At 48.2% G+C, this 69,734-nt stretch overlaps 2 protein-coding genes and 2 long non-coding RNA genes across 16 annotated transcripts; 2 read left to right on the forward strand and 2 right to left on the reverse strand.

Annotated features, from left to right (window-relative positions):
• Nucleotides 1-425: 425 nt before the first annotated feature.
• On the reverse strand, nucleotides 426-19,156 carry LOC128340513 (uncharacterized). Of its 7 annotated transcripts, XM_053285687.1 has the most exons (14): nucleotides 16,854-19,156; nucleotides 16,230-16,461; nucleotides 15,952-16,000; nucleotides 11,423-11,622; nucleotides 10,707-11,034; nucleotides 9,522-9,614; nucleotides 7,734-7,841; nucleotides 6,921-7,019; nucleotides 5,353-5,415; nucleotides 4,870-4,980; nucleotides 4,255-4,317; nucleotides 3,524-3,634; nucleotides 2,320-2,369; nucleotides 426-1,780 (listed from the first exon to the last, which is right to left on the reverse strand). In XM_053285687.1, the coding sequence occupies exons 5-14, from the start codon at nucleotides 10,803-10,805 to the stop codon at nucleotides 1,753-1,755; spliced, it is 825 nt and encodes a 274-aa protein (XP_053141662.1). In that variant the 5' UTR covers nucleotides 10,806-11,034; nucleotides 11,423-11,622; nucleotides 15,952-16,000; nucleotides 16,230-16,461; nucleotides 16,854-19,156; the 3' UTR covers nucleotides 426-1,752. The 7 variants fall into 7 exon arrangements, with proteins under 7 accessions (XP_053141662.1, XP_053141665.1, XP_053141667.1 ...); XM_053285690.1 differs by lacking the exon at nucleotides 15,952-16,000; XM_053285692.1 differs by lacking the exon at nucleotides 11,423-11,622.
• LOC128340515 (uncharacterized) lies at nucleotides 11,453-13,293 on the forward strand. Its single transcript, XR_008313771.1, has 2 exons — nucleotides 11,453-11,756; nucleotides 11,846-13,293. It is a non-coding gene; the product is annotated as an uncharacterized LOC128340515 (long non-coding RNA).
• Nucleotides 17,135-35,694, forward strand: LOC128340512 (uncharacterized). Of its 7 annotated transcripts, XM_053285679.1 has the most exons (14): nucleotides 18,733-19,068; nucleotides 19,665-19,896; nucleotides 20,122-20,170; nucleotides 24,499-24,698; nucleotides 25,087-25,414; nucleotides 26,507-26,599; nucleotides 28,282-28,389; nucleotides 29,104-29,202; nucleotides 30,708-30,770; nucleotides 31,141-31,251; nucleotides 31,803-31,865; nucleotides 32,486-32,596; nucleotides 33,751-33,800; nucleotides 34,340-35,694. In XM_053285679.1, the coding sequence occupies exons 5-14, from the start codon at nucleotides 25,316-25,318 to the stop codon at nucleotides 34,365-34,367; spliced, it is 825 nt and encodes a 274-aa protein (XP_053141654.1). In that variant the 5' UTR covers nucleotides 18,733-19,068; nucleotides 19,665-19,896; nucleotides 20,122-20,170; nucleotides 24,499-24,698; nucleotides 25,087-25,315; the 3' UTR covers nucleotides 34,368-35,694. The 7 variants fall into 7 exon arrangements, with proteins under 7 accessions (XP_053141657.1, XP_053141654.1, XP_053141660.1 ...); XM_053285685.1 differs by lacking the exon at nucleotides 24,499-24,698; XM_053285684.1 differs by lacking the exon at nucleotides 20,122-20,170.
• On the reverse strand, nucleotides 22,828-24,668 carry LOC128340514 (uncharacterized). The gene is made up of 2 exons (XR_008313770.1): nucleotides 24,365-24,668; nucleotides 22,828-24,275 (listed from the first exon to the last, which is right to left on the reverse strand). It is a non-coding gene; the product is annotated as an uncharacterized LOC128340514 (long non-coding RNA).
• Nucleotides 35,695-69,734: the final 34,040 nt, after the last annotated feature.

Below are 69,734 nucleotides of genomic sequence, written 5' to 3' on the forward strand. Positions count from 1 at the left end.
AATGAATGCAGGCCAGTGTTTAACCTAGACCCAAACCACAGACGCTTCTCCTGCGCAGAGATCTCAGGGAGGTTTCTCCGGCTGAATCTGGACAAAACAACCTGCCAGATTCCCTGAGCCTGACTCTCTGCCCAAGATTGGGTGCTTGAATTTCGGGTCTTTGTTTTGCAAAGAGAAGAGAGGAAGAAAAGCATCTGATGCCAGAGTGGGTAAACAAGGGGCAAAGTGCTAAAAACCTGTTCGGCATTTCCCAACGGCAGCCAGTGTGGAAGAAAGCTCCCCCCATTCTAACCCAGATGGGCTTCATCATGTCAGTCCTTCCGGAGAATGTTTTTTATGGCCCTGTGCTTTACCTTGAGTGACATACCATACTATGAAGCCTCAAAAGAGACACATACTGGAGGAAAATGTTTTTAGTAACGGATTTTATTCAAGAACAACAATACCTTATTAATACTAATAGTAATAATAAATCAATAATGAAATATATTGAGAGAAACAAGTCTATCAAACCAGGGCACAAAGATGTCCTTAGAAATTAAGCAGGCTTCACCTCGATATTAGCATAGGAACCAATTCAGTTTCTTCACATTTGGCTTCATGCCCACAAAGACCACCTTCAAGGACATTGATGAACCTGCTCAAACTGATCCTTTCTGTGCTAGTAAACCAGCTTTCTTTTTGAAAAGACTTATACAGGTACTATAAAAAGTGTGGATGGTCAACAAGGATGAAGACATAGAAGCAAGTCCTTTGGAACTACTTGCTGCTTTAAATATGGTGAACCAATGGCAGCGGAAGGCAATTTCACAGTGGTCAGGTCAAATGCAGTTCCAGTATAGCAACAGCATATCAATCCAAGTAGGAGTAGACGTAAATAAAGAAACAAATAGTAGGTTGTCCCCAGACCCCAGCCCAAGAAGACACGTAGACTTTTTATGGGTGAAAGGACCACAATTTTATTAAAGAAACAACAGAGCTGGCGGACTAGAACGCCAGGTGATTAATCACCCTTAGAGAACAGTGCGGGCCCTTAGGCTCGGGCTAGGACTCTAACGTCCTACCCATCGCCTCACTGGGCGACACACCCTGGCTCAGGAAACAGGCAGGTACGCCCCGCCTAATTCCTTCAGAGCCAACCGCCCCCTTTAGAAGAGGGGATCTGGATACTTCAAGGTCTTCACCCACCCTGGACTGCACAGCCCAAAGGTTGGTGAAGTCCTGAAGCAGGTTTCATGGCAATCTATTCTCCCCGTGCCGCACAGGCCACAAAGGAGCAATTGACCAATCAACCTTTAAAGATCCAAGGGTGCTCACCGATATTCTAACCCTCAACTTACCCCTCAGCCCGCACTGTTACTGCCAACTCTAACTCTAACTAAACACCTGAGTACAGAACGGAGTAGGCGAAAAAACCCCCAACGGTGGCCAATGCGTTGAGAGCAAAAAATTCCTACTCGGCCCCCGCAGGCGACCAGCCGCTAGACCCGCTCTGCATCAGGGAAGGAAGGGAGGGAGGGGATTGCCAAGGCAAAACTGAAGAGCTTGGGGCGTGGATCGGCCGATTACGGCCCAGACCACGCCTCCAATTTCAAGGGAGCCAATCGGCCCGCTTCTTGGGCCTCGTGCGGGGCAGGGCTGGGACAAACTCCCTCCCCTCCGCACGAGGCCAAGGGGAGGGGGATTTTGTACAAGTTGACTTGGATCTATAATAACAAGAAGTATATGTAATAACATGAAATACAAACGTCACTAGGGCCAGATTCTCCTCCGTTTGATCCTGCAAAAGAGAGAGGAGGAAAGGAATCAGTCCCTGCGGCTGGCCAGGGTTTGCTCTGCAGGCTTCCGCCCGTTCAGATCCAGGAAAGCACCCATCCCAGCCCCATGGCTTTCAGGCCCGGCCTCAGACCTAGTTCCAACATCTCCGTGGAGCTGACCAACCTGTACCCCTTCCCATGGCGCAGGGTGGCCACTACTCAGGTGAACAAATGCTCCCCCATCCAAGAACGTTTCCCCCTTGTGGACAGAAGGTGGATCAGGGAGAGGCCACACCAGAACCCCAGGCCAGAAAGGGAGACTCGTCCGGATGCCGGAGGGCATGAACCACCTTGATGCATCGCGGAAGACCCCACAAGAGATTTCTGCCCCGGGCCAAGTTATTTTTTCTGCCTGTGACCCTGCAGAGCTGCTACTAGTCATTGATGCCAGTCCTGGTCTGGGAGGACCAAAGCTCTGGCTGTGCTTCAAATCCCCCACACCACCCCGGCCTTCCTTTCGAGGTGGAGATTAACACATCAGGAAAGCTTCAAACAAAGTTACCTTGGGCCTTCTCCTGGATCATATGGCCTTTTCCTCTTCCTGCTCGTCTTCTAAAGGTAGAAAAGAGAGAGACATGAGGATGTCATCCCAGACAAAGGATTCATGAGTGAAGATAAGTTTTAATGGCTGCACAAGGAGGGGGTCTTCCCTGACCCTGCCCTTTTTCAGAGGAGATCCTTCAGGAAAGAAATGCTATCCTGTCTTGCCTCTTGTTTCCCACCCTGGACATCTGCTGCCTCTGGGAAGCCCCCAGGCCAGAGGTGAAGGCCTGCCCCTTCCCCTGCCGCGGCTCCCTGCAACTGCTACTCCGGGGCATCCTGCCTCTGAGCCTGGAGGTGACCTACAGCCATCCAGACTAGTGGCCATGGATAGGCCTGTCCTCTGTGAAATGGCCAGAGTCCCCTTTAAAGCCCTCCAAGCTGGTGGCCAGCACCGCATCCCGTGGCAGAGAATTCCCTAGATTCATGATACACTGTGTCCAAAAGGACTCCCTTCTGCTGGTCCTGAATGACTTGGCAATCATTTTCATGAGATGGCCACTGGTTCCAGTCTTATGGGAGGGGAAGAAATTCTTCTCACTCTCCACATTCTAGACACCATCATTTGATAAACCTCTATCATGGCTCCCCTTCGTTGCCTTCTCCCCTCAACTAAAAAGCCCCAGATGTGGAAACTGAGCCTCATAAGGGAGGTGCTCCAGCCCCCTGATCCTCTCGGTTTCCTCCTCTGTACCTTTCATACCTCCAGAATGTCCTCTGAGAGATATGGTGACCAGAACTGTACAGAGTATGACTCCAAATGTGGATGTCTCAAGGGGTGATGATATTAGCAGCTCTGTTCTCAGTCCCCTTCCTGGTGAACCTTTGCATGGAAATTGTCCTTTTCACAGCTGCTGCACACCGAGGCGACACTTCCCAAGAGGCGCTTCCTCCACACTGACTCCCTGGTCTTCACCAAGGCATGCAGACTTTGAAAATGGAGTAATCTGCACTTGTGCTTGGAAGGAGCTGCTGTCCTCTTCCAAGGGGGCAAGGTGTCCCCGAGGAGCCCACCAGACCAGCTCTCACCTCCTCCCCACTTTCCAGACTGCCAAGGCCCTACTGGGGCCTGCCTTAGATACCCACACGCTTCCACAAAGAGGCAGAGCGCAGGGAAAAGCTTGTCCCAGAGAACCTGGTACTCTGTTTACTTCTGATTTCCTCACCTCATTCATCTTACGGAAGCGTTTCAATGTCTCGAACCTCCCTTTCTTTTTTAAAAATGTTGTTGTGGGGTCGAGGCCACAGGTAAGGCAGACCTGTTGGTTTTGGGGAGCCTGGTGGAATAAAAGAGCCATTCGTCAACCAAGACAGAGACTAGAAGTTTGGGCACTGTAAGATATTCCCCTCCGGGGAAGAGAATGCTGCTCTGGGAAGAGCATCTAGGTTCCAAGTTCCTTCCCTGGCATCTCCAAGGTAGGGCTGAGAAAGATTCCTGCCTGCAACCTTGGAGTAGTTGCTGAAAGTCTGTGTAGATAATTCTGAGCAAGATGGACCAATGGCCTGACTCCGTATATGGCAGCTTCCTATGTTCCTAGTCTGTTATATACATGAAATCAATCATCATCATAACTGCAGGAGCACTTGAAACCCAGAAACAGAAGCAACCAGAGATCCCCTGCATGTACGGAAACTGAAGAGGAAGGAAGATGAAGTTTGAAGCTAAGCCAGATCTTGCAGTAGAGAATGGGAAGATAGAGAGGCATTGAAAACGTTGGAGAGATAAATAAGTGTCTCCAATACTGGTTGAGAAATAGGGGGCTATACTTCAAACATGTGGGCAGATGAGGTCTGTGGCATTTCTTTTGAGAAAGAGAGAGGGAGGGAGGGAGAGATGCCAAATTCTGCCCCAAAGAACTAGAGTGCCCAGGATTCCCTGGAAAGGGAGGTTGCTCACCACAAAGTAGGGTCGGGTTGGGTCGGTCCTGCTGGTGGACAGAGCTGGAGTTTCCAGTGGAGGCTGGTTTCAAGATTCACCAATCAAGAGCACAGTACAGAAGGAAATACAAAAACAAGGTGATATTCTCAGAGATTTGGCAGAATTTGAAAGATTAATCACTCAAAGGCCGAGCACTTCTTGGGTCTCATATACAAACTGGAGATACGTTCTCCTGGATGGATTCAAGGGCAGGAAGAAAGGTGTGAAGAGGGTCTACTGGGATCTACCAGGGAGCCGTGAGCTTCCCAGGCCATGGTGGAACATGAGGATGGCCATGTTGGCTTGCAAAAGGAGAAGCTGCTAGTACTCTACCCAGTCTAGGCACACCCGTGCTGGAGGGGCAATGCTTCCCACAGGGTGGAGGTGGTGCTTTTGTGCTGGGACTGGGAGAGTATGGAGGGGGCCCCCAATCTCCTCCTGCCCACACCCAGTTCCAACGGCACCCAGGCCAAGACCCCCTGAATTCTGCCTTAGCCAAGCCATACAATTCAGCAAAGGGGCTGAGCGCAGGGAAAAACTTGCCCCATTGCTCTTGGTTCTCAGTGGGGGTCTGTGTATTTCTGATTTCCTCACCTCAGCCAGCTTGCGGAAGCGCCTCAGGACTTTTGCTCGGCCCACCTGCTGTAAGTGCACTGCTCTCCGGTTAAGGCCACAGGACAGATTGGGGTGGTTAGGGTCTGTCTCCTGGGGGAACAAAAGAGCCATTTGCCAGCCAAGTCAGAGTCAGGTTGACACATGTAATTCTTCGTTGTTGTTCTCATCATCATCATCTCCACCACCACCACTGCAACAACCCTTGAAACCCAGAAACTGAAGCAACTAGAGATCTCTACATGTATGGAAAGTGAAGAGGATGGCAAGATGAAGATGATCTTGCAGTACAGAAGGAGAAGATAAAGAAGCATTGGAAACGTGAGAGTGATAGATAAGTGTCCCCAATACTGCTGGAGAAATAGGGGGATATGAGAGAGAGAGAGAGAGAGAGAGAGAGAAATGCCAAACTCCATCCCACAGGAGTAGAGAGCCCAGGATTCCCTGGAAAGGGAGGGTGCTTACCACAAAGTAGGGTCGGGTCCGTTCGGCCTTGGTGGTGGACAGGGCTGGAGTTTGCAGTGGAGGCTGGTTTCAAGATTCACCAATCAAGAGCATAGCACAGAAGGAAATACAAAAGCAAGGTGGTATTGTCAGAGATGTGGCAGAATTTGAGAGATTGAGAACTCAAATGCCGAGCACTTCTTGGGTCTTACAGTGGGTATTGGAAAGAATCACCCCCTTTGATAGACCTTAAATTCTGGTTCTGGTTCTCTAAATTCTCTAAATTCTGGTTCCCTTAAATCCTGAAATGAAAACACAAAGAAAATTCCCTTCACCAGCTGTACTTATCCAATGCAACCTATAACATCCAACTGAAAAACATCACAATTACAGTCCAGAAAAAGTGTCAGAAATAAAAAACAAGAATGATTGAGATCGAAAAAGGATCACCTTTTGAACTTGAACAGTTCTGTATGGAGGAGTGGGCAAATATTGCTCCGTCTAGATGTGTAAGGTTGATAGAGAAGTATCCCAACAGACTCAAGGCTGTTATTAAAGCAAAAGGTGGTTCAACAAAATATTGACATGGGGAGGGGTTGATCCTTTTTCAATCTCAGTAATTCTTGTTTTTTATTTCTGACACTTCTTCTGGACTGTAATTGTGATGTTTCTCAGTTGGATGCTATAGGTTGCATTGGATAAGTACAGCTGGTGAAGGGAATTTTCTTTGTGTTTTCATTTCAGGATGTAAGGGAACCAGAATTGAAGGTCTATCAAAGGGGGTGTTTCTTTCCAATACCCACTGTAGGTGTTGGCATGAGCTGTTCAGATTCCTTAGGTGATGCTCACTCCCATGGCAAGATCTACCCAGTCTTGGGGCAAGCTGAGGCTCTTGGATCTGAGGCAGAAAGGTTCAGCACAGGCTCAGTACCCCGAGGACCAAAAATGCATTTCCGCAGATGGTGGCTGGCATCCAGAACCGCAGAGTGCTACTAGAATGATGCTGAACAATCAACTTTGGAGAAGCCGCTGCCACTCTATGAAGACAATACTGAGCTAGATGGACCAACGGTATACTGCCACTCAGTATATGGCAAAACTGTTGTGCTAGCCAGCCAGAGATCGAAGCCTGCAGTGGACTTGTCAAGACTGCTGAAGCAAGGTCTACCCCGCTGCGGTTTTTCCCTCCAGTGCAACTGTCCCTGCCCAGAGCTATCCAAGGTCCTGATCTGCCTGCTAGAATCTTGCTCAGCTGCCTTTTCTTCAGTGGCACTCCCCATCACCCCAATGTGTCAGTCTAGCTCCAACCCTAGCAAATTGTTTCTTGGGCCTGTGTGCAGCTTTGGCTGTGATGCACAGCAGTGTGAAGCCCCCCAGGGTGAAAAGGAGAGGTGGGATTCTTTTCTGATTAACTGCCCTGTCCCATAAAAAGTACCCATATTAAGACCCCGATAGCCCTACTTTACCGGTCCCCCTGGCACCAGTGGAATGGGTGGCAGATTTAGCACTCCCACCCTAACCTGAGGATGCGGGCCATCCCTTGGGTTGTTACCCCCATTCCTCTTCCGTAGGGAATGCATAATACGTACCAGCATAGGTCTCATCGTGCCACAGAGAAATTCTTGCAGCCAGCGCTCATGCTCCGGGAGAAATCCACCCTGTCCTATAGTGAGCCAAAGATCTTGGACCTGCAACAGAAAGGTTCAGCACAGACTCAGTACCCGCAGGGATGAAGATGCATGATCTCAGACTGTGGCTGCTATCCGGAGCAGCAGCAGAGCGCTGCTGGAAAGATGCTGCACAAACGCAAAACTGTTGTGCTAGACAGCCACCCTAACTAGCCAGCAAGTCATCGAAGCCTGCTGTGGGCTTGTCCACATTGCTGAGGCAACCTCTACCCCTCTCTGGTCTCTCCGTCTGGTTCAATGGTCCCTGCCTGGAGCAACCCAAGGTCCTGATCTTCCTGCCATAATTTGCCCCCCCTCAGAGCTTCCTGAGGCAGTCAGGAAGCATCTTTTGTGTACAGCCCCATTGACCCCCATGTGCTTGTCTAGCCCTGACCCACCAGGGTGTGTGTGTGTGCTCTCTTAAGGGAGAAGGAATCCCCTTGAGCCCCTGTGCCATCTTGACTTTGTCTCAACTTCTAGAAGAAATCAAGAAAAGGACACAGACCCACTTCTGAAATCTCAGCTAAGTCACAGGAATGATCATGGGACTACTGCACTGACCATCCCTAGATCTGGCCTAAGGCAGAAGATCACCTCAGCCTGACAAGGCTTCCAGGGTGGGAGGACATGCGAACCAACTGATGCTAGACGGACAGTGCCAGATGCAGCCCCCCTCCCTCGGGTTCTGGCCCCCATCCCTCTTCTGTAAGGAAGGTAAGATTTCATAGAACGTACGCTGAGAGGTCTCCTCCTGTGGTGGGCAGGTTTTTCTTTTCGCCATTTTCCACATTTAAAGTAGCAGTCACCCTGTGACAGACACTCCGTAAGCCAAGGCTGTTCCACCTGCAAGAGAAAGGTTGGGCACAGGCTTGGTACCCGAAGGGCTGGAACTGCATTTCCTCAGATGGTGGCTGACATTCAGAGCAGCATGACAGCACTGGTGGAACGACGTGGCACAAGGGCCCTGGACCCATATTTGTGGATGACCATACCCAATGTGCAGTGCTGCCATCTGCACAGGCCAGAGTGTTTGTGTGTGTGTGTGTGTGTGTGTGTGTGTGCTCCCCCAAGGAAAAAGGAACCCCCATGAGCCCCTGTTCTATGTTGGCAGGCATGCTGGAACTTCAGCCTTCCCAGAGAGCTCTTCCGAGAGGGCTCCTTCTCTCTGAAAGGGCCCTCCCAGCACTGAGAAAAGAGCAGGGCCATGCCAAGGTCAGCACAGTGGGGAATGGCTCTCAGGCTGAAGGGTTTCTGCCCCAATGGCCCCTGCTTGGAACAGAGTCAAGGTCACTGCTCTGAGGTCTGGATTCCTCCTGATACTCTGAAGGCATTTCCTCCAACTTTGCTCCTATGCTCCGGGAAACTACTGGGTAGGATGACACTGTCAGAGTCTGCACACGCCTCCCATGCATTCCTTTCCCTCTTCTCTGATGAGGTTTTTGACTGGTATGTGATTGGCGCTTGGGAGGGTGCAGAGCTTCTGAAAGAGGCTGGGAGCTTGTCCCACCAACTAATAGCCATGAGGACAGCTCTGTGGTGTGTTATCCATTGAAACTTCACAAGGCGCACACAAGTGTTGGCTTCTTGAATAGGGCCCTTAACACAGGCCTGCAGCAGCATCTGGGGGCTGAGCTATACTTCAAGGTGCACCCTTAATTCACAGTGTCTGCAAACACTACCCCACCAGCCGACCCATTTGATCACGATTTTGAAAGGCTGCCCTGAAAGGATCACAAGTTCCGACTTAGAAAAGAATACTGACCAATGCATTGATTAGAGCTGAAGAGAACATTCTGGAGAATTATCTTATCCCATCTATTAAATGCATGGGTGAATATTTGATCACCCTATCCGTCATGTTCTTTCCCAAGCTATTTCTGTAATGTCTTGAAAAGAGAGACCTGTCTTACTCAGAGTGTATGAATTGCTCCATGACCTGCAGAGGCAATGCTTACACAACCAAACAAAAATTTTGCTCGGGAGTGGGGGCGCGGTAGGAGGGCCATGAAGATTGATCCAACCAAAGTCTGTGGGGTAAACAAGCTCTTATCACAAGCCTTACACCAGATTCTGCAAGTAGGCCTGGGATGAGCCCAAGGAGCAGAGACATGCTCTGCACGGATGGACCCCATCGCTGGCCTAAGACTGAGGAGTACTTCATCCTGGAAAGTCTTCCACTGAGGGGGTCTCTTCGGACCAACTGATGCAAGATGGACAGTGCCAGATGTATCAATGGCTCTCTACACAGCATCCTTCTTTTGCTTTCCCTACTGTGCCCTGGCACAGCTGTAATGCCCAGAAGTGCGGGGAGGAGGCATAGCTTCGTCCTCCTATCCCTGACTCAGTGTTAGGAAGTCCCCAAACCTCAGTAACTGACAGCCCCACTTCAGTGGGACCCCTTGCACAAGGGGAATGGGAGAAAGATCTTCTATCCCTCCATGGCCCAAGGATGCGGCCCACCCCCCATGGGTTCTGACCCCCATTCTTCTGCTGGAGGGAATGTGACGCCTGCATAAAACTTACGTAAACAGGTCCTGGCATCTGATGTTCAGTTTTTTTAGCGGGCCGCTTAGGTAAACGCCGACGGTCCACCCGGACACGCCGCTTCTTTCGTACCTGAGACAGAAAGGTTCAGAACAGGCTCAGAACACAGAGGACGCAACATGCATTTCCTCAGATGGTGGCTGCCATGCAGAGCAGCAGCAAAGCCTTCCTGGAAGGATGCTGCACAACAACCCTAACTAGCTGGCAAGAGATCAAAGCCTGCAGTGGGCTTGTCAACATGACTGGAGCAACACCACTCCAGCTCTGGTGTCCCCTCCTGTTCAACTGTCCCTGCCTGGAGATCTCCAAGGTCCTGACCTGCCTGAGGCCGTGTTCTTCAGGTCCTCGCTGGATGCCATGCCCTCCCCTCTACTGTATCGGGGCCACTACCTTGGCTCTCAGGCCACCCTACCTCACAGGGTGGTTGTGAGGATAACCATAAGCATGTAGACCACACCAGACCCCGCAGAGGAGGAGTGGGATAGACATGTCCAAATGCTTGGCTAAAACGATCCAATTGCATGCAGAATGGCATGGGACTACAATCTGCAGCTATGGCTACATGCAGGCTTGTCAAACAAAGCAGTCCCAAACAGAACACAAGGAATGGCTAGGCACTTTGGTTTTTAAAACAGAAAGAGGGGGATCCAAAGCAAAAGCTAAAACAAAAAGGGAACCAAGAAGCCTCAAGAACAGTTCATTGTCTCTCTTTTTTAAAAAAAGAAATGTTATTTACAAAGACAGAGGCAAGCAATATCTTCTGACACTAGTTTCACTATTTAAAGACTTCTGAGGAAATTGGTTGAGAAAACCTTTGTTATGCATATGTCAGATGATAGTTTAGAGAGAGTGTATCAAAAAAGAGAGGACACCGGAAAAATGTTCTAGAGGAAAGCTTCAGAAGCACAAATGGTACCACAAAAAAGGGGTGCGCGCTTCTTTCTAGTGATGGAAACCCTCCAGGAGGCAGGGGACATGAATTAGAATGCAGCAACACAAAAAGCCCGAAACCCCTGCCAAAATGGATACAAATTCTTTGATTTGCCATTGGCTGATGTCCAGCACGAAATGATTTTAGGAAAAGAACAAGTGAACAAACAATTAAGAGAAACCTCTTTGGACCCACCACCCAGGGTTCACTTGGCAAAACGCGACCCTTCTTACCTGTCTCCTCCGCCTTGAACGGCCCTTTTTCCGGTAGATATAGACCAAGGCAATGAGGCTTGTAATGGCCAAAGCCAAAACCCAGAGGAAGAAGGCCATCTCGCTTCAGGTCAGCAAGCAGGCAGTTGGCCAACTGTCTTCTGGAGCATCTTTTGCGTTTCTCCATCTCCATGGATGCCGGAACTCTCAGCTCAGTTCTAGGGGGGGATGGGAGCCGGCCAGGCAGAGACAGCTGGGAGGGGAGAGATGCTGACTGCTGGCAGCAGAGGCTGTGGACTGGGGTGCTGGAAGTGGGGTAGGAAAGCGACTCTTGGAGCCTTGGTGTCTCCTAAGAAGAGGCATCATGGGAAAGAAAGAGTGACCACTCCAACATCTCTCATGGGGGGAGGGGTTTGCATTTGATACAGTTGTGGAGCCCGAGGGTTAGGCCCCATCCTGTTTCACTTTTCTGCAACCTTGTAGAAACCCAGAGGACCCACAGGCCAGTAGTATTATATACATACCTGGGAGGAGCCTAAGTAAGGGCAAGTGAAGCCACAGACTAAGTAAGGGCAAGATGTATGGGCAGAGTGAAGTCAGAGCCTAGTAAGGGCAAGATGTCATCAATCCCCTCCCACTGATGGGCATGACATCACCACAGTAGGGAGGAGTTGTAAACCCTCCAGAGAACATGTCCAGGCATGCCCAGAGCCTCCTGTACCATGAGCCCTACCCACCTGACATGTGAGGACCAATAGGAAGGAGTTCCCAGCCAGCCGTTCAAGGCTTATAGTGTTGCTGCTGCATGGAGTCTCCTACAAGGCTTGTAGCATAGTCCCCTTTGCATAAAGGTAACAATTCTACTGTTTGCTTGTGGGTTTGATTATGGGATCTCCTCAGAGCCCTAATTTGGCAACAAATCAGCCAGATTCTACACCTAAGCCAAGAAAACGCCATATTAGCACCAGTTCAGATGATGAAGGACCTCCTGTGAAAACCTATGCTGAAGAACAAGCTGAGACAAGGGAAATATGGCAAGAGATCCTGGCAAGCATGGCAGCTGAGCCACAGGTAAATATATTTTACAGGCTAGGTTTTGAGGTTTTGTGTGTGTGTGAAAAAGGACATTACACTAATAGTCTTTTCTTTTCTCCCTTTAGAATTCAGCACTTGTGCAAACTCTGAAACGCTCTCGCATAGCAATGCAGAAATTCTTGGGCCTGAATATCAATGAAGAGCCCTATAGTACCTGGGCGGAGCCTAAGGAAGGGCAAAGTGAAGCCATAGCCTAGTAAGGGCAAGGAACTATGGGCAAGGTAAAGCCAGAGCCTAGTAAGGGCAAGTTGAAGCCCTGCCCTTCGAAGGGCATGATGACATCACAGCAGGAAGGAGCCGAAAGCTTCTAACTAAGGGCAGGTTGAAGCCACAGCCTCCTAAGGGTATAGTGAGACCCTGTGGAGAGCGTCCACAGAACATGCCCAGGCAGACCCCCATGTCCAGGCATGTTCAGACATGCCCAGAGCAGATGCAGAACAAACACCCATGTTTGGACATCAGCCCCCCACACACCCCGAACAGGTCTGTGTATGTTCAGACATGCACAGAGCAAGGGTTAGGCCAGGCCTGCACAACATAAGGCCCGGGGACCAGATCAGGCCCTCAGGGACTTCTTTGTGGGTCCACTGATTGTCACAACTTGCAGCAACAGCACCCCAAGGCCACTCTTTGGGTTAGTTCCCTCTTCTTCATCTTTTCATCCTCTGCCCTCTCTGAAACTGCCTTACAGCACCATCCTGTGCATGTTTACTTGGAAATATTTACTTCGTTTACTCCTAAGTAAGCATGACTAGGACTGCAACATGAAATCGACAGCAATTTAGAGAGAGGAGAGGATTTTGCATTTGTTTGGGGCTGGCATTTTTTAAGGGAGATCTCACTAGATGCCCCAGTGACTGAGCAAGGACAGGCTCTATTTTCTGGCCATGATTCTTAGTTAAAATTGTGGGTCCCTTGCCAAAAGGGGGAAAGATCCACAACTATCTAATAATTGCTTGCATTAATATTTTTAATAATTAATTTTAATTCAATAATGTGCTGAAAATTGACCTTGACCACTGAACACCGTTGTGGTTGGTTCCAGCCCATCAAAACATTTGAATTGTGTACCCCCCGGGTTAGCCCCAGAGCAGGGTTGTTATTTTTGTAGAGAGAAAATAAAATGCTCTTCAGATTAACTAAATAGGGTATATTCTGGATTTTAAGAACTCATACACATTAACTTTGTACTATGGATTCTGAAGTTGAAAGTTTTCCCCCTTTAAAAAGAAAAGTTGCCCTGCAATTAATGCTGGATCATCTTTTCTTTGTCTCTGTGATGAGGCTAGCCTGGAGTTTTATCCTGAGAGGCCCCTGAAACATCAGCCCTATCCATCCTCAGCACTGTACCTCCAGTGACTGTTGCTGGTGTGTATCTTATGTTTCTTTTTAGATTGTGATCCCTTTGGGGACAGGGATCCATCTCATTTATTTATTATTTCTCTGTGTAAACCTCCCTGTGCCATTTTTGGAAGGGTGGTATAGAAATTGAATAAATAAATAACTAAAAATGCTTTTTGTGTGTGATGTATAAGTAGGACAATTTCATACATTCTGATAAGTACAGCTTCTTAAAAACATTAAAATCATGATCTCTTTCGTTATGCAGTGACAATGCCTTGCTGTCTAAGAAACAAGGCTTTTTTTTTTTTTTAATAACCAGTTCTCCAAAAAACTGGTAGGACTGGGCCCTTCAAATGGTGTGGTCTAACCGTTAAGTGTTCATCAGATCAATGACCACTAGCGGCTTTTGGTGTGTCTGTGTGTCTGTGTGTGTGTGTGTGTGTGTGTGTGCATGCACAGGTAGGCTGACAGATGCAATTTCTATTTATCTGACGCTTGGTGGGGGGGGTGGGAGTTTGTATTTTGTGTATTCACTAGGAAATGAGAGTTCTGGTTCTTTAGAAATCAACTAACACACACTAATTAAATGCATCAAAATTACTGACCAAGACTAAGTCCTATTGAGGATAGAGAAAGCAAGCAAGCAAGCAAGAATGAAAGATTAAGAGCAGTGACAAGGACTAGTTGTGAAACTGTGTCAAAGGAGAAGGGAAAAACTGTGTCTGAGGCCAAGGAAATCTAGATGGTTAAAAAGTGACAAGAACACAGGGTGGGGGTGGGGAGAGCCTAGTTAGCTATGGGCAGGTTGAGGAAGCAGAGGCAGTATAATTGTCCTTATTCAAGTTAATTCCTAATCCAGGCTAATTCATATTAGAGTTAGAGATGTAGGAAGAAGGGGGGGGAGGGAGGGGGGAGAGATTTGTTAAAAACGGAAGCAAAGAAACAGTGACAAGGACTAGGCGCAAAACTGTGTCAGAGATGGAAAGGGGAGAGAGATCCTAGTTAGGGGACAGGTCTAGGCTTTGTAGATGTGAAGTAGAATCAAAGAAAGTTTGAGATACCACAGTCTACAGAACTGTGGTTTTTAAAGATATGCTTGCGCTACAAAGACACCTGTAAGAGTGTCTAGCACTAAGAGATAATGTACATTGCATTAATAGTTCACTGAGAACTTCCAATTAAATAGAGGCAGTCATCAGATCAAGCCGGGGTCTGTATTGCCCTAGTCACTAACATTCTAACTAAGAATCACTGGAAAACAGACTAGCTAATACCTCCCAAGAGAAATGATAAGAAATTAAATTATTTCTTATAAAAGTCCATTTTCTCTTCTATAAAACAAATCCTTTTTTAAAAAAGAAATTAAATTTGTTGACAAAACAATTACATATCAGACCATTTCTTTGTGTGTGTGTGTGTGTGTGTAAAAATGAAAATTGTGTGGGCGTACTGAAGTGAATTGATTGCTGCTTCCTGCTTGTATGTATAAAGACATATCTGTGTGCATTCATCTTACACGAAGGAGCTACATACAAGATTCATGCATGGACATGTAGGATATTTACGGAAGCAAAGAAACAGTGACAAGGACTAGTTGTGAAACTGTGTCAGAGGAGAAGGGACGAGGATTGAGTGAAAAACAGTGTCTGAGGCAAAGGAAATCTAGATGGTTAAAAAGTGACAAGAACACAGGGTGGGGGTGGGGAGAGCCTAGTTAGCTATGGGCCAGGTTGAGGTTAGTAAGAGGAAGCAGTGTCAGTATAATTGTCCTTATTCAAGTTAATGCCTAATCCAGGCTAATTCATATTAGAGATGTAGGAAGAAGGGGGGGGGGGGGAGAGATTTGTTAAAAACGGAAGCAAAGAAACAGTGACAAGGACTAGGTGCAAAACTGTGTCAGAGATGGAAAGGTCTGTATTGCCCTAGTCACTAACATTCTAACTTAGAATCACTGGAAAACAACCATACTAGCTAATACCTCCCAAGAGAAATTATAAGAAATTAAATTATTTCTTATAAAAGTCCATTTTCTCTTCTATAAAACAAATCCTTTTTAAAAAAAGAAATTAAATTTGTTGACAAAACAATTACATATCAGACCATTTCTTTGTGTGTGTGTGTGTGTGTGTGTGTGTGTGTGTGTGTGTGTAAAAATGAAAATTGTGTGGGCGTACTGAAGTGAATTGATTGCTGCTTCCTGCTTGTATGTACAATGACATATCTGTGTGCATTCATCTTACATGATGGAGCTACATACAAGATTGATGCATGGACATTTAGGATATTTCATCATGTGTGCAGGCCAGACCTTATGCATGTAGAGCCATTCACTTTCCTTACAAAAGAACAGTGAACAACTAAATAGCAATATGATGTGTGTGTACGTGTGTGTTAAATACATCTTGTATGTTGTATATAACATAATGTATGCTGACTCTGCTGTACATATCATATGTTTTTAAGATTGTTTGTTTTCTCATCAACAGTACAGAATTATCCAATCTAAACACTTTAGAATTCTAATCAATTCTGTTTTTCTTGGCTCTGTACTATATTTTATGTGTTTTCCAAAGCAGCCAATCATTGTCTGCTCTAGATCCACACAAAAACAAGTGCCTGCTTTTTGAAGTATGAAAGGTCTTTTCCTCTAAAAGATGAGCATTGATAACTATAAGATAGCTCACAGGCAGCCAGGGAGCTCCCAGCCTGATGTTACTAAGCTCAGGATAGGGTTTACAAAGCGTACTAGTACTCCAGAGAGTCGGTGCTGTGTAGTGCCTAGAGCGTCAGACTAGGAGGGGCATTTGCTCTTCTTGGCTTAACCTACCTCACAGGGTTGTTGTGCAGATACAATGAGGGAACACGACCTTGAGTTCCTTGGAAGAAGGGGCAGGGTATAAATATCATACATACATACATACATATGGTAGCATGTTCACAGTTTGCCAGGGAGGATACTTGTTTGAATATAGACCCTTAATATAATGCCATGCATGCAGATGTGTCAAAATTAACTCAGTGAAAAAGATTAACAGGGTGTTTCAAAAAATTAGTCCGTTTACAAATATCTGAGTCTTCAGAGCTGCCTGACAGTTTGGTACCAACCTGTCTGTAAGCAATAGTTTTTTGCTTCTGCAGATGAGTTTGTCTGAGACAGCTCTGTAGGATCAACATCTGAATCTGACTGTGTATCATCAGAGCATGGCTTCCTACCCCCTCCCCACAGAGTGGCACATATCTCATTGCTATAGGCATACAGGAAATCAGTTTTAATATCATTCACAAAGGCCAGCATTCCAGATAGCTCAGGATTGGCTTCCAGCAACACCAGCACGTTCTAAAAACAAGAAAAACAAGAGTTAGAAAACTCCACCTCACAGGCAGCCCACCTCACAGGGTTGTTGTAGTAAGTCTAACTTGAAACAAATAACTCAAACCTAAAAGGATAATATTATTATTTTTAAAAAACCACACATGAATTAATAATGCCTCTCGTGAGAAAAGCCTTTTCACATAGGAAAAGATAAGGATCAAAGGACACATGGTTGAGGAAAGCTAGCATGGTGAAGTGACCCCATTTAAGATGACAGGAGGGACCCAATTTAAATTATCACAGGCTATAGGGAAGGGGGGGGGCAGGGAATACACAAAACTATTTAGGCAATTAAAAATACTGTAGGAGAGATCAGATCCTCTCGGATCCGATAAGAAAAATGACCATGTACTTACCGCTTGTGGTCTTCACAGAGACAAAGAGGGAAAATTCTGGTGTACCTCAAGACATTAAGCCTTGGTGGGGTTGGGCAGGGCCCGCTTTCTGGTTGTTATCATGCTGAAACACTGAACAGACACACCCCAGCCACAAAGTTTGAAGGGGCCCAGCTTTTAAAACAAGTATGCAGAGCCCTTTCTCTAACCCACCACCGTCATAGGTTCTCTTACAATTTAAATTAAAGATCTATCCATGACATCTCTAGTTTCACAGCTGAGTCTGGGCTGTATAATGGGGGGCATGTTGTGTGAATTGTATTGATTTCCTGTATGCCTATAGCAATGAGATATGTGCCACTCTGTGGGGAGGGGGTAGGAAGCCATGCTCTGATGATACACAGTCAGATTCAGATGTTGATCCTACAGAGCTGTCTCTGCCCTTTTCTCTGCCCCCCATATCTTCTATCATCACATAGGTCATACAAAAGACCCTCTAGCCAAAAAGAAAGAAAGAAAGAAAGAAAGAAAGAAAGAAAGAAAGAAAGAAAAAGAAAGCCTACATATAGTTCTGGATATTCAGAACTGGGTATAATCCAATATTTGGAAGGTCAAAGAATATTAATCCCCTTGAAATGTGTCTCAGTCACAACCCTTATTAAATGCATAAAGGATTATGTACAATATCTTCATGCGCAACATGTTTAGTTCCAAAATGCTTCAAGATCAAGATTTCTGATCCCATCATCCCCTCAAAATTGCTGACCCCTTCATCTATCCAAAAGTTTCAGTAATCAGTTTTTATTATTGGAGTGGGGGTCAAGTTACGGAACAGTTTGGGGGGAATTTTGTTTCAAAATTTCCAAGTGCAATTTTTCTTTATTCAAGGCATACACTAGCCTTAACATTTCAGAATGGTCTTCTTCAACATGAACCACACCGCCCACGGAGATAATCAAGAGAGGTTCGTCAGCAGTTGCCACTAGTTCATCTGGGGGCTACTCAGGGTGGGAAGGGTCTTCTCCATTGCTGCCCTGAGGCTTTGGAACAGGCTTCCTGCTGAAATACGATCTTCCCCACCTCTTACAACTTTCAAAAAGGCAGTCAAGACACATTTGTTCACCCAAGCTTTTAAGTAGATACTGTTTTGTGTTTTTAATAGTTTTAATGTGTTAAATTTTAAATTGTTGTAATGTTTTAACTTTTTTATTTGTTGTGTTTATTGTTTTGTTGTAAACCACCCAGAGACTTCTGTTTAGGGTAGTATACAAATGTTCTCAATAAAGAAAGAAAGAAAGAAAGAAAGAAAGAAAGAAAGAAAGAAAGCCAAGACAGAAAATTAAATAAACCATGGGCAAATCTTAGTGGTTTATAAAATGGTCATGTGGCTGAACTCAGCCTTTCCTTTATGGCAGGGCAATAAGCGATGGCGGATTAGTGTAGTAGCAAATGTAGCATTTGCTATGGGCCCCACGTTTTCAAGGGCCCCGTAAGTCTGGCTTCCCACTGGGAATTAAAGTTAAAACTTTACCTGTTTTATTTGGTCCATGTTAGATAAAATATCCCTTTTCTGCTAAATGTGCCTTTTCAGAGAAGGCACGGCACAGCATTTGTCCAGTGGCTGTTGCTGGTGCCTACCACATTTTTCTTTTTAGAGTGTGAGCCCTTTGGAGACAGAGAATCATCTAAACACTCTTTATTTTTCTATGTAAACCACTTTGAGACTAGCTTAACCACTAGCTTAATCCCGTCCTGGCGATAAGAACATATTACTTATAAATGCTAAAATGTTCCTTGTTAGGAACAAGTTATTAATGTCTTACCTCCCACCCCCATTTCCTTTAAGTTCACAGTTAACACAAATGGGGGCAATTTAAAACGAAACTGTATTTTAATTGTAAATCTTGTAAATGACCCTCAAAACTCTTCACTTCTATACAATTCACACAACATGCCCCCCATTATACAGCCCAGACTCAGCTGTGAAACTAGAGATGTCATGGATAGATCTTTAATTTAAATTGTAAGAGAACCTATGACGGTGGTGGGTTAGAGAAAGGGCTCTGCATACTTGTTTTAAAAGCTGGGCCCCTTCAAACTTTGTGGCTGGGGTGTGTCTGTTCAGTGTTTCAGCATGATAACAACCAGAAAGCGGGCCCTGCCCAACCCCACCAAGGCTTAATGTCTTGAGGTACACCAGAATTTTCCCTCTTTGTCTCTGTGAAGACCACAAGCGGTAAGTACATGGTCATTTTTCTTATCGGATCCGAGAGGCTCTGATCTCTCCTACAGTATTTTTAATTGCCTAAATAGTTTTGTGTATTCCCTGCCCCCCCCTTCCCTGTAGCCTGTGATAATTTAAATTGGGTCCCTCCTGTCATCTTAAATGGGGTCACTTCACCATGCTAGCTTTCCTCAACCATGTGTCCTTTGATCCTTATCTTTTCCTATGTGAAAAGGCTTTTCTCACGAGAGGCATTATTAATTCATGTGTGGTTTTTTAAAAATAATAATATTATCCTTTTAAGTTTGAGTTATTTGTTTCAAGTTAGACTTACTACAACAACCCTGTGAGGTGGGCTGCCTGTGAGGTGGAGTTTTCTAACTCTTGTTTTTCTTGTTTTTAGAACTTGCTGTAGTTTGGTGTATTCCCTGCCCCCCCTTCCCTGTAGCCTGTGATAATTTAAATTGGGTCCCTCCTGTCATCTTAAATAATAATATTATCCTTTTAGGTTTGAGTTATTTGTTTCAAGTTAGACTTACTACAACAACCCTGTGAGGTGGGCTGCCTGTGAGGTGGAGTTTTCTAACTCTTGTTTTTCTTGTTTTTAGAACGTGCTGGTGTTGCTGGAAGCCAATCCTGAGCTATCTGGAATGCTGGCCTTTGTGAATGATATTAAAACTGATTTCCTGTATGCCTATAGCAATGAGATATGTGCCACTCTGTGGGGAGGGGGTAGGAAGCCATGCTCTGATGATACACAGTCAGATTCAGATGTTGATCCTACAGAGCTGTCTCAGACAAACTCATCTGCAGAAGCAAAAAACTATTGCTTACAGACAGGTTGGTACCAAACTGTCAGGCAGCTCTGAAGACTCAGATATTTGTAAACGGACTAATTTTTTGAAACACCCTGTTAATCTTTTTCACTGAGTTAATTTTGACACATCTGCATGCATGGCATTATATTAAGGGTCTAAATTCAAACAAGTATCCTCCCTGGCAAACTGTGAACATGCTACCATATGTATGTATGTATGATATTTATACCCTGCCCCTTCTTCCAAGGAACTCAAGGTCGTGTTCCCTCATTGTATCTGCACAACAACCCTGTGAGGTAGGTTAAGCCAAGAAGAGCAAATGCCCCTCCTAGTCTGACGCTCTAGGCACTACACAGCACCGACTCTCTGGAGTACTAGTACGCTTTGTAAACCCTATCCTGAGCTTAGTAACATCAGGCTGGGAGCTCCCTGGCTGCCTGTGAGCTATCTTATAGTTATCAATGCTCATCTTTTAGAGGAAAAGACCTTTCATACTTCAAAAAGCAGGCACTTGTTTTTGTGTGGATCTAGAGCAGACAATGATTGGCTGCTTTGGAAAACACATAAAATATAGTACAGAGCCAAGAAAAACAGAATTGATTAGAATTCTAAAGTGTTTAGATTGGATAATTCTGTACTGTTGATGAGAAAACAAACAATCTTAAAAACATATGATATGTACAGCAGAGTCAGCATACATTATGTTATATACAACATACAAGATGTATTTAACACACACGTACACACACATCATATTGCTATTTAGTTGTTCACTGTTCTTTTGTAAGGAAAGTGAATGGCTCTACATGCATAAGGTCTGGCCTACACACATGATGAAATATCCTACATGTCCATGCATGAATCTTGTATGTAGCTCCATCATGTAAGATGAATGCACACAGATATGTCATTGTACATACAAGCAGGAAGCAGCAATCAATTCACTTCAGTACGCCCACACAATTTTCATTTTTACACACACACACACACACACACACACACACACACACACACAAAGAAATGGTCTGATATGTAATTGTTTTGTCAACAAATTTAATTTCTTTTTTTAAAAAGGATTTGTTTTATAGAAGAGAAAATGGACTTTTATAAGAAATAATTTAATTTCTTATAATTTCTCTTGGGAGGTATTAGCTAGTATGGTTGTTTTCCAGTGATTCTAAGTTAGAATGTTAGTGACTAGGGCAATACAGACCTTTCCATCTCTGACACAGTTTTGCACCTAGTCCTTGTCACTGTTTCTTTGCTTCCGTTTTTAACAAATCTCTCCCCCCCCCCCTTCTTCCTACATCTCTAATATGAATTAGCCTGGATTAGGCATTAACTTGAATAAGGACAATTATACTGACACTGCTTCCTCTTACTAACCTCAACCTGGCCCATAGCTAACTAGGCTCTCCCCACCCCCACCCTGTGTTCTTGTCACTTTTTAACCATCTAGATTTCCTTTGCCTCAGACACTGTTTTTCACTCAATCCTCGTCCCTTCTCCTCTGACACAGTTTCACAACTAGTCCTTGTCACTGTTTCTTTGCTTCCGTAAATATCCTACATGTCCATGCATGAATCTTGTATGTAGCTCCTTCGTGTAAGATGAATGCACACAGATATGTCTTTATACATACAAGCAGGAAGCAGCAATCAATTCACTTCAGTACGCCCACACAATTTTCATTTTTACACACACACACACACACACAAAGAAATGGTCTGATATGTAATTGTTTTGTCAACAAATTTAATTTCTTTTTTAAAAAAGGATTTGTTTTATAGAAGAGAAAATGGACTTTTATAAGAAATAATTTAATTTCTTATCATTTCTCTTGGGAGGTATTAGCTAGTCTGTTTTCCAGTGATTCTTAGTTAGAATGTTAGTGACTAGGGCAATACAGACCCCGGCTTGATCTGATGACTGCCTCTATTTAATTGGAAGTTCTCAGTGAACTATTAATGCAATGTACATTATCTCTTAGTGCTAGACACTCTTACAGGTGTCTTTGTAGCGCAAGCATATCTTTAAAAACCACAGTTCTGTAGACTGTGGTATCTCAAACTTTCTTTGATTCTACTTCACATCTACAAAGCCTAGACCTGTCCCCTAACTAGGATCTCTCTCCCCTTTCCATCTCTGACACAGTTTTGCGCCTAGTCCTTGTCACTGTTTCTTTGCTTCCGTTTTTAACAAATCTCTCCCCCCTCCCTCCCCCCCCTTCTTCCTACATCTCTAACTCTAATATGAATTAGCCTGGATTAGGAATTAACTTGAATAAGGACAATTATACTGCCTCTGCTTCCTCAACCTGGCCCATAGCTAACTAGGCTCTCCCCACCCCCACCCTGTGTTCTTGTCACTTTTTAACCATCTAGATTTCCTTGGCCTCAGACACAGTTTTTCCCTTCTCCTTTGACACAGTTTCACAACTAGTCCTTGTCACTGCTCTTAATCTTTCATTCTTGCTTGCTTGCTTGCTTTCTCTATCCTCAATAGGACTTAGTCTTGGTCAGTAATTTTGATGCATTTAATTAGTGTGTGTTAGTTGATTTCTAAAGAACCAGAACTCTCATTTCCTAGTGAATACACAAAATACAAACTCCCACCCCCCCCACCAAGCGTCAGATAAATAGAAATTGCATCTGTCAGCCTACCTGTGCATGCACACACACACACACACACACACACAGACACACAGACACACCAAAAGCCGCTAGTGGTCATTGATCTGATGAACACTTAACGGTTAGACCACACCATTTGAAGGGCCCAGTCCTACCAGTTTTTTGGAGAACTGGTTATTAAAAAAAAAAAAAAGCCTTGTTTCTTAGACAGCAAGGCATTGTCACTGCATAACGAAAGAGATCATGATTTTAATGTTTTTAAGAAGCTGTACTTATCAGAATGTATGAAATTGTCCTACTTATACATCACACACAAAAAGCATTTTTAGTTATTTATTTATTCAATTTCTATACCACCCTTCCAAAAATGGCACAGGGAGGTTTACACAGAGAAATAATAAATAAATGAGATGGATCCCTGTCCCCAAAGGGATCACAATCTAAAAAGAAACATAAGATACACACCAGCAACAGTCACTGGAGGTACAGTGCTGAGGATGGATAGGGCTGATGTTTCAGGGGCCTCTCAGGATAAAACTCCAGGCTAGCCTCATCACAGAGACAAAGAAAAGATGATCCAGCATTAATTGCAGGGCAACTTTTCTTTTTAAAGGGGGAAAACTTTCAACTTCAGAATCCATAGTACAAAGTTAATGTGTATGAGTTCTTAAAATCCAGAATATACCCTATTTAGTTAATCTGAAGAGCATTTTATTTTCTCTCTACAAAAATAACAACCCTGCTCTGGGGCTAACCCGGGGGGTACACAATTCAAATGTTTTGATGGGCTGGAACCAACCACAACGGTGTTCAGTGGTCAAGGTCAATTTTCAGCACATTATTGAATTAAAATTAATTATTAAAAATATTAATGCAAGCAATTATTAGATAGTTGTGGATCTTTCCCCCTTTTGGCAAGGGACCCACAATTTTAACTAAGAATCATGGCCAGAAAATAGAGCCTGTCCTTGCTCAGTCACTGGGGCATCTAGTGAGATCTCCCTTAAAAAATGCCAGCCCCAAACAAATGCAAAATCCTCTCCTCTCTCTAAATTGCTGTCGATTTCATGTTGCAGTCCTAGTCATGCTTACTTAGGAGTAAACGAAGTAAATATTTCCAAGTAAACATGCACAGGATGGTGCTGTAAGGCAGTTTCAGAGAGGGCAGAGGATGAAAAGATGAAGAAGAGGGAACTAACCCAAAGAGTGGCCTTGGGGTGCTGTTGCTGCAAGTTGTGACAATCAGTGGACCCACAAAGAAGTCCCTGAGGGCCTGATCTGGTCCCCGGGCCTTATGTTGTGCAGGCCTGGCCTAACCCTTGCTCTGTGCATGTCTGAACATACACAGACCTGTTCGGGGTGTGTGGGGGGCTGATGTCCAAACATGGGTGTTTGTTCTGCATCTGCTCTGGGCATGTCTGAACATGCCTGGACATGGGGGTCTGCCTGGGCATGTTCTGTGGACGCTCTCCACAGGGTCTCACTATACCCTTAGGAGGCTGTGGCTTCAACCTGCCCTTAGTTAGAAGCTTTCGGCTCCTTCCTGCTGTGATGTCATCATGCCCTTCGAAGGGCAGGGCTTCAACTTGCCCTTACTAGGCTCTGGCTTTACCTTGCCCATAGTTCCTTGCCCTTACTAGGCTATGGCTTCACTTTGCCCTTCCTTAGGCTCCGCCCAGGTACTATAGGGCTCTTCATTGATATTCAGGCCCAAGAATTTCTGCATTGCTATGCGAGAGCGTTTCAGAGTTTGCACAAGTGCTGAATTCTAAAGGGAGAAAAGAAAAGACTATTAGTGTAATGTCCTTTTTCACACACACACAAAACCTCAAAACCTAGCCTGTAAAATATATTTACCTGTGGCTCAGCTGCCATGCTTGCCAGGATCTCTTGCCATATTTCCCTTGTCTCAGCTTGTTCTTCAGCATAGGTTTTCACAGGAGGTCCTTCATCATCTGAACTGGTGCTAATATGGCGTTTTCTTGGCTTAGGTGTAGAATCTGGCTGATTTGTTGCCAAATTAGGGCTCTGAGGAGATCCCATAATCAAACCCACAAGCAAACAGTAGAATTGTTACCTTTATGCAAAGGGGACTATGCTACAAGCCTTGTAGGAGACTCCATGCAGCAGCAACACTATAAGCCTTGAACGGCTGGCTGGGAACTCCTTCCTATTGGTCCTCACATGTCAGGTGGGTAGGGCTCATGGTACAGGAGGCTCTGGGCATGCCTGGACATGTTCTCTGGAGGGTTTACAACTCCTCCCTACTGTGGTGATGTCATGCCCATCAGTGGGAGGGGATTGATGACATCTTGCCCTTACTAGGCTCTGACTTCACTCTGCCCATACATCTTGCCCTTACTTAGTCTGTGGCTTCACTTGCCCTTACTTAGGCTCCTCCCAGGTATGTATATAATACTACTGGCCTGTGGGTCCTCTGGGTTTCTACAAGGTTGCAGAAAAGTGAAACAGGATGGGGCCTAACCCTCGGGCTCCACAACTGTATCAAATGCAAACCCCTCCCCCCATGAGAGATGTTGGAGTGGTCACTCTTTCTTTCCCATGATGCCTCTTCTTAGGAGACACCAAGGCTCCAAGAGTCGCTTTCCTACCCCACTTCCAGCACCCCAGTCCACAGCCTCTGCTGCCAGCAGTCAGCATCTCTCCCCTCCCAGCTGTCTCTGCCTGGCCGGCTCCCATCCCCCCCTAGAACTGAGCTGAGAGTTCCGGCATCCATGGAGATGGAGAAACGCAAAAGATGCTCCAGAAGACAGTTGGCCAACTGCCTGCTTGCTGACCTGAAGCGAGATGGCCTTCTTCCTCTGGGTTTTGGCTTTGGCCATTACAAGCCTCATTGCCTTGGTCTATATCTACCGGAAAAAGGGCCGTTCAAGGCGGAGGAGACAGGTAAGAAGGGTCGCGTTTTGCCAAGTGAACCCTGGGTGGTGGGTCCAAAGAGGTTTCTCTTAATTGTTTGTTCACTTGTTCTTTTCCTAAAATCATTTCGTGCTGGACATCAGCCAATGGCAAATCAAAGAATTTGTATCCATTTTGGCAGGGGTTTCGGGCTTTTTGTGTTGCTGCATTCTAATTCATGTCCCCTGCCTCCTGGAGGGTTTCCATCACTAGAAAGAAGCGCGCACCCCTTTTTTGTGGTACCATTTGTGCTTCTGAAGCTTTCCTCTAGAACATTTTTCCGGTGTCCTCTCTTTTTTGATACACTCTCTCTAAACTATCATCTGACATATGCATAACAAAGGTTTTCTCAACCAATTTCCTCAGAAGTCTTTAAATAGTGAAACTAGTGTCAGAAGATATTGCTTGCCTCTGTCTTTGTAAATAACATTTCTTTTTTTAAAAAAGAGAGACAATGAACTGTTCTTGAGGCTTCTTGGTTCCCTTTTTGTTTTAGCTTTTGCTTTGGATCCCCCTCTTTCTGTTTTAAAAACCAAAGTGCCTAGCCATTCCTTGTGTTCTGTTTGGGACTGCTTTGTTTGACAAGCCTGCATGTAGCCATAGCTGCAGATTGTAGTCCCATGCCATTCTGCATGCAATTGGATCGTTTTAGCCAAGCATTTGGACATGTCTATCCCACTCCTCCTCTGCGGGGTCTGGTGTGGTCTACATGCTTATGGTTATCCTCACAACCACCCTGTGAGGTAGGGTGGCCTGAGAGCCAAGGTAGTGGCCCCGATACAGTAGAGGGGAGGGCATGGCATCCAGCGAGGACCTGAAGAACACGGCCTCAGGCAGGTCAGGACCTTGGAGATCTCCAGGCAGGGACAGTTGAACAGGAGGGGACACCAGAGCTGGAGTGGTGTTGCTCCAGTCATGTTGACAAGCCCACTGCAGGCTTTGATCTCTTGCCAGCTAGTTAGGGTTGTTGTGCAGCATCCTTCCAGGAAGGCTTTGCTGCTGCTCTGCATGGCAGCCACCATCTGAGGAAATGCATGTTGCGTCCTCTGTGTTCTGAGCCTGTTCTGAACCTTTCTGTCTCAGGTACGAAAGAAGCGGCGTGTCCGGGTGGACCGTCGGCGTTTACCTAAGCGGCCCGCTAAAAAAACTGAACATCAGATGCCAGGACCTGTTTACGTAAGTTTTATGCAGGCGTCACATTCCCTCCAGCAGAAGAATGGGGGTCAGAACCCATGGGGGGTGGGCCGCATCCTTGGGCCATGGAGGGATAGAAGATCTTTCTCCCATTCCCCTTGTGCAAGGGGTCCCACTGAAGTGGGGCTGTCAGTTACTGAGGTTTGGGGACTTCCTAACACTGAGTCAGGGATAGGAGGACGAAGCTATGCCTCCTCCCCGCACTTCTGGGCATTACAGCTGTGCCAGGGCACAGTAGGGAAAGCAAAAGAAGGATGCTGTGTAGAGAGCCATTGATACATCTGGCACTGTCCATCTTGCATCAGTTGGTCCGAAGAGACCCCCTCAGTGGAAGACTTTCCAGGATGAAGTACTCCTCAGTCTTAGGCCAGCGATGGGGTCCATCCGTGCAGAGCATGTCTCTGCTCCTTGGGCTCATCCCAGGCCTACTTGCAGAATCTGGTGTAAGGCTTGTGATAAGAGCTTGTTTACCCCACAGACTTTGGTTGGATCAATCTTCATGGCCCTCCTACCGCGCCCCCACTCCCGAGCAAAATTTTTGTTTGGTTGTGTAAGCATTGCCTCTGCAGGTCATGGAGCAATTCATACACTCTGAGTAAGACAGGTCTCTCTTTTCAAGACATTACAGAAATAGCTTGGGAAAGAACCTGACGGATAGGGTGATCAAATATTCACCCATGCATTTAATAGATGGGATAAGATAATTCTCCAGAATGTTCTCTTCAGCTCTAATCAATGCATTGGTCAGTATTCTTTTCTAAGTCGGCACTTGTGATCCTTTCAGGGCAGCCTTTCAAAATCGTGATCAAATGGGTCGGCTGGTGGGGTAGTGTTTGCAGACACTGTGAATTAAGGGTGCACCTTGAAGTATAGCTCAGCCCCCAGATGCTGCTGCAGGCCTGTGTTAAGGGCCCTATTCAAGAAGCCAACACTTGTGTGCGCCTTGTGAAGTTTCAATGGATAACACACCACAGAGCTGTCCTCATGGCTATTAGTTGGTGGGACAAGCTCCCAGCCTCTTTCAGAAGCTCTGCACCCTCCCAAGCGCCAATCACATACCAGTCAAAAACCTCATCAGAGAAGAGGGAAAGGAATGCATGGGAGGCGTGTGCAGACTCTGACAGTGTCATCCTACCCAGTAGTTTCCCGGAGCATAGGAGCAAAGTTGGAGGAAATGCCTTCAGAGTATCAGGAGGAATCCAGACCTCAGAGCAGTGACCTTGACTCTGTTCCAAGCAGGGGCCATTGGGGCAGAAACCCTTCAGCCTGAGAGCCATTCCCCACTGTGCTGACCTTGGCATGGCCCTGCTCTTTTCTCAGTGCTGGGAGGGCCCTTTCAGAGAGAAGGAGCCCTCTCGGAAGAGCTCTCTGGGAAGGCTGAAGTTCCAGCATGCCTGCCAACATAGAACAGGGGCTCATGGGGGTTCCTTTTTCCTTGGGGGAGCACACACACACACACACACACACACACACACAAACACTCTGGCCTGTGCAGATGGCAGCACTGCACATTGGGTATGGTCATCCACAAATATGGGTCCAGGGCCCTTGTGCCACGTCGTTCCACCAGTGCTGTCATGCTGCTCTGAATGTCAGCCACCATCTGAGGAAATGCAGTTCCAGCCCTTCGGGTACCAAGCCTGTGCCCAACCTTTCTCTTGCAGGTGGAACAGCCTTGGCTTACGGAGTGTCTGTCACAGGGTGACTGCTACTTTAAATGTGGAAAATGGCGAAAAGAAAAACCTGCCCACCACAGGAGGAGACCTCTCAGCGTACGTTCTATGAAATCTTACCTTCCTTACAGAAGAGGGATGGGGGCCAGAACCCGAGGGAGGGGGGCTGCATCTGGCACTGTCCGTCTAGCATCAGTTGGTTCGCATGTCCTCCCACCCTGGAAGCCTTGTCAGGCTGAGGTGATCTTCTGCCTTAGGCCAGATCTAGGGATGGTCAGTGCAGTAGTCCCATGATCATTCCTGTGACTTAGCTGAGATTTCAGAAGTGGGTCTGTGTCCTTTTCTTGATTTCTTCTAGAAGTTGAGACAAAGTCAAGATGGCACAGGGGCTCAAGGGGATTCCTTCTCCCTTAAGAGAGCACACACACACACCCTGGTGGGTCAGGGCTAGACAAGCACATGGGGGTCAATGGGGCTGTACACAAAAGATGCTTCCTGACTGCCTCAGGAAGCTCTGAGGGGGGGCAAATTATGGCAGGAAGATCAGGACCTTGGGTTGCTCCAGGCAGGGACCATTGAACCAGACGGAGAGACCAGAGAGGGGTAGAGGTTGCCTCAGCAATGTGGACAAGCCCACAGCAGGCTTCGATGACTTGCTGGCTAGTTAGGGTGGCTGTCTAGCACAACAGTTTTGCGTTTGTGCAGCATCTTTCCAGCAGCGCTCTGCTGCTGCTCCGGATAGCAGCCACAGTCTGAGATCATGCATCTTCATCCCTGCGGGTACTGAGTCTGTGCTGAACCTTTCTGTTGCAGGTCCAAGATCTTTGGCTCACTATAGGACAGGGTGGATTTCTCCCGGAGCATGAGCGCTGGCTGCAAGAATTTCTCTGTGGCACGATGAGACCTATGCTGGTACGTATTATGCATTCCCTACGGAAGAGGAATGGGGGTAACAACCCAAGGGATGGCCCGCATCCTCAGGTTAGGGTGGGAGTGCTAAATCTGCCACCCATTCCACTGGTGCCAGGGGGACCGGTAAAGTAGGGCTATCGGGGTCTTAATATGGGTACTTTTTATGGGACAGGGCAGTTAATCAGAAAAGAATCCCACCTCTCCTTTTCACCCTGGGGGGCTTCACACTGCTGTGCATCACAGCCAAAGCTGCACACAGGCCCAAGAAACAATTTGCTAGGGTTGGAGCTAGACTGACACATTGGGGTGATGGGGAGTGCCACTGAAGAAAAGGCAGCTGAGCAAGATTCTAGCAGGCAGATCAGGACCTTGGATAGCTCTGGGCAGGGACAGTTGCACTGGAGGGAAAAACCGCAGCGGGGTAGACCTTGCTTCAGCAGTCTTGACAAGTCCACTGCAGGCTTCGATCTCTGGCTGGCTAGCACAACAGTTTTGCCATATACTGAGTGGCAGTATACCGTTGGTCCATCTAGCTCAGTATTGTCTTCATAGAGTGGCAGCGGCTTCTCCAAAGTTGATTGTTCAGCATCATTCTAGTAGCACTCTGCGGTTCTGGATGCCAGCCACCATCTGCGGAAATGCATTTTTGGTCCTCGGGGTACTGAGCCTGTGCTGAACCTTTCTGCCTCAGATCCAAGAGCCTCAGCTTGCCCCAAGACTGGGTAGATCTTGCCATGGGAGTGAGCATCACCTAAGGAATCTGAACATCTCATGCCAACACCTACAGTGGGTATTGGAAAGAAACACCCCCTTTGATAGACCTTCAATTCTGGTTCCCTTACATCCTGAAATGAAAACACAAAGAAAATTCCCTTCACCAGCTGTACTTATCCAATGCAACCTATAGCATCCAACTGAGAAACATCACAATTACAGTCCAGAAGAAGTGTCAGAAATAAAAAACAAGAATTACTGAGATTGAAAAAGGATCAACCCCTCCCCATGTCAATATTTTGTTGAACCACCTTTTGCTTTAATAACAGCCTTGAGTCTGTTGGGATACTTCTCTATCAACCTTACACATCTAGACGGAGCAATATTTGCCCACTCCTCCATACAGAACTGTTCAAGTTCAAAAGGTGATCCTTTTTCGATCTCAATCATTCTTGTTTTTTATTTCTGACACTTTTTCTGGACTGTAATTGTGATGTTTTTCAGTTGGATGTTATAGGTTGCATTGGATAAGTACAGCTGGTGAAGGGAATTTTCTTTGTGTTTTCATTTCAGGATTTAAGGGAACCAGAATTTAGAGAATTTAGAGAACCAGAACCAGAATTTAAGGTCTATCAAAGGGGGTGATTCTTTCCAATACCCACTGTAAGACCCAAGAAGTGCTCGGCATTTGAGTTCTCAATCTCTCAAATTCTGCCACATCTCTGACAATACCACCTTGCTTTTGTATTTCCTTCTGTGCTATGCTCTTGATTGGTGAATCTTGAAACCAGCCTCCACTGCAAACTCCAGCCCTGTCCACCACCAAGGCCGAACGGACCCGACCCTACTTTGTGGTAAGCACCCTCCCTTTCCAGGGAATCCTGGGCTCTCTACTCCTGTGGGATGGAGTTTGGCATTTCTCTCTCTCTCTCTCTCTCTCTCTCATATCCCCCTATTTCTCCAGCAGTATTGGGGACACTTATCTATCACTCTCACGTTTCCAATGCTTCTTTATCTTCTCCTTCTGTACTGCAAGATCATCTTCATCTTGCCATCCTCTTCACTTTCCATACATGTAGAGATCTCTAGTTGCTTCAGTTTCCGGGTTTCAAGGGTTGTTGCAGTGGTGGTGGTGGAGATGATGATGATGAGAACAACAACGAAGAATTACATGTGTCAACCTGACTCTGACTTGGCTGGCAAATGGCTCTTTTGTTCCCCCAGGAGACAGACCCTAACCACCCCAATCTGTCCTGTGGCCTTAACCGGAGAGCAGTGCACTTACAGCAGGTGGGCCGAGCAAAAGTCCTGAGGCGCTTCCGCAAGCTGGCTGAGGTGAGGAAATCAGAAATACACAGACCCCCACTGAGAACCAAGAGCAATGGGGCAAGTTTTTCCCTGCGCTCAGCCCCTTTGCTGAATTGTATGGCTTGGCTAAGGCAGAATTCAGGGGGTCTTGGCCTGGGTGCCGTTGGAACTGGGTGTGGGCAGGAGGAGATTGGGGCCCCCTCCATACTCTCCCAGTCCCAGCACAAAAGCACCACCTCCACCCTGTGGGAAGCATTGCCCCTCCAGCACGGGTGTGCCTAGACTGGGTAGAGTACTAGCAGCTTCTCCTTTTGCAAGCCAACATGGCCATCCTCATGTTCCACCATGGCCTGGGAAGCTCACGGCTCCCTGGTAGATCCCAGTAGACCCTCTTCACACCTTTCTTCCTGCCCTTGAATCCATCCAGGAGAACGTATCTCCAGTTTGTATATGAGACCCAAGAAGTGCTCGGCCTTTGAGTGATTAATCTTTCAAATTCTGCCAAATCTCTGAGAATATCACCTTGTTTTTGTATTTCCTTCTGTACTGTGCTCTTGATTGGTGAATCTTGAAACCAGCCTCCACTGGAAACTCCAGCTCTGTCCACCAGCAGGACCGACCCAACCCGACCCTACTTTGTGGTGAGCAACCTCCCTTTCCAGGGAATCCTGGGCACTCTAGTTCTTTGGGGCAGAATTTGGCATCTCTCCCTCCCTCCCTCTCTCTTTCTCAAAAGAAATGCCACAGACCTCATCTGCCCACATGTTTGAAGTATAGCCCCCTATTTCTCAACCAGTATTGGAGACACTTATTTATCTCTCCAACGTTTTCAATGCCTCTCTATCTTCCCATTCTCTACTGCAAGATCTGGCTTAGCTTCAAACTTCATCTTCCTTCCTCTTCAGTTTCCGTACATGCAGGGGATCTCTGGTTGCTTCTGTTTCTGGGTTTCAAGTGCTCCTGCAGTTATGATGATGATTGATTTCATGTATATAACAGACTAGGAACATAGGAAGCTGCCATATACGGAGTCAGGCCATTGGTCCATCTTGCTCAGAATTATCTACACAGACTTTCAGCAACTACTCCAAGGTTGCAGGCAGGAATCTTTCTCAGCCCTACCTTGGAGATGCCAGGGAAGGAACTTGGAACCTAGATGCTCTTCCCAGAGCAGCATTCTCTTCCCCGGAGGGGAATATCTTACAGTGCCCAAACTTCTAGTCTCTGTCTTGGTTGACGAATGGCTCTTTTATTCCCCCAGGCTCCCCAAAACCAACAGGTCTGCCTTACCTGTGGCCTCGACCCCACAACAACATTTTTAAAAAAGAAAGGGAGGTTCGAGACATTGAAACGCTTCCGTAAGATGAATGAGGTGAGGAAATCAGAAGTAAACAGAGTACCAGGTTCTCTGGGACAAGCTTTTCCCTGCGCTCTGCCTCTTTGTGGAAGCGTGTGGGTATCTAAGGCAGGCCCCAGTAGGGCCTTGGCAGTCTGGAAAGTGGGGAGGAGGTGAGAGCTGGTCTGGTGGGCTCCTCGGGGACACCTTGCCCCCTTGGAAGAGGACAGCAGCTCCTTCCAAGCACAAGTGCAGATTACTCCATTTTCAAAGTCTGCATGCCTTGGTGAAGACCAGGGAGTCAGTGTGGAGGAAGCGCCTCTTGGGAAGTGTCGCCTCGGTGTGCAGCAGCTGTGAAAAGGACAATTTCCATGCAAAGGTTCACCAGGAAGGGGACTGAGAACAGAGCTGCTAATATCATCACCCCTTGAGACATCCACATTTGGAGTCATACTCTGTACAGTTCTGGTCACCATATCTCTCAGAGGACATTCTGGAGGTATGAAAGCTACAGAGGAGGAAACCGAGAGGATCAGGGGGCTGGAGCACCTCCCTTATGAGGCTCAGTTTCCACATCTGGGGCTTTTTAGTTGAGGGGAGAAGGCAACGAAGGGGAGCCATGATAGAGGTTTATCAAATGATGGTGTCTAGAATGTGGAGAGTGAGAAGAATTTCTTCCCCTCCCATAAGACTGGAACCAGTGGCCATCTCATGAAAATGATTGCCAAGTCATTCAGGACCAGCAGAAGGGAGTCCTTTTGGACACAGTGTATCATGAATCTAGGGAATTCTCTGCCACGGGATGCGGTGCTGGCCACCAGCTTGGAGGGCTTTAAAGGGGACTCTGGCCATTTCACAGAGGACAGGCCTATCCATGGCCACTAGTCTGGATGGCTGTAGGTCACCTCCAGGCTCAGAGGCAGGATGCCCCGGAGTAGCAGTTGCAGGGAGCCGCGGCAGGGGAAGGGGCAGGCCTTCACCTCTGGCCTGGGGGCTTCCCAGAGGCAGCAGATGTCCAGGGTGGGAAACAAGAGGCAAGACAGGATAGCATTTCTTTCCTGAAGGATCTCCTCTGAAAAAGGGCAGGGTCAGGGAAGACCCCCTCCTTGTGCAGCCATTAAAACTTATCTTCACTCATGAATCCTTTGTCTGGGATGACATCCTCATGTCTCTCTCTTTTCTACCTTTAGAAGACGAGCAGGAAGAGGAAAAGGCCATATGATCCAGGAGAAGGCCCAAGGTAACTTTGTTTGAAGCTTTCCTGATGTGTTAATCTCCACCTCGAAAGGAAGGCCGGGGTGGTGTGGGGGATTTGAAGCACAGCCAGAGCTTTGGTCCTCCCAGACCAGGACTGGCATCAATGACTAGTAGCAGCTCTGCAGGGTCACAGGCAGAAAAAATAACTTGGCCCGGGGCAGAAATCTCTTGTGGGGTCTTCCGCGATGCATCAAGGTGGTTCATGCCCTCCGGCATCCGGACGAGTCTCCCTTTCTGGCCTGGGGTTCTGGTGTGGCCTCTCCCTGATCCACCTTCTGTCCACAAGGGGGAAACGTTCTTGGATGGGGGAGCATTTGTTCACCTGAGTAGTGGCCACCCTGCGCCATGGGAAGGGGTACAGGTTGGTCAGCTCCACGGAGATGTTAGAACTAGGTCTGAGGCCGGGCCTGAAAGCCATGGGGCTGGGATGGGTGCTTTCCTGGATCTGAACGGGCGGAAGCCTGCAGAGCAAACCCTGGCCAGCCGCAGGGACTGATTCCTTTCCTCCTCTCTCTTTTGCAGGATCAAACGGAGGAGAATCTGGCCCTAGTGACGTTTGTATTTCATGTTATTACATATACTTCTTGTTATTATAGATCCAAGTCAACTTGTACAAAATCCCCCTCCCCTTGGCCTCGTGCGGAGGGGAGGGAGTTTGTCCCAGCCCTGCCCCGCACGAGGCCCAAGAAGCGGGCCGATTGGCTCCCTTGAAATTGGAGGCGTGGTCTGGGCCGTAATCGGCCGATCCACGCCCCAAGCTCTTCAGTTTTGCCTTGGCAATCCCCTCCCTCCCTTCCTTCCCTGATGCAGAGCGGGTCTAGCGGCTGGTCGCCTGCGGGGGCCGAGTAGGAATTTTTTGCTCTCAACGCATTGGCCACCGTTGGGGGTTTTTTCGCCTACTCCGTTCTGTACTCAGGTGTTTAGTTAGAGTTAGAGTTGGCAGTAACAGTGCGGGCTGAGGGGTAAGTTGAGGGTTAGAATATCGGTGAGCACCCTTGGATCTTTAAAGGTTGATTGGTCAATTGCTCCTTTGTGGCCTGTGCGGCACGGGGAGAATAGATTGCCATGAAACCTGCTTCAGGACTTCACCAACCTTTGGGCTGTGCAGTCCAGGGTGGGTGAAGACCTTGAAGTATCCAGATCCCCTCTTCTAAAGGGGGCGGTTGGCTCTGAAGGAATTAGGCGGGGCGTACCTGCCTGTTTCCTGAGCCAGGGTGTGTCGCCCAGTGAGGCGATGGGTAGGACGTTAGAGTCCTAGCCCGAGCCTAAGGGCCCGCACTGTTCTCTAAGGGTGATTAATCACCTGGCGTTCTAGTCCGCCAGCTCTGTTGTTTCTTTAATAAAATTGTGGTCCTTTCACCCATAAAAAGTCTACGTGTCTTCTTGGGCTGGGGTCTGGGGACAACCTACTATTTGTTTCTTTATTTACGTCTACTCCTACTTGGATTGATATGCTGTTGCTATACTGGAACTGCATTTGACCTGACCACTGTGAAATTGCCTTCCGCTGCCATTGGTTCACCATATTTAAAGCAGCAAGTAGTTCCAAAGGACTTGCTTCTATGTCTTCATCCTTGTTGACCATCCACACTTTTTATAGTACCTGTATAAGTCTTTTCAAAAAGAAAGCTGGTTTACTAGCACAGAAAGGATCAGTTTGAGCAGGTTCATCAATGTCCTTGAAGGTGGTCTTTGTGGGCATGAAGCCAAATGTGAAGAAACTGAATTGGTTCCTATGCTAATATCGAGGTGAAGCCTGCTTAATTTCTAAGGACATCTTTGTGCCCTGGTTTGATAGACTTGTTTCTCTCAATATATTTCATTATTGATTTATTATTACTATTAGTATTAATAAGGTATTGTTGTTCTTGAATAAAATCCGTTACTAAAAACATTTTCCTCCAGTATGTGTCTCTTTTGAGGCTTCATAGTATGGTATGTCACTCAAGGTAAAGCACAGGGCCATAAAAAACATTCTCCGGAAGGACTGACATGATGAAGCCCATCTGGGTTAGAATGGGGGGAGCTTTCTTCCACACTGGCTGCCGTTGGGAAATGCCGAACAGGTTTTTAGCACTTTGCCCCTTGTTTACCCACACCGGAGCACTCTGGCATCAGATGCTTTTCTTCCTCTCTTCTCTTTGGACCGGCAAAACAAAGACCTGAAATTCAAGCACCCAATCTTGGGCAGAGAGTCAGGCTCAGGGAATCTGGCAGGTTGTTTTGTCCAGATTCAGCCGGAGAAACCTCCCTGAGATCTCTGTGCAGGAGAAGCGTCTGTGGTTTGGGTCTAGGTTAAACACTGGCCTGCATTCATTGCGCACATGCAAGTTCCGGGTAACTGCAGTGTGGTTATTTCTATTAGAAATGGATGGTGTAAAAAACAAACAAACCTCAAAGCAGAAAAAAGCACCAGGGTTGCCCTAATCATGTGGATAATGGGGAGAAAGGTATGTGGTGTGGGGGTGAGGGACGGCCATGCACCCTACAAGAAACGAAAAAACGAGTCTCTTCAAAATAGCTGTAGAAATTAGAATGAATTGCAAAACCACATCATATGCCGGAATGCACCACATATCTGGGGGAGGAAGAGGCTGCCACAGGGTCTCCCCAGTCCCTAACGAGGCCATCCAAGGCTGCAGCCCGCGTGGGGCAGGACCCTTGTTTGGAGTGACAAGGACACTTCCAGAGGTCTGGTGGGCAAAGGATGTGTTTTCCCCTCCCCACCCTCCCCAGACCTTCCCCAAAACCAGCACAGAGAAGGCCCCGTCCTGCGTGCACGACAATTGAACTTCAGCAGGGCTTGGCACATAGAGCAGGGTATTCCCAACTGATCTTGCGTGCTGGGAAGCTTCACTTGGCAGAAGGCCGTGCTTCAAGGAGCCGGGGCCCAGACATGGCTGCTGTGTGAGATGGGTATGCGAAAAGATTGCTCCGGGAGCTGGAAGGGATGAGGTCGTAGCTCAGTGGTCGAGCGGATGGAGTCCTAGCTCAGTGGTGGCTCTGGGCATGCAGAAGGTCCCAGATCCCATCCCTGCTGTATTCTCCAGGTAGGCTGGGGAAGAGTTCCTGCCGGAAACCTTGGGAAAGCCGCTGCCTGTCAGTGTAGCCCATCCCAAGCTAGATGGACCAAGCATTGGGGGATCATAGGGCTGTAGCTGAGTGGAAGTGCATCTGCCTTGCAGGTAGAAGGTCCCAGGTTCCATCCCCGGCAGCATCCCCAGGAAGGCTGGGAAAGCGTCTTCCTGAAAAGCTGGATGGACCAGTGGTCTGATAGGGCAGCTTGGTAGGAGTGAGAGGACAGACAGGAGAAACCTTGGATGCCGAGAAGGGAGAAGGAGTGAAATCAAGGATGGGTTCCCTGGTACAGCCGTGGAGCTGTTGTTGGTGCTGACCCAGAGAAACAGGCTTTCTCATCTGCCCTCCTCATCTGGCCAATGGCATCACCTCTACCAGATCTGCATTATTCTCCTCCAAGAGTTGTATTAACTCTTCAGTCCAGCACCCCCTGCTGGCTGATGCTGGAATATCCAGCCAAATGTGGCCTAGATCCAATGGGGTCTGTGCTTATGCTCTTTCCCCACAAAGCAGGGTTCTCCCACTTGGGTCCCCAGACACTGTTGGACCATCACTCCCATAATTCCCAGCCACAACGGCCACAGGAGATCTGGGGTTCTCGCATTCCCAGATGGCCAACACGGAGAATCCCAGCCATAAGAGCTCTGCAAAGACCTTCTGGTGGAAGAGGCCATGGCAGGACCAGAAATCTCCTTGCTTTCCCCTCTGAAAAATGCATTCACAAAAGGCAAGAGAGAAAGAATTCTGGCTCTGCATACTGAAAAATAGCAGTGTTTCTTTTCAAACTGGCGAGCCCTCCCTTTGGAATAATGAGAAGAATCAATTGCACGATGCCGATTCAGGGAGATTAAGCATCCCAGCCTTGTTCAGGAGCTGTGCGTGCTCCAGTTCGGTGAGCCTGTGCGAGGGGACAAGCCAGGTCAGTTTGGGAGAGAGGCGCTGGCATGGATGGTGCTGTCCCACCCTGCTCTGGTGCCCAGCACTTTACCCAGGTGGGCGGAAATGCCGCCAGAGGAAGCTCCTCCCCCTCCGACCTTGCTGGTCATCAAGAGGACCGGATCACCAAATGGGAGCACCCACCACAGCTCCCAACTAGGGTGGGCTGCTTGGCCTGCCCCGATCATGTGGATCTTGGAGATTCCCAGATGGAGACGGAGAGCTGGCGATTCCAGACGGAGTATTTGGTGAACCTGTTCCACTTGCACAGATGAAAGATGCTCCCTGAGAACTTGAGCCCTCCACTCGCCCATCTGCTTGCAAAACCCAAAAGGACCTTCCCATCCATTCCCTGCTCTGGGTGCTGCTGGAGGGGAGGAGATGTGGAGGGGGGGGCCTGACTGAGATCATGCAGGGGCTCTACTCAGCAGCAGCAGAAGGTCTGGGGAGGAGACCCACCCGAAAGGGCACCCCCTTTTCCGCCATGAGGAAAACAGCCTCTTCCAAAGTCTAAATTCATCGAAGGCTAAGCAGATGCTTGCACTTCCCACAAAGCTCTCCGTTTGCTTTTGGACAGCCAGCTTTGGGGATATTTGAATACAAGTCAGTCTGGCTTTTGGTCTAGGGCCACCGCAGGAAGTCTCCACTTGCATGAAGTATCAGCATCCAGAGCAGGGAAAGCTGAAGGCGGAAAACGGAAGCAGCAGGACATGCATTTCAGTTCTCCAGGGGAGAGCTCCAGTTCTCAGCGGGTCTCCATCCTCCCTCCCTGGAAGTGGAACTTCTCTTCCAGGTCTCACCCCATACACAATGGCCGGGGTTCCCTGAATTGGGTCCCCTGATGTGGCTGGACTACAACTCCCATTATCTTCTGCTGCCGCAATGTCCTTTCTGGCAGTGGATGATTGGGGGAGTTGTAGCCAGGGGTGAGACATCTCAAATTCGGGGGGGGGGATGCACTGCATGGCATATGAGAGGCCAAGCTGGGGTGGGCGGGGCAATGGGAGGAGCCAGCGGGGCGGGAACTCGGCCCCGGGAGGAGGAGTTAGAGCGTCCTCCCTCTTCGCAGCCAGTTGCCCAGGCTGGGTGGGGGCGGGAGGGGCGGGGCTTCAGGGGGCGGGGCACATCCCCGCACGAGGAGGAAGGAAGCCACGCCCCCTTCTCAGTCCGGTCAGGCGGCCCCTCACGGGAGTGGGAGACAAGACCCCCGAGAAAGAGGAGGGGAAGGAGGGGGAGCCACGCCCCCCCAGAGCACACACACCCCGTCCTGAGAGCCCCGCCCTCTGCAATGGGGGGGCTAAGAGGGAGACCCAGGGGCGTCACTACCATGAGGCAGGGGGAGGCAGTCGTCTCGGGGCCCCACTGCCTTGAGGGGCCCCCCAGAGACCCCTCACCTGACTCCCCATTGCCCCCTGCCCAGCCCCCAGACCCTTCAGCCACTGGCCCTCTTGGCCCCCTCTCCTGCTCCTCCTCCTGGTCGGCCATCCCAGCAGCAGGCAGGCTGCTTTTCTCCCGGGCGCCTCTCAGCTGATGGGCGGGTGGGCGGGGCTTGCAGGGAGGCCTCCGTGTAGGCCTCCGTGAAGCCTGGATTCGAGTAGGCTGGCCAGCCCCAGGAAGAAGGCTGGCAGTCCGAGTGGCCGCCACAGCTCTCTGCAGCAGACCCTCTTCCCAGGCCAGACAGCTCAGCCTTGGCCAGGGAGAAGAGGAATCCCTTGATGTGGTTCCCCCCACCCCCCCCACCCCCTACAGGTAGGGATCTGCTTGCCATAGGGCTTGGATGGGGGGTGGGGAGACGGAGAAGTCTCTGAATATTTCATTTAAAAGTGATTGGGAAATGTGCTGGCTTCAAAAAACCCTCTAAAAAGCCCGATAAGTGGCTTGTTTCATGGCAGGAAGTTACAAAAACTTCTGGAACAAATTTATTTATGTATTCATTCATTCATTCATTCATTCATAAATACACTTATGTTCAAGTTGTTTGGCACCCCAGGTCTGAGTGAGAACTGAGACATGAGTGAGAACTGTGACGCATGTGTTGTGCTTTTATGTTTTTTCCCCTTAGGGTCAATCTGGCCAACATGGGAATGCAGCACCTCCATTCCAGAGGAGATGTGTGTTAAAGGGCTTTCAAAGCCTCCTGTGAAAAACCTCCTGCAATCAAACTTGACTGAATTGGTTCAGAATTCTGAGAAAACAGACATAGGCTCACCCTGCATGGTTGAAAGTCTCCTTTGCTAATCTGCAGCAAGGGGCCCATTTTAATCATTAGTGTTTCTAGTGTGTTCTAGGCATGAAAAGTAGCACAAATATATAGTATTCAATGTATATCACTATCTATTGTGAAGTGTGTGTGTGTGTGTATTCAGTGAAATGTATTTCTTGGCAGCATACTTATTTTGAAATATCAGACTTAAATCCTTGGAAGCCTGGGGTGTGTGGAGGCCCTGGACTTGGGGGGGGGGCATTTTAAAATCTCTTCTCAGGGCCCACTCCAACCTTGCTACGCCCCTGAGCACATTCGGCTCCGCTCTTCGAGCTCTACTTCGAAAACGGAGCACAATGCAGAGAGCTTCACGATTGAAAAGGGAGCTGCATCTGCTGTCCACAGAGCCACCACCGGCTATTACTTGCTGGCAGACTGGAAGTCGCTTAGATGAACTTCAAGCTCAAATCCTTGGTTTTGCAAATACACCATATGAAAAAGGAATTTTTGACTTGGAAATACTTGTGCCTGAAAGGTATCCATTTGAGCCTCCAAAGATGCGCTTCCTGACTCCTTTTAAAAAAGGTTTTACTCCCATATAATTCTTCTCTTCTCATTTGCTCAATTTTGTACATCTGTTTTTTGTATGTTTTGAATGAGGACAGAAATGTGAGAATAAAAGCCCCCTGCTTACTGGGCAAAGAGGCACCTTATTCTCTTTGTACACCGCCCTGAGCCATTTTTGGAAGGGTGGTATAGAAATCGAATTATTATTATTATTATTATTATTATTATTATTATTATTATTATTATTAAATTTCTCAGCGGGGGGGCCCATTTAAGAATCTTGTCTCAGGGCCCACTCCAACCTAGTTACGCCCCTGGGGAGACCCCAGGGAGACTCCCGCTCGGCCCGCCTCTCTCTGGGGAGGGCCGGTGCGGAGGCTGCTCTTTTGTTTCCCCCTCTGCCAGGTGGGGTGGAGAAGCAGCCAAGAGAGGGCGGGGCAGTGGGGAGAAGGCGGGGCTGGCAGTGCCGGGCTCCCTCCCTCCTCGCCGCCCAGCCCAGCCCACTCGGCCACCCCCCTGCGAGGTGAGCAGCGGCAGCAGCAGCAAAGAAGCTGGGCGGAGGGAGGAGGACGGAGCGATCCCCGCTTCAGGCTCCCTGCTCGCCCCGCGCCACCTGCCGGACAGCTGCCTGGAGGAGGGGGGCTCAGCAGCAAGCAGCAGACAAAGGCAGAAGGAAAAGAGCTCTGCAGCCCATGATGGGTGCGCCACTGGCGGCTGCCCCCACGTGCTCTGGGGCTGCGAACCCTCCTCGGTCTGTGCACCGTCGCCCTCCCGCTCCCTCCGTTCAGCCGAGCCCGGCTGTGGGGCTGCTGCTGCCTGTTGGGTCCTTGCCTGAGTGGAGAGCCTGGAGGGCAGGCCAGAGGCCGGCAGGGAAAGGACTCAGGATGCCGGGTGCCACAGACCTCAGGAGAGGCCTCATCCATCCCCTGGTGGTGGGGGCTCAGGAGGGGACCCACTTCCTCCTCTTGTGCTGGTCACTGAGAGGAGCAGCTGCCCACGATTCTTTCTGTCCCTAGCAGAAGAGCAGGGGAAGGAGGAGCCCCGCAGTCTGATGAGGATGATCACAACAGGTAAAGTCAAACTCACCTGGTCCACCCGGATGATAATAATTGGTTATAATCGGTGGGATAAGGAGAGTGTTTACAGTGCCAGAGCTCATAGCTGAATCCCGGAGACACACAGATGTGTGCACAGGGTCAGGGATGTCCCGCAATCTTCCCTCCAGGGTTGCCCATTCTTGTAGCAGGCTAGCCTGAAGAAGGCTCTTCGATGAGGCAAGGCAGTGAGATGCGCAAAATCTCTAGCAGGACAGCAGTAAACCTGCTGGGGGCAGAATTCTCCAAAGAATTCCAAAGCATTGGGGCCATGCTCAGGTCTCTTTGCAGGTCACTGTCCCATATATTCATCTTGGCTTTCTGGTATCCCAGAGATAAGGAGTATTGAGAGGGACACCCAGAGATGGATCATTTTTCCGGCAGGTTGGAAATGAGTCTCCCAGACAGTGTTTCTGCTGCCAAACCAATTGGGGGAAAGATCAATTGAAGCCAAAACTCAAGAGATGCAGCCAAGCAGGAGCGGCAATTGAGGTGAAACCAGATCCTAACCATAAGGAGGAGGCATTGGGGGCACAACACAGCACTGAACAAATTATCCTCGGTAAGGTGAATGATCTCAAGGCAATTCTAATTGCGATAGACAGACCCCACTTCCCTTCCTCCTGCCCAAACAACCTGAAGAGTGAGCATTCAGTGACATAGCAATAGCAATAGCAATAGCAATAGCACTTACATTTATATACCGCTCTATAGCCGGAGCTCTCTAAGCGGTTTAGCATATTGCCCCCAACATTCTGGGTACTAATTTAACCGACCTCGGAAGGATGGAAGGCTGAGTCAACCTTGAGCCCCTGGTCAGGATCGAACTTGTAACCTTCTGGTTACAGGGCGGCAGTTTTACCACTGCGCCACCATGCGCCGAATCATGTTCTGTACAGTTCTATCAAGCAGGGGTCCCAACCCTCTACAAGAAGTGTACCCGTCCCATGGCAAACCTTCAGCTCAGGTACCCCAGAGCAGCAACTGAGTGTGTGTGTGTGGATCGTAAATGTGGCAGTTATGAGACAGGAGACGCCAGTCACTGACTGATATCCAGACTTTACTCATGAGTACTCTCATTGAAATTTATGGGCCAGGTTTACATGTCCCATTTCAATGAGACAGATGATGAGGAACTGAATCTGGATGCAAGTCAGGGATTGGAGGAGCCCATCTCACAACTGTCACCTTCTAAGAGTGTGTGCGTGCTCTCCTAAAAACACAACAGGGGGTGCGGTGGGGGCGACTCCAGTCACTGGCTCGTGGCTATTTCTGTCCCCTCCCAAGTTGCCAAGAAGCCGTCTCATGGAAGTCTTGTCCGGTCCATGTCAAGGGGAGTGCTCGGTGCGAGGCTGCGGAGAAGGAGAAGAAGGGGATGCAGAGCTTCAGCACCCAGCTGGCTGCAGCCTGGGGAGGGGCAACCTCGGGGCAAGAGGACCCCCTGGCAGCCCTCCCAGTCCTTGGACCACTGCAGGACAGCATGTTGTGACTTCCCGTTTTCCTGATGAGCTGAGTGGGGATTCCCAGCCGGGGCAGCCCAGGATTTGTATGATGGGAGTCCATGACAACTTGGGAGACCCAAGTTAGGGAAGCCTCCAGTGAAGGGAAAGAAGGAGCATCGTGTGCTGTTTCACTTGGTGGGCTGCTGCAGAACCCCTGAATTGGCTCAGAACGATGGTCCCCAGAACGGCCCTGGAAAGCATCCATGAAGAATTGGTCAGGCAGCATCTTTGCAGTTTTGCTTGGGAGAGGCAGCTTGTTCTGAGCCAAGTGGATTCCTGCAAGAGCAGCTGCTGGCGTCCTTTCTCCAGCCAATCCTCGTGAATCCTCCATCTTTTCCATTTCCCCCAGGACATTGTAGGACTTTGAAGAATTCCTTCTCAAGCCCAAATCCAGAGGGGCTCAGCTGGACACATGGCAGTGGCCTCTGCGTCTCAAGGGGCAGAGAAGGGCAACTCATCTCTTCCTAGGAATGGTCACGATGAAATGTAATGCATTCTAGCTGCGCACCATTTTACAAAAAGAAACCCAAATCTTCCAATTAGAACTAGTTTTCAAAGTTCCATTGAAACGATCTTTGATGTATGCATTTAATTGTGCTGGCGATAAACAACTTTGAAACCCGTTCCTTCTGGGGTGAAAAGGGTTCTTTAGAGAGCCAGCGTGGTGTAGTGGTTAGAGTGCTGGGCGAGGAGCAGGGAGATGAAATCTCCGTTCAGCCTTGAGGCTCACTGGGTGACTCTGGCCAGTCACTTCTCTCTCCGCCTAACCTGCCTCACAGGGTGGTTGTGGGGGGAAGCAGAACCCTGTTCACTACACTGGGCTCCTTGGATATAAAGAGAGTGACATCAATCCATGCGGGGCTCTCGGTGGCAGCTAGTCCTGATGGCTGGAGGCTACCTCCAAGCTCAGAGGCAGGGCCCCTGTGAATACCAGCTCCAGGGGAGCAATAGCAGGAGAGGAGGCATGCCGTCGTCTCCTGGTGGTGAGCTTCCCAGAGGGCTCCACTGGTGCGCTACTGTGTGGTACGGGAGGCTGGACTCGAGAGGTCTAGGGTCTGATCTAGTAAGGCTGCTCTTCTCTTCTCCCGGGGAGATATTGAATGGCGTTGGCTGAGAACAGAAATTGCCAGCTCTCGAAAGGGACCGAGCTGCTTGTAACTCGTGCATCGTTTTAAAAGGCTTGATCTGGCAAGCTTTCATGAAACAAAACCTTGCCGAGAGAGAGGGAGATCTGGGATGAGATGTCTGTGGTAGTTCTGGCCCCAAGCAATTGGCCCAGTCCTGCAACCAAGCGCAGGAGCACTTTTGGATTTGCTTATTGCCTGCTTGGTTTTTGGAGTCCTTGTCTAATGGGTCGGTGTCATTGTTGAAGAGAATCTGTTTCATGGTGGTTGCAAGATTGGTGTTGATTTTGGTTTGCTTTGGGTTTTGCAGTAATTTGACAAGCTGAACCTAAGGACAGCCCACTACACACCCCTTGCGGCTGCAATCGCTTGAAAAGAGAGACTGCTGAGTATGTGAGGCAAGATCCTCGGCAGACCCAGAGTACATCTTGCCCCTGGTCATGGCATTCAGTAATTGGAATGAGTCCGGAGCGTCTGAAACCCACGAGCGTAAATGGGGGGTGACGTTCCTCTCCCTCCCTGCACGGTAAGCTCTAGGGGTGGGGTTCATGGACTGACTTGGGCAGATTGGCCACGTGTCTATTCCAGGATCCCAGGGCATGGGGGCGCTGCAGGGAAAGGACATCGCTTTCCCACCCATCCCATCGAGACACATGCCTGTTTAGTCTTTTTAGTCTTTTCTGGTTGCCAGCTTTGCAACCTCGCTGCAGACCTGATTGTTGTGGCATGATGTGGCCTATCTGCTGCTGTGCCATCCAGTCTAGAACTGTGTGTGTCTTTGCCTGGAAAATGATGGGTTGCCTCTCTAGAAGAGTGACAGCTTGGGTACCAAAGAGTTGATCTCTCCCATCGTGTTGTCGGTCAGCAATGCCGTGACCTTCTATGCTCTCTGGAAACCCTGGTTGCTCCCTCCTGCAAGTCTGAAGGTTCCAAGGGAACTCTTCTTTGGCCGTTACTTCAAACCTTCTATTTAGACTAAAAAGCATTTGAAGTCTCAAAACATGGAGCCCATTAAACCAGGGCTTAGCACATCCAGCTCTGTCCATGCTGGTCTCCTGCAGAACCTATCAGCCTAGGGAGCTTCAGCGTGGGAATCCAGTTGGCTTTGCTTGTCTTAGAGCAGGAGCTCTCCAGCCTGGGTTGCCAGAGGTCATTTGAATTCAACTTCCACCATCCCCTGCCACAGTGGCCTTCAGGGGTGATGATGGGAGTTGTAGTCCAAGAGCATATGGGGACCCAGTTGGAGAACCTTTGAGAAAGAAAGCAAGTCATGTAGAGAGTTTCCAAAACTACAGTGATTCATTGGGGTGATATTGGTTCTGACTGGAAGATCTTGCCAGACTCCATAGGTAGAGAAAACGGTCTCTTCCTAGCCATAATGGGCCATTTCCCAGCTTTCTTCTCTTCTCTCTCTCCCCCTCCCCTATAGTTTTTAATAAGGGCTTCTCTTTTGCATGTAGTAATTCTACAAAGCTGATGAATCTTTATATACCGCCTCTCAAGTTCCCAAAGCGGTTGACATAGGTCTAAATTAAGTTCATTCACTCACTAAAAATAAATTTTATTGATTTAAAATAAATATAATGTAGTAATTACACTTTTCTTCAGGTGGCAGGATACGCAGATTTGGATGGTCCAGGAACCGCCTCTGGGAAAGGAACTGTAAGTGGCTCTTAATTACCATCTGGGTGCAGTTTTGGGACAGGAATTGGAAAATCCGCTTGAACTGCTTAACGGTCTCAAGCGACAAAGGTAGCTTTGGACCTTCATGTTTCATTCTTTCTGCTGAGATGCAGAAAGCCCAATGCATGCTAGATTCCCAGGCTGTATGCAGTGAGCACGTGAGACACGTGGAATAGACCCAGCCGTGACTGCAGGGATTCAAAGCCTCTACGTGGCACTCCTCTGGAAGCACCAAAGCCTTAATTCGATAGTGCTATGACTACCAACACTTATCTACCACCTTTCAATGGGATGCCATTGGGAACATCTGTCTGGTGGTGAAATAGCCACCTGGTGGTGATGATTCCTGGAACTCTCTTCAACTTGAAATGCAGGTTGGGTAGGAGTGATGACCCTGGGCAGATGGGTGTAGAGGAGGCATTGTGTTTCTCTCCCTCAGTCTAGACAACAGCTCCTTCACCCTTCTCAGCAAACAGGGTTTCTCCAGGCTTGGACCTGTCTACTCATCCCTAGGAAGTGGCCCTATCAGACCAGTGGTCCTTCCAGCTCAGTCTTTTCCTTCCTGACTGGCAGCAGCTCTCCAAGATTTCAGGCAGGAGTCTTTTCCAGCCGACCCAAGCGGTGATCTTCCCCTGAGCTCCGCCCCTTCCTCCTTCCGGGTCAATATTGTGCCACACCCATCTCACACAGCAAGCATGGATGGGCCCCAGTTTCTGGAAGGACTTGTTATGCCAAATCGATTCTTGCAAGTATAGGTCCACAAGAAAAGGTTGCAGCATATCCCTGGTATGCCTTGAGGCTGTGCAAGGAGGAAGTTTGAGACCCCTTTTCCCCTCAGAAGCAGAAGGGGTTGTGACTGCTGTGAGGGAGTATTCTGCAAGCGGAGACATTGCCTGCTCTTTCAGTTACAGCCTACTGTTCCCCTCTTTGCCACTGAGCCCCATGAGCTCTGCCCAGCTAGTTGCCTGTCAATTGCCTAGAGTCCATGAACATTCTGCTCCAGGGAGTTACATTGGGGCAGTTTGGAGGAGTAGCCCCCATCTGGCTTCTTTTCCTTCAGAGTCTGGTGAGACGTATCTGCTGGTTATCTTGAATCCACCTTGCCCACAGGTGTCCCAGTTGTGCCTCCATGAGGAGCATTGCATCTCTTTCCGAAACAGATATGTAATAGTGCTGCTGCTGAAACGATATTTCTATGCCCCACAGGGCTCATCGAAGCTTGAGAAGCAATTTTAGATCAAGAAAAGGGAACTAGGGAAAAGAACCAAGAGTCAGTGCTTTCGGAAAGAGAAACTGCTGCCAGTCAGAGCTGGGCGGTGCTGGGCGAGACGGAATGTTGGTGTGTCTGCCAATCTGCTGTCTAGTTTGAAATCCCAATTGGGGGACATATACTGTATTTCGCCTAAATTGATTGCAAGTAGGTGACTTTTCCTTCTGTTTTGGCACTGACCACCGAAGCGATACTTCCATTGGAGGTCGCAATGTGGCTAATACTGAACATAAATAGGTATCTGGGATGTCCACAGGCATGTATTTTGTCATGCCACTGATATCCTGCCCTTCCGTCAGGATGGTGTGCACGGTTCTGCCTCCCCACTTCTATTCTGTCAACAATCCTGTGAGGTAGGTTAGGATGAGAGAGACTGAGTATCTGGCCAAAGATCACCCGGTGAGTATTAGGGCTGAACCCAGGTCTCCCCTGGTCTCCCCCAGAACTCTCACTATGCCACTGCTCGGGCTCTCAGTATTGGCTGCAGGAGAACAAGGAGGTGGAAATCCTGCTTTTTAGCAGGGCAACAGAGTAGTGGGTTGGCTATGCATTGTTAAGATTGGCTGGCATGAATTTTTAAAGCGTCGAATCTTGCTTCCTCATAGGGGCTTCTGAAAACTGCCTTTCTCCGGGGCCTAGCAAAGCTAGAGAAGGAAGTCCCAATCGCTCCTACAGCCCCACAGCCTACAGCCCCACAGCCCAGCCAGGTCCCACTCGCTCCTACAGCCCCACAGCCCTACAGCCCCACAGCCCAGCCAGGGACAGCCCTGCCTGCCTCCTCTGCACTGCTTTTCAGGGCTTCTCAATGTGACAGTTGGGACCTTTTCTGAAGGAGATAATGCACCTGAGCCTGACTCTGCCAAAGACTGGGTGCTGAGATTTGGGGGTCTTTGTTTTGGCCCTGAAAAGAGAAGAGGGGAAGAAAAGCATCTGATGCCAAAGTGCCCCCGTGTGGGCGTGCAAGGGGCGAAGTGCTAAAAAGCTGTTTGGCATTTTCAAACAGTAGCCAGGGTGGAAGAAAGCTCCCCCCAACTCCAAACCAGAAGGGCTGCATGGTGTCAGTCCCCTGGAAGAATGTTTTGTATGGCCTTGGTGACATATTGTACAATAAGCCTCAAAGGAGAGAGGAGAGGAAAGCTGGTCTTGTGGTAGCAAGCATGACTTGTCCCCTAAGTCCGCCCTGAATGCCTATGAAAGGGAGACTAGAAGTGTGAGCACTGCAAGAGATTCCACTCAGGGGATGGAGCCGCTCTGGGAAGAGCAGAAGGTATCAAGTTCCCTCCCTGGCTTCTCCAAGATAGGGCTGAGAGAGATTTCTGCCTGCAACCTTGGAGAAGCCGCTGCCAGTCTGTGTAGACAATCCTGAGCTAGATGGACCAATGGTCTGACTCAGTATATGGCAGCTTCCTATGTTCCTATGAGACAGATACTGGAAGGAAATGTTTTTTTAGTCATGGATTGTATTCAAGAACATCAACAGCAACGATAATGAATAGTGGTCAGGTCAGATGCAGTTCCATTATAGCAACAGCATATCGATGCAAGTAGGAGTAGACGTAAACAAAGGAACAAACAGTAGGTTTGTACCAGTTAAGACTTGGATATATACGAAGAAGAAATATATGTAATAACATATCCCAGGCAACAGTTCTGTCTCAGCAGAGCCAAGTGCATTTCTGCACGACTCAGATCTGCTCTTCAGTTTTCCAACAGACAAGCCCATGATAAGGGGCATCAAAGAAGATCGTCATCAAGGCAGCTTGTCAACCTCTGAGGGAAACGCTAAAGAGATTCTAAAAGAGACTGATGGCCAACTAGGATGAAGAAAGACAAGGAAAAACCCTTCCACAGGAGCAATTGCTCTGGACCTACAGGTGCCTTAAATATGGGGAAGAGACCCCAGCAGGAGGTGTTTCCACAGGGCTGAGGTGGTCAAATGCATTTGCATTTTAGCAGCAGCAAATCAATACAAGTATGAACACAAATACATACACAAAGAGTAGGTTCGCACAAGTTTTTATATATCTCATTCCTACGCAATCATAAATTAAGCAAATAATACTAAATAATATAATGAAAATAGTTAAGTGAAGTACAAATGTCACGATGGCCAGCTTCTCCTCCGTTTGATCCTGCAAAAGAGAGAGGAGGAAAGGAATCAGGCCCTGCGGCTGGCCAGGGTTTGCTCTGCAGGCTTCCGCCCGTTCAGATCCAGGAAAGCACCCATCCCAGCCCCATGGCTTTCAGGCCCGGCCTCAGGCCTAGTTCCCACATCTCCATGGAGCTGACCAACCTGTACCCCTTCCCATGGCGCAGGGTGGGCTCTGCTCAGGTGAACAAATGCTCCCCCATCCGAGAACGTTTCCCCCTTGTGGACAAAAGGTGGATCAGGGAGAGGCCACGCCAGAACCCCAGGCCAGAAAGGGAGACTCATCCGGATGCCGGAGGGCATGAACCATCTTGATGCATCGCGGAGGACCCCACAAGAGATTTCTGCCCTGGGCCAAGTTATTTTTGCTGTCTGCAGAGCTGCTGCTAGTCATTGATGCCAGTCCTGGTCTGGGAGGACCAAAGCTCCGGCTGTGCTTCAGATCCCCCACCCCACCCCAGCCTTCCTTTCAAGGTGGAGATTTACACATCAGGAAAGCTCTCATGGGAAGCACAGCCACGGTCCACTGATCCAAAGAGTTGCTTCCAGAGGAGGTGAGTGTGGCGGAAGAGCTGAAGGCAGCACACAACACACTTCTCGGAGGACTCCCCTGATCTCCTTGGAACGTACCCGGCCTCTCCTGCGCTTCAAAGAAAGTTACCTTGGGCCTTCTCCTGGATCATATGGCCTTTTCCTCTTCCTGCTCTTCTTCTAAAGGTAGAAAAGAGAGAGACATGAGGATGTCATCCCAGACAAAGGATTGATGAGTGAAGATAAGTTTTAATGGCTGCACAAGGAGGAGGTCTTCCCTGACCCTGCCCTTTTTCAGAGGAGATCCTTCAGGAAAGACATGCTATCCTGTCTTGCCTCATGTTTCCCACACTGGCCATCTACTGCCTCTGGGAAGCCCCCAGGCCAGAGGTGAAGGCCTGCCCCTTCCCCTGCCTTGGTTCCTCTGCAACTGCTACTCCGGGGCATCCTGCCTCTGAGCCTGGAGGTGGCCTACAGCTGTCCAGACTAGTGGCCATGGATAGGACTGTCCTCTGTGAAATGGCCAGAGTCCCCTTTAAAGCCCTCCAAGCTGGTGGCCAGCACCGCATCCCATGGCAGAGAATTCCCTAGATTCATGATACACTGTGTCCAAAAGGACTCCATTCTGCTGGTCCTGAATGACTTGGCAATCATTTTCATGAGAGGCCACTGGTTCCAGTCTAATGGGAGAGGAAGAAATTCTTCTCACTCTCCACGTTCTGGACACCAGGCATCATTTGATAAACCTCGATCGTGGCTCCCCTTCGTTGCCTTCTCCCCTCAACTAAAAAGCCCCAGATGTGGAAACTGAGCCGCATAAGGGAGGTGCTCCAGCCCCCTGATCCTCTCGGTTTCCTCTTCTGCACCTTTCATACCTCCGGAATGTCCTCTGAGAGATATGGTGACCAGAACTGTACAGAGTATGACTCCAAATGTGGATGTCTCAAGGGGTGATGATATTAGCAGCTCTGTTCTCAGTCCCCGTCCTGGTGATCCTTTGCATGGAAATTGTCTTTTTCACAGCTGCTGCACACCGAGGCGACACTTCCCAAGAGGCGCTTCCTCCACACTTACTCCCTGGTCTTCACCAAGGCATGCAGACTTTGAAAATGCAGCAATCTGCACTTCTGCTTGGAAAGAACTGCTGTCCTCTTCCAAGGGGGCAAGGTGTCCCCGAGGCGCCCACCAGACCAGCTCTCACCTCCTCCCCACTTTCCAGAGTGCCAAGGCCCTAGTGGGGCCTGCCTTAGATACCCACACTCTTCAGCAAAGAGGCAGAGCGCAGGGAAAAGTTTCTCCCAGAGATCTTAGTACTCCCTTTGGGGCCCGCGTGATTCTGATTTCCTCACCTCATTCCGCTTCCAAAAGCGTTCCAATGTCTCAAACCTTCCTTTCTTTTTAGGGAATGCAGTTGTGGGGTCGAGGCCACAGGTAAGGCAAACATGTTGGGTTTTGGGACCATGGTGGGACACACGAAAGTGACACTTTGCAGTGGAGGCTGGTTTCAAGATTCACCAATCAAGAGCACAGTACAGAAGGAAAAACAAAAGCAAGGTGATATTCTCAGAGATTTGGCAGAATTTGAAAGATTCATAACTCAAGTGCCGAGCACTTCTTCGGTCTTATATACACACTGGAGATACGTTCTCCTGGATGGATACAAGGGCAGGAAGAAAGGTGTGAAGAGGGTCTACTGGGATCTACCAGGCAGCCATGAGCTTCCCAGGCCATGGTGGAACATGAGGATGGACACGTTGGCTTGTAAAAGAGAAGTTGCTAGTACTCTACCCAGTCTAGGCTCACCCGTGCTGGAGGGGCAGTTCTTCCCACAGGGTGGAGGTGGTGTGTTTGTGCCAGCTTGCAGAAGCGCCTCAGGACTTTTTCTCGGCCCACCTGCTGCAAGAGCACTGCTCTCTGGTTTGGCCCACAGGACAGATTGGGGTGGTTAGGGTCTGTCTCCTGATGGAACAAAAGAGCCATTTGCCAGCCAAGTCAGAGTCAGGTTTACACATGTAATTCATCGTTGTTGTTCTCATCACCACCACCACCACCACCACCACTGCAACAACCCTTGAAACCCGGAAACAGGCGTTCTGCTGGAGAAATAGGGGGATATGTGGGGGGGGGGGTAATTCCAAGCGCCATCCCACAGGAGTAGAGAGCCCAGGATTCCCTTGAAAGGGAGGGTGCTTACCACAAAGTAGGGTCGGGTCCGTTCGGCCTTGGTTGTGGAAAGGGCTGGAGTTTGCAGTGGAGGCTGGTTTCAAGATTCACCAATCAAGAGCATAGCACAGAAGGAAATACAAAAGCAAGGTGGTATTGTCAGAGATGTGGCAGAATTTGAGAGATTAATAACTCAAATGCCGAGCACTTCTTGGATCTTATATGCAAGCTGTTAGTGAAGTTTGGCTGAGTAGGGTGAAACTTGCAGAGTCTGTGCCTGCCTCCCACGGGTGTCTCCCCCTCTTCTCTGATGATTCCTACGTGACTGGGGCTTGGGACTGGCTGAGAGCTTGTCCGACCCAGTTGATGGCCATGAGAACAGCTCTCTTGAAGCTCTGCTGGTCCTCCCCAGCTCCGCGATGTTAACAACGGCATCATTTCCCAAACACTACCTCTATGGCTTGCAGTATTCTGTGGGATGAGCTGCTTTGTCTGCCCCATTCTTCGTTGGAGTTTTTTTGCAAATACCCATGGTGAGAAGGTAAATGACAACAGGTCTAGTAGTGGCCAACGCAATCCTGCCTTTCCGCACTTTCTGTCAAAGACATCAAGAAAAGGACACAGACCCACTTCTGAAATCTCAGCTCCATCATGGGAATACTCAACGTTCTCTCAGGACTGCTGTTTTCACAGTCCAAATCAGAGACTGAATGGTACAGGAATCCTGTTCTCCTTGGGGGGGTTGTGCATGTTTTTGGTGTTCCCCAACTAGCGTGTGAGTTGAGGGCTGGGTCGTCGGAGGGGAGGGTCCCGTGGGAGGCGGACACAGGCTTTAAAGGCATTTCCTCCGATCTGGGTTATTTGCTGGCTGAGTGTGCTGGGTAGCATGGCCCTGCCAGAGTCTGTGCCCACCTCCCCCGGGTTCATTTCCCTCTTCTCAGATCTAATTTTTGATGCATACGTGACTCCATAGTGGGAGGGCGCACAGCTCCTGAGACTGGCTGGGAGCTTGTCCTAGCAAGCTAATGGCCATGATGAGTACAGCTCTGTAGTGTGTTGTCTATTGCAGTGTTTCTCAAACTTTTTGGAGTCAAGGACCGCTAAATTCTTCGTGCAGAGTTTCAAGGACCGCTACATTCTTCATGCGCAGTTTCCCGGACCAGCAGTTAGTAAAGGGGTTTCAAGTCTGTCTGTCTATCTATCTATCAGACTTCTATACTGCCCAAAACTTGCATCTCTGGGCAGTTTAGAATGAAAATAATATAAGCATTGAAATAATTAAATTTGGAATCTTTTGCAAACATGGAATATTAGGGGTTCTTAACCTTGGGTCCCTCAGTTAAACTCCCATAACCCCCAACAACAATGGCATTTGGCCATTATGGCTGGGGATTATGGGAGTAGAAGTCCACCAACGTCTGGGTACCCAAGGTTGAGAACCCCTGAATTTAAAAGCCTGGGTGAACAAATTTGTCTCCAGTATGTCTGGAGTGGAGGTGCTTGTGATTACTCAATGGAGAGGGGATGTTGGGCCATTAGAAAAATTCAAAAGCTACATGGGGCCAATGAAAACAACATACAAGCAAGCCCCACTGATGCAAGAGGGAAACAGCGTTCCCTCTCAAGGCGCCTCAACCACAACAGGCAGCTGGGTTTCAATCAACCAACCTTTGGCTGCAAACAATGAGCATGCAAGAACCAGTAGCCCTTGAAGTGGCGCCCACTGCCATACTTTTTCCTCCATGCCCCCGCACCGCATACAGTTTGAAGCTGTAAAGATAGGGAATAAGATAGCTGTAGGAAGATCTCAGCAGCACGTGGAGGCAAGGCACAAGAACGGTCCCATGCCTCCGTGATACTCTTCCTCTTCCATGCCATGTGCAAAATTGAGGAAGTGAGTGCCTTGATTTCAGTTGGGGGGGGGGGTTGACTCCCAGTCAGGGACCGGCACTCAACCCTTCGGGGACCGGCAGCGGTCCAGGGACCGGTGGTTGAGAAACACTGGTCTATTGAACCTTCACAGACACTCTACCAGAACCCCCTTGCACAAGTGCAATGGGGAAAGATCTAGCACTCCCTACATGGCCCAAGAATGCAGTCCACCCCTCGGTTCCAACCCCCATTCCTCTTCTATAGGAGACTTAAGCCTTGCATAAAATGCATATGGATAGGTGTTGGCATGAGATGTTCAGATTCCTTAGGTGATGCTCACTCCTATGGCAAGATCTACGCAGTCTTGGGGTGAGCTGAGGCTCTTGGATCTGAGACAGAAAGGTTCAGCACAGGCTCAGTACCCCGAGGACCAAAAATGCATTTCCGCAGATGGTGGCTGAAATCCAGAACCACAGAGTGCTATTAGAATGATGCTGAACAATCAACTTTGGAGAAGCCGCTGCCACTCTGTGTAGACAATACTGAGCTAGGTGGACTAATGGTATACTGCCACTCAGTATATGGCAAAACTGTTGTGTACGTACGAGCATAGGTCTCATCATGCCACAGGGAAATTCTTGTAGCCAGCGCTCACGCTCAGGGAGAATTCCACACAGTCCTGGAGCGAGCCAAGGCTCTTGGACCTGCAAGAGAAAGGTTCAGCACAGGCTCAGTACCTGGAGGGATGAAGATTCATGATCTCAGACTGTGGCTGCTATCCGGAGCATCAGCAGAGTGCTGCTGGAAAGATGCTGCACAAACGCAAAACTGTTGTGCTAGACAGCCACCCTAACTAGCCAGCAAGACGTCTAAGCCTGCAGTGGGCTTGTCCACATTGCTGAGGCAACCTCTACCCTGCTCTGGTCTCCCCCTCCGGCTCAATGGTCCTTGCCTGGAGCAACTCAAGGTTGTGATCTTCCTGCCATAATTTGCTCCACCTCGGAGCTTCCTGAGGCAGTCAGGAAGCATCATTTGTGTCCGGCCCCATTGACCACCATATGCCTGTCTAGCCCTGACCCTATCCAATGGTGTATTGGGACGGTGCGCAGCTTCCGCCAAAGCCAAATACTCTGCACAGTCCCCCTGCGTCATGTGCGAATGGCCATTCCCACAGTACAGTGCTGCCCTCTGTGCAGGACCGGGTGTGTGTGTGCTCTCTTAAGGGAGAAGGAATCCCCTTGATCCCCTATGCCATCTTGACTTTGTGTCAACTTCTAAAAGAAATCAAGAAAAGGACACAGACCCACTTCTGAAATCTCAGCTACGTCACAGGAATGATCATGGGACTACTGCACTGACCGTCCCTAGATCTGGCCTAAGGCAGAGGATCACCTCAGCCTGGAAAGGCTTCCAGGGTGGGAGGACATGCGAACAAACTGTAGCTAGACGGGCAGTGCCAGATGCAGCCCCCTGCCCTTGGGTTCGGGCCCCAATTCCTCTTCAGTAAGGAAGGTAAGATTTCATAGAACGTACGCTGAGAGGTCTCCTCATGTAATGGGCAGGTTTTTCTTTTTGCCATTGTCCACATTTAAAGTAACAGTCACCCTGTGACAGACACTCAGTAAGCCAAGGCTCTTCCACCTGCAAGAGGAAGGTTCGGTACAGGCTCGGTACATGGAGGGCTGGAAATGCATTTTCTCAGATAGTGGCTGACATTCCAAGCATTTGGAGAGCACTGGTGGAAAGACGCGGCACAAGGGCAAAACTGTTGTGCTAGCCGACCAATCTAACTGGCCAGCAAGAGATCGAAGCCTGCAGTGGACTTGTCAACACTGCTGAAGCAAGGTCTACCCTGATCCTGTTTTTCCCTCCAGTGCAACTGTCCCTGCCCAGAGCTATCCAAGGTCCTGATCTGCCTGCTAGAATCTTGCTCAGCTGCCTTTTCTTCAGTGGCACTCCCCATCACCCCAATGTGTCAGTCTAGCTCCAACCCTAGCAAATTGTTTCTTGGGCCTGTGTGCAGCTTTGGCTGTGATGCACAGCAGTGTGAAGCCCCCCAGGGTGAAAAGGAGAGGTGGGATTCTTTTCTGATTAACTGCCCTGTCCCATAAAAAGTACCCATATTTAGACCCCAATAGCCCCACTTTACCGGTCCCCCTGGCACCAGTGGAATGGGTGGCAAATTTAGCACTCCCACCCTATCCTGAGGATGCGGACCATCCCTTGGGTTGTTACCCCCATTCCTCTTCCGTAGGGAATGCATAATACGTACCAGCATAGGTCTCATCGTGCCACAGAAAAATTCTTGCAGCCAGCGCTCATGCTCCGGGAGAAATCCACCCAGTCCTATAGTGAGCCAAAGATCTTGGACCTGCAACAGAAAGGTTCAGCACAGACTCAGTACCCGCAGGGATGAAGATGCATGATCTCAGACTGTGGCTGCTATCCGGAGCAGCAGCAGAGTGCTGCTGGAAAGATGCTGCACAAACGCAAAACTGTTGTGCTAGACAGCCACCCTAACTAGCCAGCAAGACATCTAAGCCTGCAGTGGGCTTGTCCACATTGCTGAGGCAACCTGTACCCTGCTCTGGTCTCTCCGTCTGGTCTGGTCTCACAGTGCTGCCCTCTGTGCAGGACCGGGGTGTGTGTGTGCTCTTTTAAGGGATAAGGAATCCCCTTGAGCCCCTGTGCCATCTTGACTTTTTCTCAACTTCTAAAAGAAATCAAGAAAAGGACACAGACCCACTTCTGAAATCTCAGCTACATCACAGGAATGATCATGGGACTACTGCACTGACCTTCCCTAGATCTGGCCTAAGGCAGAGGATCACCAAAGACTGGAAAGGCTTCCAGGGCGGGCGGACATGCGAACCAACTGATGCTAGACGGACAGTGCCAGATGCAGCCCCCCTCCCTCGGGTTCTGGCCCCCATTCCTCTTCGGTAAGGAAGATAAGATTTCATTGAACGTACGCTGAGAGGTCTTCTCATGTGATGGGCAGGTTTTTCTTTTTGCCATTGTCTACATTTAAAGTAACAGTCACCCTGTGACAGACACTCAGTAAGCCAAGGCTCTTCCACCTGCAAGAGAAAGTTTTGGCACAGGCTCGGTACCCAGAGGGCTGGAAATGCATTTCCTCAGATGGTGGCTGACATTCCGAGCAGCAGGAGAGCACTGGTGGAAAGATGCGGCACAAGGGCACAACTGTTGTGCTAGCCGGCCACTCTAACTAGCCAGCAAGAGATGGAAGCCGGCAGTGGGCTTCTCGACATTGCTGAAGCAACGTCTACCCTGCTCTGGTGTCCCCCACCAGTTGGACTGTTCCTGTCTGGAGCTATCCAAGGTCCTGATCTTCCTGCCCGAATCTTGCTCCCCTCAGAGCTGCCTGAAGCAGTGTTCTTCAGCAGCAGGCTCCTTCACCTTATGTGATTGTCTAGCCCTAACCCTGACAAATTATTTGCTGGGCCTGTGCGCAGCTTCAGCCCAAGCCAAAAACTCTGCACAGTCCCCCTGGACCCATATGTGTGGATGACCATACCCACTGTGCAGTGCTGCCATCTGCACAGGCCGCAGTGTTTATATGTGTGTGTGCTCCCCTAAGGAAAAAGGAACCCCCTTGAGCCCCTGTTCTATGTTGGCAGGCATGCTGGAACTTCAGCCTTCCCAGAGAGCTCTTCCGAGAGGGCTCCTTCTCTCTGAAAGGGCCCTGCCGGCACTGAGAAAAGAGCAGGGCCATGCCAAGGTCAGCACAGTGGGGAATGGCTCTCAGGCTGAAGGGTTTCTGCCCCAATGGCCCCTGCTTGGAACAGAGTCAAGGTCACTGCTCTGAGGTCTGGATTCCTCCTGATACTCTGAAGGCATTTCCTCCAACTTTGCTCCTCCTATGCTCCGGGAAAGTAGGATGACACTGTCAGAGTCTGCACACGCCTCCCATGCATTCCTTTCCCTCTTCTCTGATGAGGTTTTTGACTGGTATGTGATTGGCGCTTGGGAGGGTGCAGAGCTCCTGAAAGAGGCTGGGAGCTTGTCCCACCAACTAATAGCCATGAGGACAGCTCTGTGGTGTGTTATCCATTGAAACTTCACAAGGTGCACACAAGTGTTGGCTTCTTGAATAGGGCCCTTAACACAGGCCTGCAGCAGCATCTGGGGGCTGAGCTGTACTTCAAGGTGCACCCTTTACTAGCGGTGCCTGCATACACTACCCCACTAGCCGACCCATTTGATCACGAGTTTGAAATGCTGCCCTGAAAGGATCACAAGTGCCGACTTAGAAAAGAATACTGACCAATGCATTGATTAGAGCTGAAGAGAACATTCTGGAGAATTATCTTATCCCATCTATTAAATGCATGGGTGAATATTCGATCACCCTATCCGTCATGCTCTGCACGGATGGACCCCATCGCTGTCCTAAGACTGAGGAGTACTTCACCCTGGAAAGTTTTCCACTGAGGGGGTCTATTCGGACCAACTTGTGGAATGGAAAATTCCTTATTGTTCTCTACTGTGGAAACTGTTGAGTCTCTTATCTACCAAGGACAGACAGGGTGGGGAAAGTGGGTACGGATGTTGCAAACTGCATTAGCATAGGTGTCGAATGATAGGCTTATTTCAGACTGTAACTGTTCTGTTTCTTGGAATGTAGATGTATCTTCTCTTAATTTGCTTATCTGTCTGCTGAGGAACCAAAACTTAAGGCAAAGTCCAGCCTCAAGGCAAACACATGTGTAAATGTAATAAACTAATTGGTCCCTCGGGCTGAATGGTGATGCCCAGCTGTTTAACAATGCCAAGGTATAAAATCCCAAGGCACTGGGTATTTGGCGCGTTTTTTCCTGGTAGGCCGCGAGGCGCCAGGAAAAGCCACCAGCGCTGGTTTGGGTTCAATAAATGATGACTATTGCTTCCTTCAATCATCCTTGTTCGTCTGGTTTGTGGTAACTGGGGTTCTCCCAGGTAACAAACTGATGCAAGATGGACAGTGCCAGATGTGTCAATGGCTCTCTCCACAGCATCCTTCTGTTGCTTTCCTTGCTGTGCCCTGGCACAGTTGTGATGCCCAGAAGTGGGGGGGGGGAGGACAAGGAATAGTTTCCAAGTCACTGTCCTCCTATCCCTGACTCAGAGTTAGGAAGTCCCCAAACCTCAGTAACTGACAGCCCCACATCAGTGGGACCCCTTGCACAAGGGGAATGTGAGAAAGATCTTCCATCCCTCCATGGCCCAAGGATGCGGCCCACCCCCCATGGGTTCTGACCCCCATTCTTCTGCTGGAGGGAATGTGACACTTGCATAAAACTTACGTAAACAGGTCCTGGCATGCGATGTTCAATTTTTTTAGAGGGACGCTTACGTAAACTGTGATAGTCCACCCGGACACGCAGTGCTTTCGTACCTGAGACAGAAAGATTCAGAACAGGCTCGGCACCCAGAGGACGCAACATGCGTTTCCCCTGACGGTGGCTGACATGCCGAGCATCAGCCAAGCCTTCCTGGAAGGTTGCTGCACAACCACCCTAACTAGCCGGTGGGAGATCAAAGCCTGCATTGGGCTTGTCAACATGGCTGGAGCAACACCACTCCTGCTATGGTGTCCCTGCCCGGAGATCTGCAAGGTCCTGACCTGCCTGAGGCCGTGTTCTTCAGTTCCTTGCTGCATGCCATGCCCTCCCCTCAGCTGTATCAGAAGGCAGAGACAGAAAGGCCCCCACCACTGAGAGGGGATGCCCCTGCGACACGGGAGTCCTGCGCTTCAAAGGGGTTGACAACTGTCTATATCAAAGGAATGAAGTGTTCTGTAGCACATGTAGATTGGGCTCCTGTGATGTGGCGCAGCAGAAGGAGATGCTATGACAATCCAGTGTCTTGGGCCAGACGCATTTCGACAGACACAGTCTTGGTCCACAGTCTTGGTCCACCCGGCGTTCAATCGTGTGGCCAATCAGAAGCCTGGTCTTCCCATGTCATTATTTCAAAACAAGCCCTGGCCAGCCGCAGGGACTGATTCCTTTCCTCCTCTCTCCTTTGCAGGGTCAGACTGAGGAAAAGCTGGCCGCAGTTATTTGCTTGATTAGTTTGTTATTTTCTATTCCTACTTGTATTGCTCTGTTGCTACAGTGCAACTGCATTTGGACTAAGCATTGTGGAAACTCCTCCAGCTGTGATCTGCTCCCAAGATCTCAAGCAGCAGAAGGTCCAGAGAGGATTTGCTTCTGCAGGAGGGTTTTCCCTTCTGCTTCTTAATCAAGGTTGACTAGGGCAGAAATGCACTTTGTTCAGCTGATACAGAGTTGTTGCAGTATTGGATGGTCTGTTTGGTTATGACGGAGAATCCTGAACTGTAATGGGTGGTGGTTGCCGTAATGGTAACTGGTCTGTGTTTCTACCACTGGCAACAGGTATTCTGGGCTGGATTTCAATACCTTTGAGCCTGGGCAAGCACACAAGTCTTTCCAGAACAAAACCTGCTTTACTTGCACAGAAAGGATCAGCCTGAGGAGGTGGTCGATCAATGCCCTCCAAGGTGGTCTTTGTGGCTGTCAAGCAAAAAGAGTGAGAAACTGAGTTTGTCCCAAGTCTAGGATTGATGTGAAACCTTCTTCATTTCTCAAGCCATGCTCATGCCCGGGATATATTGTTACATATAGTTCTTCTTCTTATATATCCAAGTCTTTACTTGTGCAAACCGACTGTTTGTTTGTTTACGTCTATTCCTACTTGTGTTGATATGCTGTTGCTATAACAGAGATGCGTTTGACCTAAGCGCTGTGAAAAATACCTTCTGCTGCAATCTGTTCACAGTATTTAAAGCAGCTGTAGGTCCAGAGGGCTTGATTTGATTGTCGATTTGCTTGTTATGGAGAATGCTGAACTGGAATCTGCGGTGGTTGCCCTCATGGTATTGATGTGAATACCGATTCGTCCCTGGGTCCGCCTTTTAGCCAATCAAACAGACTCAGTGGGGATCAATTAGAGGCAATTTTATTTGCTGCTGCAGCCAGCAAGGTAAATCAATGGCTATTGCTCTGCATTGAAATACAAATTGGTTATAGGTGCATCTTACATTTATGCAGACAATCTGAATGATGTTGACACCCTAGACATAGTATACTTGGCAACAAAATGGTGGACTAAGTATCTAGTACGCATGCGAAAGATTCATTGTTCATCTGGTGATCACCCCTTAATTGGTTACATCCTGTTTTCTTTAACTGTCAGCAAAGAACGGTGAGAACCAAGTTTCTTTAGATACAATTTAGTGGAGAGAGATAATCATGTGAGGCCGTGTCCTTGGGCTGGCCTGAGCTGGGCTGGGGTTACTTTAAGTTAGAGTGAGGTATTCTAAGTGAAATGGAGTTACTTTGGTTTTCTAAAACTCATCAATTCCCCCCTTAAACACTGCATCATCCTGAATCTTCAGGATGCCTTAATTAAGGTTTGTAAAGGTACAGCTATATGTATGGGTCTTACATTGTGGCAAGGTTTAAAGGTTCTCATAAACATTTGGATTAAAGCTGGAATGCATTATAAGCAGCAACATGTTGATTATCAATACAAAGAAAATACATGCTATAACTAGAATTATCTTCTGTGCCTATAAATCCATAGGCTCTCCATATTAGTTAGATGAAAGTTCTAACTGTTTGGAAATATTAATAATAGCTCCTTTTTAACACAAACTCTTAGATGGAACTCTGTGTTTCGTGTGGCTAAAGGGTTTGGGACACATGTGGTTTTGGGATGCCTTAAACATTTGTGATGCATTAAGCATAGTTTTTACAGAAATGGTATGTGCTATGGCAGGCACATTGCATACAATATTCTAGAGCTACAAACATAATTATATAATTCTATACATCACACACACATCCTTAACGACCCATATCTGGCATGATTTGATATAGATAAAAAGTTTTACACATAGCAGCAAAGTGTACATATAAAGATTATACAACTTCTAGCAAGCAAGATGATTTTAAACCATCTTTATCCCAAATAAAGTATCAATAACAGTCTTGCATTGTGGAACCAGGTGCTTCTGGTGATTAATGGATTATCAGTTTGTGGAAAGCGATAGCGATGACAAGTCATGTATAATCACACTGATTAATACAAGTGTCTATAAAATTGCAGGTAAAGCTTGGGCCAGCTTAATGTCTTAGATCACAAAGGGATCAGTAACTTGGGGATAGGTGCAGACTTGCAGGTAAATGCTCTGCTTGAAACAATGAGATGATTGGCACAATATATAAGTGAAACAAATAAGGAAATGACTGGAGAGCAAGCATGTGAGGCCCATGATCTTACAGCACAGGAGATAGCAAGGTTTTCAACATCATGATAGCACATAGTCACTACAAGAAAGTAATATAAGAAAGTGGTGCAAATCATCAACTCCCACCCCCCTTAGTGTCCTCTAAAGTCTGTCATAGCCAAAAAGGAAGCCATGGAGAGCTTTAGAATTCAAAATCTAAAAGTCCTTGGTAAGGAAAAATATATTTTAGTCCTTCAGTTGAGAACCAAATGCTCTTGTAAAACGTTGCAGGATTTAGGCTATCCTGATCCGTGTTGTTTTGGCTTGTTTGGCTAGTGTCCACAGACAAGCTCAAATGTTCATGTGTGTGGGAGCCTTGACTCCCTCCCCTTGTGGGCAATCTGAAATCGTGTCTTTGGCAGAATTTGAAATAGTGTCTTTGGCAAGGTATCTTACCCAGGTAGGATGGTTCCAGGGCTTTACAGCTTGGGGAAGTGCTGTTGCATGTATGACTCCAGAGAAAAGTGAACAAATTGGCTTGCTTGTTTGTTGTCTATTCCTCTCCTACAACACTTAGGAGCAGGAAGATGAACTGTGCATTAGGCCTTCTTCCTCAAACACAGGACAGGGTAGTAGATGGACGTTCTGTCACCATTGGGTTGGGTTGGAAATGCAGATAGGGACTGCCCCCGGGTAGCTGCTGCTGCTGCTGGTTAGTTTTCCTGGGTCACTGTTGATGGAGACTCCCTTGGGATCACATTCTGGTGATGGATCCAGGTATTCCTTCCATCTGGGGAGGACCAATCCTTCTTGGAAAGACAATTCAAGGCACTGTTGGTTGCAAACCTGTTTACTTGAGAGAAAGACAGGCAAGTGAGTTGGCAATTCCCCCCCCCCCCCATGTAGGGACAGCATCCTGAGACTAAGTCTCTGGGTGCCAACCATTAGCACAAAAGGAATAGTCAAGTTTTCAAGGCAAATAATACAAAGGATGGACAAAACCTGAGGCTAATTCAATTTGGTCTTTTGGCAATTCCCCCCCCCCCAATTTATATTTTTGTTTCCCTGTTTGCCTTGGGCCCCCCTTTCCCTGAAGATCAGAACAGGGGATGATGTCTTCATTTGAGGCTTGGTGGCCAGGCGGGAGGCTGTGTGTGGGAGCCGGTGCTTCTTGGAGGCTGGCTGGCTTGTGTTGTAGGCTGGTTTCTGATCACGAGAACAAAACAGCAATCCTGGGCAAAAGCAAGGCAATAAAGTCAAAAAGAAAAAGGCATTCACATTTTTCACCTCCCTTGTGAGTTGGGGGTTTAGAGGAGGCATTAAAGCCTTTCAGGTCAATCACAGTCACTGCTAACAAAGTCCAGTTTCCATGTGGCATCTCACATTCTCTTCTGCATCCTGTTCTTCCTCTTTACAACAACCCTGTGAGGCAGGCCAAATCATTTGAGTTGTAGGCTCTGTGTCGCCCAGCAAGTGTCTTGGCTGAATGAGGATTTGGACTCGGGTTTTCCCGGTCCTGTTCCAGCACTCTAACCACTGCACCACGCTGGCTGACAATCATACTTACAGTCCTTTGTCAGGGCAATCAATCTCCATCCAGTATAACTGACTTCATCGTCAGTAACGTGTAGATAGTTGTGGTGTCCCCGTTCTCCATCTTTAGCCTCATAATTAACCAGTCACTGATGGATTCAAGTTTGGGTTTGACATTTCTGTAAAGCGAAAACAACCTCTCGAGACAAGGAAAAAGATAGCCCCCAGTCAATCCCTGCCCTCTGTTTACCCACAGCTTGGGCATTACCTGACTTGGTATGTCCAGTGAGATACTACTATACCTTGGTAAAGTAGGATTGTTTACTACACAAATTACACAGGCTGTTGCCACATGTTCTGCAAAAGGGTACATCCAAGAGGCACAAAAGTGTCTTTGTATTGACTAGGAAAAACCAAAGGATTGGTTCTGCAAGAATTCCACATCCATCTGCTGTTCTTTACCAGCCATCCTCTTCTAAATGCGCCCCCTGCTGTGGTGCAAAGTCAATGTCCTTTTTCTGAATATGTGGGGGGGGGGGGTGTTGTGCCAAGATGGTTAGCACAGGAATCAAAGTTGCTTGGAAACAGGAATGGAAGGAGCAGCAGTTTTAACTGCAGCATCTGCCATCCAATTACCCTTTGTCACTGGGTCATTTCCCTCTGGTGACCTCTGCTATGGATGACTGCAACCTCTTCTAGTAGTGTAACAGCATTCTAGAGTTCTGATATCTGTGTCCCATATTTTACTTCCTTGTTTCCCACTGTTAAAAATCTTCTTTCTTTCCAAGTGGCCCCATGAGTTGTGTAAAAATTACCTTGAAGGTGATGAGCTCTGCAAGCTGTGCTGACTGAGATACCTGGAGAAAGAGCATGGTCAGTCACTTCTCCATAGCCAGCTTACTTTGTCCATCTTACATGAAGCTGCCTCCATCTGTGTACAAATCAATGTCTGCATTTTGGAGAGGTTGATCTTTAAGATCAGGACGGCTTGGCATAGATGCAGTCCACAGCTTGCAAGCAATCATGTTCTTGGTCTTCTGTAGTCTCAAAAGGAAGTAAAGTAGCTGGATTAAGAATAGCCATGGAAACCCCAGAATTCCCCACCAAAGTCACATGATATTCGGTCATGTGTGAGGGAGTCCGCCATCTACTGCCCCAGACTAATCCCTTTTAGCTGGGAAATTTCCAAGGTGAATTGCAAACTTGCAGGGTTGGCAAAACAAAATTCCTTTCATCAAATCTCATGTCTGGGATTTTAAGATTCAGCTGCTGTGAAGGCAAAGCAGGGCTGGTGGTGTGACAAATTAAAAAAAAATTTTTGAACCTTAGACCATTTGATCATTAGTTCTCAGTTTACATCAAATTCAGCTAGCAGGAATATTGCATAGATTTTGCAAAAACATGACAGTAATACAATTAGACTCATTTATCTTAAAATCCATTTTTCCTTCTCACCCACAATTAATCTGGCTGGAACACAAACTGCTTTACAGAGAACCTCTTTCCCCCTCCCATCTGGAAATGGGCGGAGTTATCCTTGTTCATCAGGGATCAGCTCAGTTGTGAGCAAGAATTTGAAAGGGAAACTTCCGGTTTAGAGTTTTGAGCTCACGGAAAATGGTAAGAGACCATCTCAAGGAAATCAGTAAACATAACATCTAAAGGCTTATGATACTCGGTAGTGGCAGAAATATCACAATTAACTTGATATAAGAATGAATGAAATAGAGCTTGCTCTCATGCCTAATGCATTTAGCCATAAGCAGCACTTTTGCAGAGGTGGGAAGATTCAGCCCTCAGTTGGCCAGCTGACCGCTGAAAGTTCCCTGTGTTGCTCAGGCCATGACCAATTTTATGTTCAATTAATATAATAACTGTGAATTTTGGAATTCAATGTCAGAGCAAGTTTGGTCTGGAACAGTTTACAGAAAGGAAAAAAACACAAACATGTCACTAGTATAAATACATTCACAAATACAACAGAATAAACAGAATAAATACAACAGAAACCTCATCTTCACAGAGATGAGCTATAAAATTGATGTGGGTTGAATTCCTATACAGAACCAGAGCTTTGGGCTCCCTCTCAGAAACATGCACAGACACACACACACACACACACACACAGGATTGTCTTGTGTATTTCACAGAACAAAGGACTAAACAAAGAAAACTCCATATGAGTCACAAGGAATTTTATAACATTTTCAATCTGTTAGCCATAAACTCAGTTAAGAAAGTAGCCTAAATAGAACAAACCTATCACAGCCATCCATAAAAACAACCTGTAATTCTATATTACCTTTCCACATCACAATCTTCTAACTTACTGGTGCTTTTCAAGCATTTTTCTTTTTGTTGTTGTTAACAACCTCCAACCAAAATCCTTTTACGTATTTCCTTCTAGGTTTTTTTCCCCCTTTTGTCTGCAATTCCCATATGCATTCCTTCAAAACTCCATTTTCTTTCCTCTTTTCCAACTGAAGTAGTTGAAGAGAGATAGAAAAGAAGAAAAAGAGAACAAAAGCAGCCTTTTGTTCAGAGAAACTTTTGCAGCTAGAACAGTGTTATCTTTTGGCTTGGTTACAACAGGACAGTGGCAGAGACTGTTTGCAGACTGTTTGCAACACACGGGCAAAGCTTGGAAGCAACTTGGAAACAGAACACAGAGAGAGAAATGATTTTTGCCAAAGACAATCATTCTTCCTTCCTTAACACTTCTAAAACAGAGGCAAGTGCAAAAGGATGTTATTTTTGGAGTCAGGAGGCCTCCGACTCGAGTTCATAGTGGCCAAACTTTCATACGAAGGCATTTCAAAACATGTTTTCTAAGAGCACTCTTTGCTCCCATGATAATCACCCAATTTTTCAACACACGCTCCAAAGGTGTACATGAAATCCGTTCAGATTTTGTGTACTTGCTATTTCTGCTACCCATAGCCCCCCCTTTGAATTGCTCGGGCTTAGGCTGTTTATTTCCTTCCCAGGCAGCCCTACTTCGGCTGTGGGGTTGTTGTTTTTTGTTTGTTTGTTTTTCTTCTCTCTCTCTCTTTTTCCCCCTTCTCGAGCTGAAAGATTAAACCGCCCCTGCTTGGACTTTTTGGCTTAAATTGCCCCCCCCCTCGGGATTTTGGCTTAATTTGCCCCTGCGTGGGCAGCCCTTCTTCGGCTGTAGGATTTCCCTTCTTTACTCGGGCTGAAAATTGCCCCTCCCTGGGCTTCCCCCCCCCCTTTGCCCCTCTTCAGCTGAGGAGAACCAAAAGACGTCTTTGGATTTCACTCTCTTACTCACTCACTCTCTCTGTTCACACTTTCATTCACTCTTGCCTTGATTCCCAGATGTGGCACGTTGTGACGACTGGTGCATCCCGGGCCCATGAGAATCCTCCACAGACAAAAGCTGTGGGGCGCGCTGGATCTCACTGTCCCGTGACGGGTCAGACTGTCCACCCAGAGTCACATCCGACTGTCACGGCACCAAATTGATGTGAATACCGATTCGTCCCTGGGTCCGCCTTTTAGCCAATCAAACAGACTCAGTGGGGATCAATTAGAGGCAATTTTATTTGCTGCTGCAGCCAGCAAGGTAAATCAATGGCTATTGCTCTGCATTGAAATACAAATTGGTTATAGGTGTATCTTACATTTATGCAGACAATCTGAATGATGTTGACACCCTAGACATAGTATACTTGGCAACAAAATGGTGGACTAAGTATCTAGTACGCATGCGAAAGATTCATTGTTCATCTGGTGATCACCCCTTATTTGGTTACATCCTGTTTTCTTTAACTGTCAGCAAAGAACGATGAGAACCAAGTTTCTTTAGATACAATTAAGTGGAGAGAGATAATCATGTGAGGCCGTGTCTTTGAGCTGGCCTGAGCTGGGCTGGGGTTACTTTAAGTTAGAGTGAGGTATTCTAAGTAAAATGGAGTTACTTTGGTTTTCTAAAACACATCAGTATCTTGCCTGCGTTGCTGCCTCTAGCAATGGGCTTTTCTAGGCTGGATTTCAATATCTTTGAGCCTCCGCAACTGCTTCTGCAGAAGGGTTTCTCTGCCCACCCTCCTTGTGAAGCCTGCAAGTAGCACAAGGGGCGGAGCGTTCTCTTTCCCCTCCCCATAGGCCACATTCAAAGCCTGCAAGGGTCCTTTGTGGGACGGGGCGGGGGGGAGAAGAGGCTCTACTTCCAGTCTAGGTGAAACAGCGCTGGAAGTTGGGTGCTTACCACATCGTAGGTGCTAATGGCTGCGTCCACTGTGCCGGGCGGGGCTGGAGCTGTCACTGGAGGCAGAAGCTGTAGTGGGGTGGTGCTGCTGGTCCCAGTCTGGGTGGCGGCGGCAGAACTGGCCTCCGCAGAGTCCCCTGGATTAAGGAAGAAGAAGACAGGCGTGCCGAGGGCTCCTTCTGTGCTCTGGACTCCAGAACAACCGGGGAGGGGGATGCCAACCCCTCCCCACTTTCACAAGCGTCAAGACCCTTCTGAGGTCTGCCTTCGAGGGCCCACATGGCTTGACGAAGAGAGTGGGTGGGAGACGACGCTAAGCAGCAGCCTCAGTTTCCAGCCTGGTGTCCATCGGATGCTTGGGGATGGCCCCATGGGGAAAGGAGTCGCTGCTGCTTTTCGAGGCTCACCATTACTGGAGCGGAAGTGCTTGCCACATCATTGGTAGTGCAGGGGGAGGCTGCAGTGATGGCGAGGGGCAGAGACAGTGGGGGCAGGGGCTGCTCACGAGGTAGACATGGTGCTTTGCAGCTGGGACTGGGAGAGGACAGACGGGGGGACACCAATCTGTGCCTGCCCACCCCCAATTCCAACAACCCCCAGGCCAAGGCTCCCCTCTGCTTTAGACAAGCCCCCCCCCACACACAAACACTTCTTTCTTTCCTTATTGCTGGCTCCTGCTGTGTCCCATTGAGTCCAGGGCTGTGTGAAGGGAAAATGTGGGGGTGGGTCAAGATCCCCCTTAACTGCCTGAAGAGACGCCTCTGCCCTCATCTTCGGATTGGGAGCTTCCCCTTCCTCTTCTGATGCCCCCTCATGCAACTCTGTCCTGCCTTCCAAATGGCACATACACCCTCTTGGATCCCTGTGCAAGACTGGACAGGATTCTGCCCATTTCCAGGGATCGAACCTGGGACCTCCCTGAAACTCTGCTTCCCAGAATAGGTACTGGGAACTGGTAGTAGGGATTAAGGATTTCAGGGTCACCATGCACATTTGGAGAGAAGTACATGAAATGTACATACAATTCTTTTAATAATTTGTTTTCATAATTGTTTTATGCTACTGCTTTTATTTCTGTTTTATGTTACTGCTTTGATTGTTTTGTGTATTTTCACCTGTGCTGATTTTTAAATATTGTGTTGAATTTTGTACACCACCTAGAGATGTACATATCAGGCAGTATAGAAATATGATAGATAAATACATACATAAATAAATAGCACCAGAATGACTCCTTTTGATTTATAATACTAGAAGAGTCTGGAAAAGGGTGGGGAGGTATTCATGGTGGTTTAAATCAAATTTTTAAAAACAAAATAATATCTATAGAAAATAAATGGCGGCAGCATCTCCTCCACCCAGGGCTCGGAGAGACTCCTGCCTGCAACCTTGGAGAGCCACTGCCCGTCCGAGCAGCTTGACGGATGAATCGGGATGAGGCAGCTTCCTAGGTTCCTCTCTAGATCCTGAAGTTTACCACTGCTTGGACAAGCCCCATAAGAAGACAACTTCCTCCTCTGGGATATGAACACCTGTCTGAGTTCACTCCCAGAAGTGCCTCTCCCAAGGCATGGGTGATCTTTCTGCTGTCCATTGGTCCCGCAAGCACAGCACTGACTGCTCTGTCTGGCAGTGGCTCTCAGGCCAAGCCAAGTCCTTCTGGGGCCTGCTTCCTGAAACCCTTTCACGGACAATGCCCGGGATGGACCCTGGCCCCTTCTGCA

Source organism: Hemicordylus capensis, chromosome 1, assembly GCF_027244095.1.
Source record: "Hemicordylus capensis ecotype Gifberg chromosome 1, rHemCap1.1.pri, whole genome shotgun sequence".
Classification (NCBI taxonomy): domain Eukaryota; kingdom Metazoa; phylum Chordata; class Lepidosauria; order Squamata; family Cordylidae; genus Hemicordylus; species Hemicordylus capensis.

Coding starts and splice junctions, on each gene's coding strand:
- LOC128340513 (XM_053285686.1), bottom strand. CDS start 10,805: ATGGCCTTCTTCCTCTGGGTTTTGGCTTTGGCCATTACAAGCCTCATT. Junction 4,981..5,352: donor GGACCCGACCCTACTTTGTG/GTAAGCACCCTC, acceptor TTGTTCCCCCAG/GAGACAGACCCTAACCACCC. Junction 4,318..4,869: donor GCTTCCGCAAGCTGGCTGAG/GTGAGGAAATCA, acceptor TCTTGAAACCAG/CCTCCACTGGAAACTCCAGC.
- LOC128340512 (XM_053285682.1), top strand. CDS start 25,316: ATGGCCTTCTTCCTCTGGGTTTTGGCTTTGGCCATTACAAGCCTCATT. Junction 31,252..31,802: donor GCTTCCGCAAGCTGGCTGAG/GTGAGGAAATCA, acceptor TCTTGAAACCAG/CCTCCACTGGAAACTCCAGC. Junction 31,866..32,485: donor CAACCCGACCCTACTTTGTG/GTGAGCAACCTC, acceptor TTATTCCCCCAG/GCTCCCCAAAACCAACAGGT.